The following is a 72,089-nucleotide window of genomic DNA, read 5'->3' on the forward strand; positions in this document are numbered from 1 at the left end:
TTTGGACTTATTGAGGGATTTTATATGGATCCATGAGATGAGTTTGTCCCTTACCCTGGCAAGGTATTGGATAGTTATGGCAATGAAAGAAGTTTATTATATCACCACGTAACTCATAAGTGATGGTTGTTAGTTAGAAAAAAAACCCGTGAAATAAAGTATTATATTTTCCTATATTGAGTTGCGTTATCATTTCATATATATTTAAAGCTTTGTCTTATCTTTATTGCAAGCTTATTTCAGTAAAGCTACTTTCAGAGTTAAGTATCTTGATGTAAGTTTCCCTTTGCCATTTTACATACTCGTACATTCCATGTATAGACGTTATTTGACCTGTATCATTTCATGATGCAAATACAGGTGTTAGATATCACCAACGGATGCATCGTTGAGTATCTACGTTCCATAGCTTTTGGTAAGACCTCTTTGCATTCAAAAGAGCTCCTTCATTATTAGTTTATGTCATTGTTATTATTTCATTAAGGTAGCTATGGGCTTCTCTTGACACCTTCATAGTAGTGAGCAGAGGCTTCATAGACTGAGTAGAGTAGTATCATTATGAGTCTTTAGAGTTTGTTCCTGAATTATGTTTTCATGGATGATTTATGATATTGAGTTATTTTATTGCACTAAGTATTTTGAGTAAACATTATTAAAGATTGATGAGATGTTCTATAAGTTGCCCACTTGATGTTATTCCTTGTTGAGTTTGAGTCTTGTGCTGAGTGAATTAGTCCGGTGTAAGACCCCAGAAGTTGGAAAGTCAGAAAATGAGGTTCAAAAGATGATTTCAGAGAAAAATGCAGCTTTTGACACAAGTGGCCTTTACAGATCCCTTAACAGGACGTTAAGTGGACCACGGGCTATAAAAAGCCACCATGGTCCAAGCCCTGCACATTTGTGTTTCAGAGGAGGTGACCAAGAAAGGCACCACGAGCCGTGGTGGGTACCCTTGTAGGCCTCCTATCAGGTTCCTCACCACACCCCTCACCACGGGCTGTGGTAGCCTTCACAGACCATGATGGTCTCCAGGAAGGATTTCCTACAAACCCCCAGAATTTCCCAAAGTCCAAGTCTAGGACCACCACCACCACGGGCCGTGGTGAGTTTTACGAACCATGGAGGGTTCCTGTCCATGTGATTTTCAATTTTAAGTTGGGTATTTGGTCATTCCCTACATTTTCGTTAATGAATGTGGATGGTTTTGGGAGATTATTCTAACCTATTAACTACCCTAAGCCCTTCTAGACCTCTAATTCTCACCCTAACTCTCTAAATCAAAATCCTTTCTAAAAGTGTGTTCTCCAAGTCTCCTTCTCCCTCAAGTGAATTCTAAGGATTTCTTCAAGGTCAAGCTTCCATTTTCTGCAATTTAGGGCTTCTAAAGTTCAAGGTATGTGGAAATTCATCTTTGGGCTCTTTCACCCATGGAATCCCAAGTTTTCTCTCAAATTCTCTTATGATTTATTCTTCTAAAAGCCCTAATTTCATAATTTACATTGGGTATTCTTTATTATGATATATTTCAATGCTATTAGCCTAATTATGCATAATTCACATTACATTGCATTATTTTAAGATGAACTTCAAAGATCTATGCTATTTGCTAGTCTCAAGTATGATTTATATGTTATGATCATGATATTCAAGTTAATTCAATGGAAGCATTATGAATGATGTTCAAAGATATTTTTAAGCAAGAAGTTATGAAATATGATTCAATGATGCTATAAGAAAAGAAGTTATGGTGCAATAAGGACCATTCTTGCACAATCATATTAAAGAAGTTAAACGTTGTGATGGCAATTTCCTCACACATTCATGATAAAGTTAATAGATGAGTGATTCTTATGTTATGTTTATAAAGATGGATTAATATTTATTATTATCTTTTCAAATGATATTAATGACTATTTTCATAAAGTTCCATTGGGATAATGACTTAGTACTGAGAGGACTTAGAGGTGGGGTTCAGTCTGGTAGACATTGTAGCTACCCAAGGTCCTAGTAACAACCTTTAGTCCCAAACTATGTTGCCCGTGTAGATTTAAAGATGATAATATGGCTGATGAATGGGTGATTTCAACTCATTTAGAGCTCTTTTCTTATGATTTTGTGGTACTCAAGTAGACAAAAAGGCTAATTATTCTTTGAATATTGTTGTTTCAGGTATATTTTGGGTTGGCAAGGAGTTTTGATGAAAAAGAATGAAAATTAAGGCGAAATGGAGCTAAAGGAGAGAATTAATTACTGGTAGATCGGTGCTCTCCGCGATTGAGGTCAAATCCAATCGCCAACGCGGAGACATAAATAACAAAGGTCCGCGAATACGGCACCTCAACTGCGAATGTGGTGTTCAAAATAGCTCTTATCCACGAATGCAGGCACACCTCCGCGAACGCGGAGAAGAAATTCTGCCAGGTGCCAGGGATAGATCTGGGACTTCACAATTAAATGCAAATTCACATTATATACTCATGAGCAGCCAATTTTTGGGGTAGCACACACAGAGAGAACACCTTGAAGAATACTCCATAGCTTGGGCTTAGATTTTCATAGAAAGTTTCCTACAATTCCCTATCGGATTGGAGATTGAATTCTTAATTGTAACTATTTTATCCTTTTTTCATTTTCTTTCTTTGTATTGCATGAATTGTAGGTGTAATTATCATAATAGAATTGGGATTTTGTTCTATTAATAGACAATTGATTGGGTTGCTGATTTATTCTTTTGCTTTTGCAATTAATTGAATATATTCTCATTTATGAATTGGGTCTTTGATTATCTGATTAATTTCATATTTTAAATATTTTCCTATGGATTTGATCACTCCTTGGACTTGCCCATTATTTCGATTGAGATTGAAAGAGCAATTGAGATTGGGAAAAGTTGATTAGTGCATAATTTGAGGTTTAGCATCTCATACTTTGGATTTTATCTAGAAATAGTTTAATTCATGTATTGCCTATTTTAAATCAATTGTATTGTCACTCAATTGGGTTCGTAAGAACTAATTGAGAAATATTTGCCTATATTCGAGAGGAATAGGTGGATAACTTAGACTCTACGCATATATGATTTTATCCATGATTGATTAAGACTATATGAGGATTAAGGTGCAATGGATCATGTGAATGATAATTGATTCCCCATTCAAAAAAATTACCTTTGATTCCTTGCTTGGAAATACCTTTGCCCGTGTATCCGTGTTGCCTTTCCTTTGTCCTAAATTGTTACTAAAATCTTCATATTATAATTGTATCATTTGTTTTGGGTTCAAACAAGTGGCTTCTAATTCTTTATTTCTTCAACCGCCTACACATTGTTCCTTGTGGGATTCGACCCCGACCTTACATGTAAGTTTTATATTTCTAGCGACCTCCTGCACTTTGAATCATAAAGGTGTAGTTGAGCATTATCAAAAATAGCATCATTGCCGGGGAATAATTTAGCGTATTGAATTGATTTAGAATTTACAGTTTACTAGTTTCTATCCAAATTGTGAATATTTGTTTTTCTTTGTTTCTATGGCTTCTTTTGAAGGAACAATGCTTGGTGGTTGTAATCCCTATATTGATGACCCATGGCCATGTTGTGGAGGACTCCATATTGGGGATTATGTTGTAGAAGCTTCTCTAGATGAAGAGATGTGTGAAAAATTGGGTGTGGTGACTAAATCTTGGCTCATAAGCTTAGCCCAATAGATTGGACATGGTGAGAAGCTACAACATTTAATGCCCAAAATCAGGGATGATTTCCAGAATTTGCACCTAACTCGGTGCCATGAAATGATCCAACCTGAGTTTGAAATTGCAACTTTGAAGGCCAACGTATGAAGAAGAATTGGAGCATGTCATGCTCCTCATCAAGTGGTCAAAAATAGCAAATGGGAGTTAGGGCCTCAATAAGAAGGGGTTGTGATTGACATGGATGAAATGTCGAGTATTGCAATCAAGCCAAGTCAATAAAATTCCAAGATGTCGAAATAAAAACAATGATGCTAGACTTGCAAGAAAAGGCCAAAAAGATCATAAATGGCAACTCCAGTTCATTTGAAAGTGATGGTGTCATTTATTTGAAGGCCAAGATATATGAAGTTTGATGTTCGAATAGCCTAGTGACTCTATAACTCTAGCCCAATGCTCCTCCACCAAAAAATGATACAAAGTTGGGTAAGAAATTCAAGTTTTCAAAGTGGAGAGATTGAGTGGGATTCTTGATACTCTCATATTGTCCCCATGAGTTTCGAAGAGAAATTAATTTTTAGTTGGAGAGAAGGTTAATTGCCTCAAAGTGGAAACATCAAGGGTGATGAAACTAGCGTCACACCGCGACGTTAAAATTGTGCGCTTAATGGGAGGCAACCTATCGGTATCAAAAAATTTTAAATTTTTAGTTTACATTCAAGTTTTTGATTTTTAGAATAGCTTAGGATTTTATTTTTGACTAATCCTCATGATTTCAAAGTGTTTGGGAGTCTTTTGGACATGTTAGGAAGTAAAAGTTTGATTGAAATTGAAGGTTGGGGTGTTACTATCTTGAAAATGGGGAAACACGAGAATTGAGGAAACAATGAGCAGAAAACAGTGCAGACTGAACCTCTGATGTCGCTTAAACCACAAGAGGCTCACTTAAGCGAGCAGTCAACAAGGTCAAAGGATCGCTTTAGCGATCAAGTAGCGTTCGCTTTAGCGAACTGGTCAACCTAGTCAGTGTTCGCTTTAGCAAACAAGTACTCTCTTTAGCGAGGTTCACTTTTGCGAACTGCTAGTCGCTTTAGTGACTGACGACTAGAGTGGAAGGGCAGTTTTGGAATTTCACACCCTTGGACCCAAATTCTCTCAAAAGCTGATAGAAAACCTATGGGAAAGGCATCTGGAAATAATTCTATATCACACACAGAAAGAACACCTTGAAGAACACTCCATAGCTTGGGCTTAGGTTTTCATAGCAAGTTTCCTACAATTCCCTCTTTCGAAGCTCTCTTTCACGGGACCCCTGTACAGGTCATGGTTCCTTTCACGGTTCGTATGGTGTCCGTATAACCTCTCTTCACAAAACTCTTACCCAAACCACTTCCACGGCTAATTTTTATGAGTCGTACAACCTGGTATGGACCTTACAAAGGCTCATCAAAGCCTTGCACCAGAACTTTTTTTCCTTGGAATTTTGTTTCCAATTCAATTTTTCCACTTTTGAACTTCTGGGTTCTTACAATATCTCCCTATTGGGAACATTCATCCTCGAATGGCATTCGAATTAACATGAATAGAGTAGAAAAAACATAGTAACCCAACATGAATGCAACGACACAGTAAAATACATAAAACCAAGGAGTAATCAACCCCAAGCTAAAACATGGCTTTAAAACTCACTATGTGAACATGCATGCATATTTAAATATAAGAATGACTGAAACGCATGAATTTGAAGGGGTAAAGCATAAAGGGACTTAATACCTCTTGTTGGAATGGAAGAAAAGAGATGAGGATATCATGTCATCATATCATACTCGGCCTCCCATGTAGCACACTCAACCTCTTGGTTCCTCTATAACAACTTAATGGATTCCACTTCCTTGTTCCTCAACTTTTGAACTTGCCGGTCTAGAATTTCAATTGGAATCTCCTTATATGATGAGCTCTCCTTCACCCAGATGATGTCCGCAGGCATAATTGAGCTAGGATCACTAATGTACTTCCTTAACAATGAAACATGAAACACCAGATGCACCGATGCCAACTCCAAAGGGAAGTTCAACTCATATGCCACCTTACCAATCTGCCTCAAAATCTAATATGGGCCTACATAGTGGGGACTAAGCTTTCTCTTCTTGCCAAAACGCATCACACCCTTCATGAGTGAGATTTTCAAGTAAACCAATCGTCCACCTCAAACTCAAGCTCCCTCCTCCTCATATCTGGATAGGACTTTTACCGACTTTGGGCAGTCCTCAACCTTTATCAAAAAAGTCTAACCCTCTCCATAGCCTCACAAACTAATTCTAACCCTATTAGAGCATCTTCACCAACTTCAAACCAACCAATAGGAGACCTATACCTCCTATCATATAAAACCTAAAATGGAGTCATCTGGATGCTAGAATGGTAACTATTGTTGTAGGCAAACTCGATCAATGGCAAATGATCATCCCAATTACCCTTGAACTCAATTACACAAGTTCTCAACATGTCTCCAATTTCTAAATAGTGTGCTTGGCTTGACTATCGGTCTGAGGGGAAAGTATGTACTAAGCTTAACTTGAGGACCAATACCCCTTTGAAAAGACCTCCAAAACTGAGATGTGAATTGAGTACCTCGATCTAAAATAATGGATACCGAAACACCATAAAGCTTAACCAACTCTCAAATGTAAAGCCTTGTATAATCTTTGACTGAATAGGAAGTCTTAACAAGAGAAAAATGCACCTAATTAGTCATTTGGTCAAAACCCGATAACAAAATCCATATTCAAGTCTTCTCACTTCCTAGTAGGAATCTCAATGTCTTGAGCTAGACCTCCTGGTTTTTTGTACTTGACTTTCACTTGTTGACAATTTGGATATTTAGCCACAAACTTCGCAATATCTTTCTTCATGTCATTCCACCAATATACTTTCCTCAAATCTCGATACATCTTTATGAAACCCTAATGAATAGACTACCGCAAACTATGAGCTTCGGACAATATCATTTCTCTCAAGCCATCAAAATTGGGAATACACAATCAGCCTTAATATCTGAGCACACCATCTCCCTCTTGGGAGAAAGACTCAATGGCTTTTTTGATAACCGCTTTCTTCAACTCAACTAAATGGGGATCACTATCTTGCATTGCCGTAACACCTGCAATAAGAGATGATTCGGAACAACTTTGTAAATCAACACCACTATCCTCTGAATTAACCAAGCGAACACCCAAATGAACTAATCTATGAACATCACGAACTAACTCCTTCTTTTTTTCCTCAACATAGGCAACACTATTCATGGACAGCCTATTAAGAGCATCAGCAACCACATCTGCTTTACTCGAATGGTGTAACAAACTTATGTCATAATCCTTCAACAACTCAAGCCATCTCATTTATCGAAGATTCAATTTTTTTTTGGTTGAACACATATTGCAAACTCCCCTAGTCGGTTAATACATCAACATGGACACCATAAATATAGTGTCTCCAAATCTTCAAAGCAAATACAACCGCCGCTAACTCCAAGTCATGAGTCGGATAGTTCTTTTTATGCATCTTAAGTTGCCTAAAAGCATAGGCTACGAATTTACCATTTTGCATCAAAACACAACCAAGACCAACCCTTGAAGCATCACAATATACAACAAATCCATCGGAGTATTCTAGTAAAGTCAACACCTGAACTGAGGTAATTCTATCTTTCAGCTCTTGAAAGCTTTTCTCGCATGCCGCGGACCATTGGAATTTCACCTTCTTTTTAGTCAAAGTAGTCAAAAGCGATGCAATGGAGAAGAATCCTTCTTCAAACCATTTATAATAACCGTTATGCCCAAGAAACTTTGAATGTAGGAAAGAGACAAAGGTCTAGACCAACTCTTTACCACATTAGTTTTCTTAGGATCTACCATAATCCCTTCACGATATGGCCAAGGAAAGTAACTGATCTTAACCAAAACTCAAACTTTCCAAACTTAGCAAATAATAGATGATCATTGATTTGCAAGACAATCCTCAAATGATCGGCTTAGTCAGTCTCACTCCGAGAGTAGATCAATGTGTCATCAATGAATACAATAATGAACATGTCCACATATTGTTTAAACACCATGTTCATCAAATCCATAAAGGCTGAAGGAGAATTCGATAGTCCAAAAGACATAACAAAAAATTCAAAGTGACCATACCGAGTTATAAAAATCCATCTTCAGAATGTCACATTCCCTTACTCGATGTTGATGATAGTTCGATTGAAGATGAATCTTTGAGAAGTGAATTACTCCTTGGAGTTGATCGAACAAGCCATCAATCCTTGGAATAGGATACTTATTCTTGATAGTGACTTTGTTCAATTGTCGATAGTCAATACATATACGGAGAGAACCATATTTCTTCCTAACAAAAAGAACTAGAGAACCCCATGGAGAGATATTCGATTTAATGAAATCCTTGTCCAACAAATCTTTTATTTGATCCTTTAACTCTTTAAGTTTTGTCGGACCCATTAGGTAAGTTGGAATAGAGATATATTGGGTATCGTGAAGGGGATCAATATCGAAGTCTATCTCCCTTTCAAGAAGAATACTGAAAAGATCATCAAGAAACACCTCTGAAAACTCATTAACAATCGAAACTGACTCAAGAGTAGGGGTTTCGAAATGCATATCACTAACTAGTACTAGATAATATATGCAACCTTTAGAAATCATTTTCTAAGCTTTATGTCTCAAAATGAATTGACCTTTAAACACGAAATTACTACCTTTCCATCCTAGGACTGGCTCATTAGGAAACTAAAACTTAACCACACGGGTTCTACAACATATGGAAGCATAACATGCATGGAGCCAATCCATACCAAGAATAACATGAAAATCAATCATATCAAGCTATACAAGATCAACTGAGCTAATTTTATCAAAAACTAAAATTGAGCAATTTCTATAGACTCTTTTAACAAAACTGAATCACCAATATTAGTATAGACCGAAAAAGGCTCTAGCAAGATCTCGAGACTAACATCAAATTTCAGAGCAGGATAACGACTAAGAAGTAATAAATGATAGAGTAGAACCGGATCTAACAATGCATAAACATCAAACTCAAAAACTTTTAACATACCTATAACAACATCGGGCGAATCCTCCAACTCCTAACAAGTCTGTAAGGCATATAATCTGTTTTGGGGTTGACCGTCACCCTAACCTGAAGTAGTATCATGCTAAGTCAGTCGACTTATAGCAATCTGAGTATGAGTCTATGGTCGACCACCTCCACCTCTAGTAGCACTCAAAATACAATCCTTCACTTGGTGACCCATCTTGCAACAACCAAAACAAGCACCTAATCCTGCCAAACACTCTCCTTGGTACCTCTTCCCTCACTTCTTGCATGTAGGAATAGTTTGACCGCTCAAATATCCTCTTTGAGGCTTAGGGTTAGATACCCTATCTTTGTTGAACTTTGGAATGAGAGTGTTAGAATAATTTCGGCCAAAGAACTTTGGGCAAAATGGTGAGCAACCACCATTTCCCAATTTACCATGAGAATACTCAACACCATCGGTCTGAGCCCTCTTAGACTCCCTAGATCTCTCCTTCAACTTCTCTTCCCTAATATATGTGGTATATGTCATAATCCTTGGTATGCTTATCTCATTGATCAAAATGGCGGTTCTATATTCTTTGACCACCAAGTCTGACACCCCCGAGATAAAATTGCTTATACGAGCCCTAGAATCAACAACCATAAAAAGAGTATACTTTGACAATTGAATGAACTTTAGAGAATACTCCCTCATACTCATGTTCTCTTGCCTCAAGTTGATAAATTCTTTGATCTTGGCTTCCCTCAACTCCAATGGAAAGAAACAACAACAATAACAACAACCCAGTGAAATCCCACATCATAGGGTCTGGGGAGGGTAGAGTGTACGTAGACCTGACTCCTACCAATGTAGGACGGCTATTTCCGAAAGACCCTCGGCTCAATAAAAGCATAGAAAAAGGTCAGACAAGAATATTAGAGTAAATAAGTAGATGACGAAAATAGTCCAAACAATAGTATAATCAAAGCACAAAAAAACAGTAGATATTATTATTGGATAATAACATAAATAACATACATCAGAGTACAAGAAATCATAGTGCGTTAATACGCCTACGAATAAGGGAGAATAAAACCACTATGTACTAGCCTTCTACCCTAATGTGTGTCCTCCACACCCTCCTATCTAGGGTCATGTCCTCGGTAAGTCATAAATGCGCCATGTCCTGTCTGATCACCTCTCCCCAATATTTCTTCGGCCTACCCCTACCTCTTCTGAAACCATCCATGGACAACCTCTCACATCTCCGCACTGGTGCATCTGGGACTCTCCTTTTCACATGTCCAAACCATCTCAGTCGCGTTTCCCGCATCTTGTCTTCCACCGAGGCCACTCCTACCTTTTCTCGAATAGCCTCATCTTTAATCTTGTCATTCCTGGTATGCCCATAATCAAAGGGACCATCATCCCTACCCCTTTCACTATTCGAAGAAAATATGACCAACTCTGTTAAGTTGATACACTACCAAGTCCACCTTTTCCAACAAACCAATTTCCATAATGTCCACGATCTTGCAAATACCCTTAATAAACTCTTGTAGATACTCGTCCATCTTAGAACCATGGAACTCAGGAGGGTTCAAGTGAGTGCAATCATGAACTCGGCTAGCTGTTGAACCCATATTTTGGTTCACAGGAGCAACAACCTATCAATTAGCTTGTGCGGCTATGGCTTAAGAAAGCACCTGGAACACCACCCTAAACTCGGCATATGACACTTCTTCGATAAAGGGTCATTGGAAACCTATAAAGCTTATTGCTCCTTATTCATATTCCTTCTCATGAAAGCTCTTCTTGGAGGAATGATTCTATCATAACAAAGAGAAAGTGTTATAAGGGAAAACCTTAGAGTTTAACTCTATCGCACAACATAAGAATGATGAAAGAAGTAGAATTTCCTAGAATGCCTTATAGCCTCCTATTCATAGATGTGGAGCGCTTCACACCCATGATCAAGACTCTACTCGACACATCATGTTAGACTCCCTAGTACACCTTAAAACATTGTGCTTTGATACCAAGTTTGTCATAACCCAAGCTAGGCCCTAGACGTGACACAACAATTAGGATCTCGAGAGACCCCAACCAAGTCTCTTAATATATCATACGTGAGCACACATAAGTTAAATAAAACATTAAGATAAAACATGAATGTGGAATAGAAGTCTCAATAAGGAAATCTCAGCATAAGAGAAGTCAAGCTAAAATATAAGAATAAATGTGACAACTTAGTTATAACAAATCTAACATGGCTCTACTACTATAGATAGGGGTTAGTACAAGTTCCTAGCTCACCAAAATATAAGGAATGAAAGTCATATGAAACATAAAGGAATTCATAAATATTGTGTCTTTGAAATATTAAGGACTCATTGATAAATAAATGGTAAACTCTATATCTAGCCACGAGCAGAATACATAGAGTAATCATCGAACCCTACATTATGATACAATGCAGGCAAAAGTATGCATTAGTACATAAAATGTACTAAGTATGTGAGGAACATGCATGAACAAGAATAATCGGACATAATCAATATGAACATGTGATGCATGACCCATTTACCTTGAAAACATAAAATGTAGCTTCAAAAGACTTGAAAAAATTTCATAAGGTCAATGCATCATCAAACATCATAAGATCTTAAAGAATATATACATATGTGATATATTAACCTTAACTAATATTTAAAACCATGTGAGCTATAACATGGAATCTGATGTAACTCCCATACCAAAAAAAGAGAGACTACTTGCTATGGTAGACTGCATATAAATATAAACACGAGTTATTTGTGGATCCACTAGCTAGACCATGAATGCACCTACGGGGGAAAGTAGTTTGAAACTAGAGGTTACTACTAGGGTTCCCTTGTGGATCCTCACCACAAAGTTCTCTCGATGCTAAGTTAATCCCAACAGAATACATGGAAACATAATCATTAAGAAAGGCAAATAAATAATAATCCACATTCATAAAATACTTTATAAGAATAGCTCCTTGAAAACCATGATCATAATATAAACGTGTGGACACTTACCTTTATAAGAATCCAAATTATGATTTCTTTCATATTATGAGAAAGTCTTTCACAATTCATGGTTACTTGCTTGAACATACTTGAAAACATAGTTCATAACTTTACGTATATGATTCATAAAACATTCTTAAATCCTTGATCATAAATTCATAGTTCACAGTTGGAAATCATGACATTATGCATGGGTCCATGTAAAACTTATTGAAAACATGTAATTGATATTAAATCATGTATTGATATATCATTGTAATAGATTAAAAACATAATTGAATTGACCCAATGCAAATTGATCATAACTAGGATCTTAGAAAAAACTCATAAAAGAGATAATTGAGAAACATTTAGGACTTCATGTATAGAAAGGGATCAATGGATGAATTCCTGGACTAAAAGCTTGAATTGACTCCTTCAATGGAAGCTTGAAGACTTGAGCCCTAATTCTTTCCTTGGAGAGAATTGAGAGGAACTTGATAGAATGTAAATTGTGATTTTGAGAGAATGGGTTCTGTAGGGTTAGGACTTAGTTATAGTCTAGGATTTAGTCCCAAAAACATCCAAGTAATATAATAAAAGAGTAGGGTAAATGTCTAAAGTACCCCTACAACTTCCAAACAGATGGGTTCCCTGGACTCACACTATGATTCGTGGAATGCAAAACGGGTCATGAAAGTCCTCATGAAGATCACTGTTAAGAAGTCCCTGAAGCCCCCTCCCCTCTTTCCATGATAAGCTCTATGGGTTATGGAGTGGCTAACATGCCATAAAGGTCCATCGTGAAAGCACTTCCAAGCGACCACTGAACTTCCCTTTCCACGAAGGAGTTCTACGGGTTGTTGTGGGTTGACGGGTTGTAGACCCTGTTGTGGACCTCGACTAGTATTTCCTTTTCCAAGCTCCCTTTCATGGGACCCTTGTATGGGTCATGTTCCTTTCAAGGTTTGTATGGGGGTTAGTATAACCCCTCTTCACAAAACTCTTTAGTAGACCACTTCCACGATTGCTTTTCACCAACCATACAGCCTTGTACGGACTGTAAAAGAGCTTGTGAAAGCCTTGCACCAAAACATTTTTTTCCTGAAATTTCTTTTCTAATTCAATTTTCCCACTTTTCAATTTCTGGGTATTACAAGAACGATGTTCTTGACAAAACTCGAAGGATTTGATAAAGACGCTTGAACCCTAGATTTTTCTCCCCTTGAAATCTTGCTCTAAGTCTTTGAAGTGATTATGAGGGAAAACTACGTGTATGGTATTGATAAGGGACTCAATTTAGTCCCAAAATATCAAGGTTTTAACTAGAAAAGGGTGGGGAAAAGATGTAATAACCCTTCATTAAAACTGACAGAGGTCGTCTACGGGTACCTCCTATGGTCCATAGGAGTTTCTATGGGCCGTAGGAGCCATCTCGTAGAAACTAGGTACACTTTTGAAGCTTATTGGATTTGCAAGGGTTGGGTCTATGTGTCCCTTCTATCGGTCATAGGAAATGAATCTTGGAAAGGGTATGAGATGGGTCTTCTGGACTTGGTCTACGGGACCTTCTACTGTCTGTAGAACCTTCTCCAAATCGTAGGGTCCCTTCGTCTTGTGCACTTGGAGGTTGTTTGAGATTTTGAGTCTCTGAATCTCTTCTGCAGACACCACGTACGGTTCGTAGGGACTCCTATGGACTATAGAAGCCATCCGTAAAGAAGTTGAAAGGAACTTAAGATTTCACTAAATCATGAAGTATGATACGAGTCCCACCTACGACCCATAGCTCTATCTTCGGTCCGTAGGTGTTACTGGTGGTTCGCATACACAGTTATGAGGACTTTTCTTACTCTCTCATTTGGGCTCTTCTGAACTGATCTAAGTTAGAATATTTTGGGGTTTTGCAAATATAATAATTTTTTCCTTTTTATGATACATCAAATCAATATAATTGTATGACAAATACTGCAAAAACTGCATAAACAGACAACTTAATGTAAAATGGAAAAACTTTTCCTTTTTGTGAAAACATAATTAAAACTTCCACTTTATAAAGTGGGAGAATTTCTTCCATTTTATAATGTGGAATAAAAAGTTTCGTTTATATCAAAATCAAATGTTAACATGTTTAACGTCTGCAGTTTCAAATTTTTTATAAAATGGAAAAAAAATTACACTAAGCTTATTTTAGTTTTATTGCTTCTTATTGAGCCGAGGGTCTTTCGGAAACAGTCGTCCTACATTGGTAGGAGTCAGGTCTGCGTACACTTTACCCTCTCCAGACCCCACGATGTGGGATTTCACTGGGTTGTTGTTGTTGTTGTTGTTATTTTAGTTATATTCTAAAATGTGGCTTATTTGTGACAATTTTTGTCTCTTTGTGGCTAAAATAGGTTCCGTACACTTATAAATTATTTTATTAAGGATAAAATAAATATTTTAAAATGAAATTATTACTAAATATAAAAATATGTATTTTTTTGGGCCGACTAAAATAAAGTGAGTCTTCTAAATTGGAACGGAAGAATATATTTTTCCAAGGGTTACCGCAATTAGTTGTTATGTATAATTACTCTTGTTTTATCTTCAAGTTCGAGTAATATTGTAAGGGATAAGTGTCAAAACCACGTCTGAATTATCTTCGTTTTTTGAGTTCATACTTAAACTATTGGGAATATGAGTTTCATATCTAAACTATCAGTTATTAGTTTGAAAAATACACTTCTCTCTTTTATTACATTCTCATCATGGTGTGTGTACTTCACTCTTTTTTTTATTTTAAAAAAATATCACATCACACTCCATATGGAAAAGTATATCACCTTGACAAAAATTAAATAAATTATTAGTATTAGTTAAAGTTAAATATTAAAATATTACTTTCCCAAAAAATATATATTATAAAATAAAATATAAATATTTTTCTTACCTCACTACACCACTTCCTCTCACCCCCCCCTCCCACCCCGCACCCCCAAAGTTTTAGTTTATTTTTAATTTTCTTTGTAAAAAAATTAAAAGAAATTCTTATTTCATCCCCCTCCCCCCTTCATGTAATTATTTAGATATTGTTTTAACTTTTTTAAAAGAAATAATTATATCCCACCCACCTTATCCTTCTCTTTTACTTGTCGTAACACTTTTTTAAAATAAAATTTTATTTTTGTTATATTCGATATGCAAGTAGAAAAAAATATATTTCTAAAAATATATGTATATATCTAACACAAAATGAGAAAAATATATATATAAATAAAATATATTAGGAGTGGAGGGTTATATGGGGTGGGTAGAAGTTTATTTATTTTTAAAAAAATAACATCAATTTTTTAGGAAGGAGTGGGGGAGGAGATGAAGTCAGAATTTTTCAAAAAAATTTTATAAAAAAAATTTAAAAAATAAAACAGCGGGGGATTGTCGAGGGGTGGGGTGGGGAGGTGGTAGAGTTAGGTGAAAAAATATTTTAAATTTTATATTTTAAAAAGTAATTATTTTTTAAAAAAAATCTTTTTTATAGCAATACTTTGATCTTTAACTTTTAACTAATATTAAAAGTTTATTTCATTTTGTCAAGGTGGAATATTTTATTCATTGCAATGTCATGTGGTAAGAATTTTTCAAGTAAAAGAGAGAGTATACTACACACTATTGAGGTGTGTTTTCAAACTAATAAGTGATAGTTTATGTATGAAACCCACTCTCTCAATAGTTTAAATATGAAACTAAAAAAAAATTAAGTGTGTTTTTGATACTTTATTATATGATTAGTTGACTAAGCTAAAGATTTTGAGGAGATGGATCGTAAAACACAGGAGTTGTTAAGTAATTTAGAACATAAAAGACATATGCAACCATTGCAAATAGAATAGTACTGTATTAGTATCTTTTTTTAGAGAGAAAGAGAGTTAGAGGACAGCTATTGAGTGCAGAGTAGAAGAATATTTGCTAGGCCCAAGATTCTCTCTGAAATTCTACCTGCAAGTTATTTGATCCTACTCTGAATATTTTGAATTAAAAATGGTGGAAATTCAAGTAACAGATTTGAGGAGAATAACCTTGGATTGAGGAAAGGTATTAATTTTCTTGGAAAATCGGTATCAGAGATGATCAGTAATGATGGTGTTTCATAAACAATTTCTCCTAGCTGCCAAGAGTTGACTCTTAGCTACCTTTGTGAAAACTCAAAACTGGATTTATCAGCTACAAAGGGAAAGAAGTGATGGAGGAAAGTGACAAGAGATGGGTAGAAAGGGACTTTCTTCAAATGAATGGAAGGATTGGGAATGGGAATTCATCTAAGAGGGAAAGTGAGGTAGAAAAGATAGAAAACCCCCTTAATCTTTCTTTGGCTTTGCCTGATGTTTTCCTATCGTTGGCTGGCTCAAATAGGTTCGATCTTCAACCATCACATAACAATGCTCATTCCGCCTCATTGTCATTTCTTATTCACACTTTTTTTCCCACAATCTCAGTTGCTCCCTTAGCCAGAATTCAACTGACTTTTCCATTAGGAGGGGAAGTGATCACTTCTGGAATTCTGAAGATGGAACTAATGGCTCAATTCATAGCCGCTTTAGGCCAATAGATATCAACCAAGTTTTACATATGAAAAATTATACCTCAGACAAAATTTCTTTTTTTCCATCTGAGTTGCTTGCAAGACCAAGAATTGATTCAGAAAGTCGTAAGATTTCTAGGCCCGAGAGAATCCTTAGAGAAATAGTTTCTAAATCTATTCCTCTAATGGATCAGATTATGCAAGAGCTTCCTGATGAAATAGTTGAATCAACAAAGGAATTAAGAGAAAAAATTATCACTTACTTGTCCTTCAGAACAGGTTAAATAGGAGATGTGATCTTACCAATGAGACCTCTGGTAAAGTGTCACAAGACTCAACTGGAGTTTTTTGTGGCAATAAAAATGGGTCTTGGAAGCTTCTTATATAGAAAAAAATCCGACCAACAACTGAATTGGTGGAAGTTTTCTTACTTGAAAGGTGTCGAAGCATAAAATGCATAAGAGTTTTGCCTATTGAGGATTGTGAAAGCAAGATTTGTTCAATAAAGAAGGGATTCTGCAATGAATGCATGTGTCCAATATGTTTGAATTTTGATTGAGCCAATAATACTTCCATTTGGGTAGGATGTGATGCTTGTTCACACTGGTGTCATGTTGCTTGTGGTATTTAGAGGAATCTCATAAAGTCAGGTCCAACTTAAATGCAATTTTACTATCTAGAATGTGGACATGCATCTAAAATGCTTGGATTTGTTAAAGATGTCTTCACATCTTGTGCAAAAGACTAGGGTCAAGAAACATTAGTGAAAGAGCTTGACTGTGGTCAGAAAATTTTCCAACAGAGTTAAGATTTTAAAGGCAAGGAGTTGCATCTTAATGTTGATGAATTGTGTATCAAGATATAGAAAAACATGATTTCTCCTCCAGGTGTCTGCAATTTCATCTTTCAGTTTTTTAATTGTAAGTAATACCAAGTTTTATTTCTCAATTCTTCATGGCTTGCTTTTGGTTTTTCTTTTTTGGTAATTTAGAATGTAACATTTACTCTTCTCAAGGTTTGCTTATCTATACTAGTGACCTTGTTTAATTTTATAGGTTGTCCTTGAAAGTAATCTTTATTTAATAGTTATTTAACTTTGAGATCTACTTCTTTTTGGATATGAACAATGAAAAATTAGGAATTTGAGTTTTTTTACCTAGTAAAAGAAAATATTGTTAGACATTTTATAATGAAATGAATGTTGAACATCATATTGCACTAGTTAAAAGTTTTGACAATGAATTTTGTTCAAGTCTACGGAGCAGAGCATTACATATCCAAAGACCAACTACACAAGTGGTACAGGGGATAAATGATGTAATCAATCTAATTAGAAACCTTCTTTTCCCCCTATCTAGTGTCTACATATTGTACTAAAAATCTGGATCACTGATGATGCAAATTATATTGACTTTCAATGACAAACAATACTCTTTTTCCTTTGAATATACAGATGCTAAGGTTCCTTATGCCTCAAAAAGAAATAAATTTTGAAGATAAAGAAGATAATCTATGATATAGTATCATTGCTTTAGGTGTACAAGTTAATGATAGACATATTGCTTCGGTGTTTGAGCAACAAAGCATCTTGGAAGTAAGAATAAAAATTTCGTATATTTTGAAACTTAAGTGGCTAAAGTGGTTTGAGCTGCCTTTATAATTCTCTATTTTTAACTGTTTAGTATAGTTGGCTTTGAGAAATAATTTAGAATTTATTTACGAGGAAAAATCGTTCATTTACTCATAAGCAGGCTTTGCATTTCAGTTATGATCTAGTTGTCCCAGTGATACATACATACATACATATATATATATATATATATATATATATATATATATATATATATATATCAATTATGTGCTTATTGAGCATGAGCTGATGATTGATTTTTTTTTTCCTGAAGGCTATCAAATTTCAGTTAACTTTTTTCTTCAATTAACAGACATAGAAGGTCTATCAGAGTTTCCTAATAAAGCCTTTAGTAGTCAAACTGATAAAAAAAATATGTTGTTTCTCTTCCTGAATCTACTTCTCTTGCTCCCAAATCTCCCCTCTACAACATAAGCTCTTCAAGCGGAAGAAAAGATGTGATGTTTGATGAACATCAACAGAAAGATGTTAAGGCTTCCTTCATGCCTAAAAAAATGGTTAAAGATGAATGGTTTGTGAAGCGATTAAAGAAGGATGAACTTTATAGCTTGGAAAGCACTGTGCGGATAAAAGAAGCAGAGGCAAGGATGTTTCAGAATCGAGTAGATGATGCTTGCCGAGAGGCAAAGATTTTTAGATGGGTGGCTAGAATAAAAACTGAGAAATTGTATGATGAGTATTCAGAAAAACTTACTAGACTCTACTTACAGAAGACTGAGGAAAGGAGGAGGAAAATGTTGGAAGAGCTTAAAGTATTAGAGAACTCACATTGTGATTGCTACAAGATGAAAATGAGAATGGAATGTGATATTATGGGCTTACTGAAAAGAATGGAAGCAACTAAGGAGTTGTGGGTTTAACGACAAATATTTGACTTCTATCTCTTCTTATTTTAGAATTTACCTAATTCCTTGATTGTGTAAGTTGATTGTTGGTGAACTATTATAAAAGCTTGATGAATCTTCATAAACACTCATATCAGGATCAGTGTTAGTCTGTGGAAGCGAGACTTCAGAATGAGTCCTTAGCATGTTGAGATATATTTCAAGCATGTTTATATTGATTTGATCTCTATTATCAATTAACGATCTCATAAAATCAGTCAAAGATTCATCGCCATTCATATTGAACTTAACATAGTTGGTTGAACCTTGTGGTGAGATAGAATATGAGAATCTTCCAATTAATGTTGTCTATTCCAAATGTAATTGAAAATTTAATATGGGACTTTGTTGGACAAATATAATGCACAAAATTGCCATCGTTGATGATGTCACCATTCCAATACAATGCTACCTAATAGTTTGAACATTTAAACATTTCTGAAGGAGACCAAAAAATATCAAAAGATAAATATGAGAGTAGATTAAATACAACGTTCTTTCAAATTTAAAAGTTGGATGATATTTTAGCTCATTCAAAGTCGGATTTAAATAGACTTTGCACGAGTTTTTGGATTAATAAAATTGATCAAAATGTGCTATATATTGTAGAGAATTTCTACATCATGAATTTTTAAGTCAAATCTAGTGCGGATTGTCAATGGAATCGTTTTAAAAATGTAAGTAAATTATTGACGATATAGTGCAGAAAGTTCCTAGCTATAAGGGCTAAATAAATGGTAACTTACGAAAGGCCCAATCTATAACCAAGGCCGCTATAGAAAATTCGCGATTTATAATTAGTAAGGATACTCTTTTATTTGTCATCATTCGGTTCATTTGGCTTTCTTTCTACTAAAAAGGGTGAAAATTACCCTTCAAGTATTCGAAATAGACCAGATATACCCTTGAACTATATTTTGGCTGAAAAGTACCGTTACCGTCTTACTATTGGACCAGTACCGTCTTACTATTGGACCAATTCTATTCCTCTATTTTGACGGAATAAAATGAGAAATCCCATATGTATATTATTACGCCACATAGATCTCCACATAAGCACACTCATCCCACCCATTAAAAGACCACACCCACTCCACCCATTAAAAGACTCAACCTTCCTAATAACCCTAATTTCGTCCCTTTCTCCGTTAAGTCCCCCATTTCATCATTCTCATGATCAAGTTGTTAGTTCAACTAAAATGCACCATTATATAGAGATTAGAAGAGAGATTAGCATACCATGGAAACAATCAAGTGGGGAAGGAATATAAAAGTTGTATGTTTCCTTTTGGAGGCATGAGGACGAAACTGGGTACTTGCAAAAAGATGAAGTGTTAGCTGAAATGCAGCTAAATTATAGTGTTTCTTGATGGGGCTAAGGATAAGCCTACAAGAAGGTGCGTAGGATAAGCGACTAGTTTTGAAAGAAAGTGAAAGAAGAAAAACAAGGACTTGCTCCTACAACGCTAAGACTCTCCATTCAGCAACTCAACCTATTTATTGATGGTGACATGGACCATGGTGGAGTACCACATTTTGGCTTGTGTAGTTTCCAAAATTTATGGCGTTCTGAGTTTAATTCATTTCTATAATAGTCAACAATGATTGTTGTGGTATGAATGAAATACGTTCATCTTAATCAAAGATCTTGATTTCGAGCTTTGTGAATAGAGAAACACTTGAAGGTTTCTTCTTTGATACAATTGGAATCATGATTGAATATCAAATACCAAATGATTATAGAAAGAAAATCTCTTTCTACAAATAATTTGGGTAATCACTAGCATAGAGTGCATCCAAATTCAACTCTTTCCTCTATAAGTGAAAACGGCTAGGCCTCAATCTTGAATCGACTCAGTAATATAAAAAGCTTGATTAAACACAACAAAATAATGGAGTTGGCTCGGTTGGATTCAACGGATTAATCAAACTTCAAATGCTATATAGGGGAACAAGCTAATGTCTTTTCTTTATATACAATCCCTGTAATTTATAAATATCAATCCGGGAAAGTACTAATAAAATATACATTTTTGACAGACAACTGGCGATTGTCTTTTTTCTTTGGGATTGTGGGAAGGAAAAATAGGAAACTAAGTCAAAAAAATGAAAGGAATGTCAAAGCTGTACACCAGCAACTACCCTATATGCAAAATGAAAATGGCTGCCTTACTCTATTTCATCACAAACTCCATCTAAAAAGATGACACTCAACTTATCAGATGTTCTTACTGTTGAACTTCACACTAAAAATAGGCACACTAACATGACATTGTTGTAGCAAATGATCGTTTGATTGATCAGCATGTCCAGCAAGAGGCATCCACAATAGGCTTTGATTTTACTTAATGGAGAAAGGGACAAAATTAGGGTTATTAGGAAGTTGGGACTTTTAATGGGTTGGGTGGATGTGCTTATGTAGAGATCTATGTGGCGTAATAATATACATATGGGATGTCACATTTTATTTAGTCAAACAGAAGAGTAGAACTGGTCCAATAGTAAGACGGAAGGATACTTTTGAGCCAAAATATAGTCTAAGAGTATATGTGGTCTATTTCGAATAATTGAATAGTAATTTTGATACTTTTCCGTTTTTTCTATAATTTAGGTTTTGAACTTTGTGTCATCTCTTTTGAGATATTTATAGTGTTTAAGAATATTTTTTATCAAAAATACAATGAATAAAAACTATTAAGTTTATTTTGAAGTCTAGATTAAATAATTTGACAAGAGGTTTATTAAAAAAAAACATTGACAAGAGGTAGTGGTATTGTTAAAGGTTTTCAAAGTCTCAAGTCTAGAAAGAAAAGGAAAAACAAGTTAATGATAAGCCAGAAGGAATGTGAAAAAAGCAGGCAAACTTGCCAACCGTTAGAATTGAAATCACCGTCTTTGGATCCCCAGTCGCCCATGATCACATGGGATGAAATGAAGCCTACATTATTACACGTGGTTCACCCAAAGCAGCGAGTAATAACATAACAAAGTCGTTTAGTGAGTGTGAAATCTATTTAAGCCCCACCATCTTTTTCTGGTCATCCCGGGACATTAAATGATACTACTCTCTACTCTGTTCCTCACGTCACAACAATTTCAGAAACAGACAAAATGTATTTTTGGAGAGTAAAAAAGGTTAATTATCAACACAACATGCTAATGGAGAAATGCGGAGCTGAAGAACTTTGATGGAAATGAAATAGAAATATTTTCTTCTATAATGAAAAGAAATACTCACATGGCGAATGAAAATATTCATATTCAGTGGCGGACTCAGGATTTTAAATAAGGGGGTTCAAAATCTAAATAAGTAGACACACGAGCTAGTCGAAGGGGGTTCGACATCTATTTTATATACATAAAAAATTATTTTAACCATATATAAATAGTATAATTTTTCGCCGAATAAAATTCGGATAACCCCTCGGCACAAAGTAGGTCCGCCCCTGTTCATATTGATAAGGAAGAAATAAAGGGGCCCACGAAGAAGTTGCAGAAGAGAGAGAAGATAGCCATAAATGCATAGCTCAACTAACTTACTAAGTAGTTCACATATTTAGGTGTGTATACCCAAATTTATTTAAGGCTCGCTCCAACCAAAAGGCAGACCGGAATAACTACAATCTTCATAGAGAAAAGTCTTTGGTTTAGAATGTGGGGTTCCGCCGAGAATCTGTCGGTGCGGTCGGCTTCATTTCGGGAGGATGGTGACGACGAGGAGGCGTTACGGTGGGCTGCTTTGCAGCGGCTACCTACATACACCCGTGTACGAAGAGGAATCTTCAGGAATATTGTTGGCGAATCATGGGAGGTGAATGTAGATAAGCTCGAAAATGATGAACGGAAAGTTGTCTTGGATCGTTTGCTCAAATCTGTTGACGATGATTGGGACAAGTTCTTCAATCGCATCAGGCTCCGTTTCGATAGGTGAATGTCCAAAATTATCTCCGTTCTCTGAGATAAATAGGGTTGGAAATCATAATTTGTTTAAATTCTGAAAGCTAATTTTCACAACTTCACTACCACTTGCAATACTTATGTTTCTTCACGACAAGTTAGCATCTCTATTTCCTTAAATCTCTTTACAACTGTATTTATTAATTTCGAGTAACTTCTCTCTCCTGGAAAGCAATACACTTCTTCAATTTGGTTCTAGTATGGACAACTCCTCACATGCTTAATCCTTATAAGCAACTTGCAAATTTTAAATGTTTTGATTAATACTCTGAAATTGAATTGTGCCTAAAAAAATTCAATCTACTCATGTTTTATTTTGTAATGGAATAGTCACTATGGTACAAGAAATGTTAGTATCATCATAAGCATTTGCTAGAATTTCTCTCATCTTCTTCTGTCACAAGTTATTACCGGTGAGCATTAACATTATTTACTCTTTCAAGTGCAGAGTTGATTTGGACTTCCCAAAAATTGAAGTAAGATTTCAGCATTTGGCAGTTGAAGCTTATGTGCAATTTGGCAGTCGAGCACTGCCAACTATTTCAAATTTTTTCTTCAACATGACCGAGGTATTCTCCATCTGATCAATTATTACATCAGAGTAGCACTCGATACTTTTAACATCTAAAATTTTTCTCTATATTATGCCCACATGTTAGGCTTTCTTAAGGCAGCTAAGAATATATTCTGGCAAGAGAACAACGCTGACAATTTTAGATGACATTAGTGGGATAATCCGACCTTCCAGGTATGAATCAATCATGAACTCCCGAGTGAAAGTATAATTACCTGAAGCGTTATGATGTTATTTTCTAGATTAACGCTTTTATTGGGTCCTCCTGGCTCTGGAAAAACCACATTGTTATTGGCACTTGCTGGACGCATCAAATCTGACTTGCAGGTACTGTCGTAACTTATTCTTTTCATGAGTTGGAGGTAGAGAAGCACCGTCTTCTGCGATGTAGTTATCTTTTATCTCAATATTCTACTAAGACATTGATCAATTTGAAGATGTCAGGGAATATTACTTACAATGGGCATGGTTTGAAAGAGTTTGTTCCCCAAAGGACATCTGCTTATGTCAGTCAACAGGATTGGCATATAGCAGAGATGACTGTCAGGGAAACGCTGGACTTTTCAGCACGTTGTCAGGGTGTTGGATCCAAATATGGTAAAGCTGTATGAGATTCTTCCAGTTTTCTATATTTCCTAATCTGAAATATTGAATTTTGCTACAGATATGCTTTTGGAGCTTTCAAGAAGAGAAAAGATGGCAGGAATAAAACCTGATGAAGACCTTGACCTATTCATTAAAGTAAGTGTGATTTCAATGCAGATGTCAATAAGGAATGCTAGTTTTACTTGATTAAAAAAAGTATGATTTGCTTGATGGCTTTCTCTTACTATATTTATTGTTCTTCTTAACAAATTTATTACAATTAATACATGATATGTATTCTCAAATAGGCATTAGCTTTGGAGGGGAACGATGCTGGACTTGTTGTTGAGTACATACTAAAGGTATTTAGTAAATGTATTCGAATGGAAGATCTTATTTTATTCCAATAGGTGAGCAGTGAATACATACAATACATTAGGTGCTAACTAAGGAAAGAAATTAAGAGTGATTCCTATGAATCTGCAGTGATTTCTATAAATCTGCTGCCTAAATATAACTATGTATATTACTAAGATTTAAGTCTATATACATTCTATAACACTACCCCTCAAGCTGGAGCATATTTATTGATCATGCCGGTTTGTTACAAAGATAATCAACTCGAGTTCCATTCAACGCCTTTGTGAGCAAATCAACTACTTGCTCTCCTGTCTTCACGTAGCCAGTGGAAATCAAGTTTTCCTGAATCTTCTCACGAATAAAATGACAGTCAACCTCAATATGTTTAGTTCTTTCATGATACACCGGATTTGAGGCAATATGTAGAGCAACTTGATTATCACACCAAAGTTTTGCTGGTGTATGATGTTCCAACCCAATTTCAGTTAGAAGATGATGTATCCACATAATCTCGCACATAGATTGTGACATAGCTCTGTACTCAAATTATGCACTGGATCAAGATACAACACTTTGCTTCTTACTCCTCCATGAAACTAGGTTCCTTCCAACAAAGACACAATAGCCTGTAGTCGATCTCCTGTCAATTTTGGATCCAGCATAGTCAGCATCTGCAAAACACTCAATACGAGTATGACCGTGATTGCTATACATTATCGCAAGTCCAGGGGCTCCTTTCAAGTAACATAGAATATGTTCCAAAGCTGCCCAATGTTTGACTGTAGTCGAGGACATAAACTGGCTAACAACACTTACTGCAAAAGCAATGTCTGGACGAGTAACAGTGAGGTAGTTTAACTTCCCAACTAACCTCCTGTATCTCTTAGGATCATCAAAGGGGTCACCGTCATCTTTCATAAGCTGCACATTGGGAACCATTAGAGTACTGCAAGGTTTAGCTGCCAACTTTCTAGTGTCTGCAAAAAGATCAAGGATATACTTTCTTTGAGACAAGAATTCCCTTCTTGTTTCTATTCACCTCTATACCCAAAAAGTATTTCAACTGACCCAAGTCTTTCGTATGAAACCTAGTATGCAGGAAAGATTTGAGGGAAAAGATCCCTGCATAATCACTTCCTGTGATGTCAATGTCATCAACATACATAACCAACAGGATAAGGATAGTGCCAATTGCTGATTGTTAGTAAAAGATTAAGTGATCACATTTGCTTATTTTCATCCCCAACTCCAAGACTACCTCTCTAAACTTCCCAAACCAAGCTCGGGGACTCTGTTTCAAGCCATACAAGGACTTCTTCAAATAACAGACTTTCCCATACTCCCCCTGAGCAACAAAGCCAGGTGGTTTCTCCATATATACTTCCTCTTGAAGATCACCATGAAGGAATGCAGTTTTGATATCTAACTAATGTAAGGCCAATTCTCAGAAGCAGCTAGAGAAATGAACAAGCAGACGAAAGTAAGTTTGGCAACAAGAGAGAAGGTGTCTGAATAATCCACCCCATAAGTCTGAGCATACCCTTTAGCCACAAGCTTGGCCTTAAGTCTTGCCACAGAATTATCTAGATTAACTTTAACTGTGAACACCCATTTACATCCAACTAGTTTCTTTTTGCTAGGTAAATCCACCAAATCCCACGTGTGATTTTCTTCTAAGGCATGTATTTCCTCAAGCATCGCATCATACCATCCAGGATGATTCAAAGCTTCCTTCACTATTTTGGGTACAGAGATGGTGTCTAAAGAAGTAACCAAGGACCTTGCCATAAAGGATAAGCGGTCGTAGGAAACAAAATTAGCAATGGAATACGTGGATTTGCAAGTCCTTTTTCCTTTGCGAAGAGCAATAGGGAGATCAAGATGATCTGAAGGATCGGGTGAAGAAAGATTTGATAACAAAGGAACTGGTGCAGAACATGTATCATCGATCTTTCGTCTCCTTGAATAAACTTGAACAATTGACGGTCTTGCTGGAGCAGAAGCTGTAGGCCCAATTGTCAATTGGTGTTCAATAGGAGAACTAGGAGATTGAAGAACATCATATGATTGTTCTGTCACAACACGAGTAACCTGATAGACTAACCATTCATCTTCCCTCCCCTGAGTTGTAGTAGAAATGGGAGGTGCATTGAAGAATGGTGTAGTCCCTGAAAATACCACATCATTCGACACCAAATATTTACCAAGCTCAGTAGAATAAGACCGATACCCCTTCTGAAGGCGAGAATAACCCAAGAAAACACACTTCAATGCCTTAGGGTCCAACTTGGTAACAGATGGCCGAACATAACACGTGCTTCCAAACACCTTTGGCTCCATCGGAAATAGTGACTTGTTTGTAAAAAGCACTTTGTAAGGCATATTACCAACAAGAACAGTTGATGGCATGCGATTAATCAAAAAACAAGTTGTAGAGTCTGCATCAGCCCAAAATTGTTTAGGAACCTTCATTTGGAACAAAAGTGCTCGAGTTGTCTCAAGCAGATGCCTATTCTTTCTCTCAGCAACTCCATTTTGAGAGGGTGTATCAACACATGAAGTCTGATGGAGAATACCGTGTTGTCTCATGTAGGACTTGAACAATTCTGACATATATTCTTTAGCATTATCACTCTTTAGAATATGCACCGAAGTATTGAACTGAGTTTTAACTTTAGCACAAAAGGCATAAAAGCAAGTAAACACTTCAGAACGACTCTTCATAAAATAAATCCAAGTCATTCGAGAGAAATCATCCACAAATGTGACAAAATACTTGTGTGCAGTTTCGGAAACAACAGGATATGGTCCCCAAACATCAGAATGAACTAACTCAAAAACCGACTCCGCACGCTTATTAATCCTTGGATTTGTTGAGGTACGATGGTGTTTGGAAAATTGACATAACTCAAAATCCAGTGAAGAAATATTCTGAAATTGAGGGCAGAGCTTCTTCAACATAGGCAAAAAAGGATGTCCCAATCGACAATGTGCCTCAAACGGAGACACAACATTGGAGTATGCAACAAGTCAAGGCTCCAAATATTCATCAAGAATGTAAAGACTATCAGATACATGTCCTTAACCAATAACTTTATTCGTCTTCAGATCACGAAACAAACAAAAGTCGGGAAAGAACGAGATATAACAGTTCAGGTCTCTAGTAAGCTTACTAATAGACATCAAATTGAAGCCTAACTTTAGTAGACCTAATATAGATGACAAGGTAATGGAGGAGGTTGGTTTTACAGTCCCAGATCCTATAATGTTACAGATTGAACCATCAACAACTATCACTGGAGAGAGTGCTCCATGTGATCGAAATTTAAAATATATATCAGGATTACCTGTCATGTGATCTGTGGCACTTGAATCGATCACCCATTTATTCGAAGAGGATATAAGATATGCTTTTCCTGACTCAACAATGGTATTAATGGAAATAGATTCCTTTTGTAATTTTTGATATTGTGAGAATTTTGCAAACTCTTCCGCCGGAACCAAAATTCTTTTATCCGAAGACATAGGAGCCACGATTTCAGTCATTTTCTCCAAATATTTAAGTAGCAGAGGAACTCATCAACAACAAATATAACCAGAAGCATGTACATGACCCCACAAACACAGATGAACAAAGTCTAAAATAATTTTATCAGCCAAGAAACCAGTTGTCGACCCAAAGTAAAGGAATTGAGTACTTGACCAATAGACTAGAGCAAACAATGAACAATCAAATACCCAAACAAGTAGTTCAGAGAAAGAAATCCTAAACCAGCAGCTTATGCCCAAACAACACCAATTATCTGAACTGAAGTAGAAGCTAGCAGCCACAGAACCACAAATCACAAACTAGATTCAGTGTCGCAGAATAGAAACAAACTTGGAGGTGATGAAAAGACTTTCCAAGTTGTATTTTAACACCAAAACAGACCTGAAATTCACCGGAAATGACCAGCCAACGCCGGAAATTCAAACCCCAACCAATTCAGCCAGAACACATGCCTATAGGCTGTGATACCATGTAATCGAATGGAAAATCTTATTTTATTCCAATAGGTGAGCAGTGAATAAATACAATACATTAGGTGCTAACTAAGAAAAGAAATTAAGAGTGATTCCTATGAATATTCCTATAAATCTGCTGCCTAAATATAACTATGTATATTAGTAAGATTTAAGTCTATATACATTCTATAACAGTAAATTTGGTTTAGAATCATGTGACGGTTTGATATAACATAGATTGTCCTAGTGGCTTCTAACGTTAATAATGTGTTGCCTTTTTTTAAATATGGTGCAACAAAGAGAAAACTGTCTCTCAATAATTTTATTTAGCACAGTGGGCTTTTAAATACACAACTTGAAAACATAATCAATGGAAAATCTGCACAACAAGAATTTAAAAAAATCAAAATATCTCAACAAACTAAAAAGATCTAATAGAAATTTAAAATTCAAAAAAGTAGATTCATCCTAAAACAAAGCAATTTTAAAAAAAGCAATTTATTATGCTAACGAAAAACTGCAATAACTGAAAACAAATTTTTTCAACACTTCTCTGCTTCAGTTGCTGCAATCTTAAAAATTTGCTCCTCCTCAATTTATGCTTTGGTGGTTGGTGTTGATTTCTTTTGACTGCTTTTGTTCTTTTTTTTTCTTTTGATATTTTGCATAAAAACACCCTCAATAACTGTCTTATTTGAAATCTCTTTTGAAAGCATTTTTATATGGACAATGATAGGATTTGTAGGAGTGTTCGTAATAGTAGTTCTTCCATTACGACATCATATATCATAGGCTTCAAGATATGATTTCATTTTCATTCACCGAATTTGATAGTTTTCACCAATGAAAATTTGTGGGCGTTCAAAGACAGACTATTGCTTGCCATTTTTGAATATAGGTAAAAAACTTATATTGGTTAAAAATGGTTTGAAAAGTAGGTTAATAATGGTTTGAAAATATTTTTTTAGATGGACTCATAGATTCCGTAAGACTAAAGAGGCTCTTGATACCATTGTTGGTTTTTTAAAAGATGGTGCAATAAAGAGGTTGATAGTATTGATTAAAATCGTCTCTCATTAATTTTATTAAGCATAGAGGGCTTTTACTAGACAACTTGAAAACATAACCAGTAGAAAATTTGCATAACAAGAATTTTTTTTAAAAACTAAAATATCTCAACAAACTAGAAAAAATCTAATAGAAATTTTAAATTCAAAAAGTGGATTCATCCTAAAACTAAGCAACTTATTATGCTAAAAAAATTACTGCAATAACTCAAAGCAAATTTCGACAGAGAATGAGATGTAATTCATCTATAATACCGACTCTGCATACTTGTTTGTATACCAAACATCAATATGGAACACTCTCTCTTCCCCTTCTTGTTGCTAAACTCCTAATTGTCTTTAGTAGAGCTATGATGCAATGAGGACTAATTTAATGTAATATATGCTTGGACTGTGTTTCTCTTTCTTGCTGTTAGAAGTCTCTTAGAATCATGATTATGCTATTGGCCTTTCTGCAAGAGGCACAACAAATTCATGTTACAAGTGCATAATATGTGGATGTTTTGTCGAGTAATTTAAATTTCATCAGCTTATCTGCTAACATTTATCTAACAAAGATTCTAGGTTTAGACAATTGTGCGGACACCTTGGTTGGGGATGAAATGCTCAAGGGGATCTCTGGAGGCCAGAAAAAGCGGCTCACCACCGGTGCATGGATTAAGTTTTTTCCTTTGGATTGTGAAATGATCAATAGTACTAAGCATACTCATGTATTTGATGGTTCTTATAGGTGAATTATTGGTGGGTCCATCAAGAGTGCTCTTCATGGATGAAATCTCAACAGGACTTGATAGTTCCACAACATACCAAATTATTAAATATCTTCAACATTCAACGCATGCACTCGGTGGAACTACTGTTATTTCTCTTCTTCAGCCTGCTCCAGAGGCGTATGAGCTATTTGATGATATTATACTTTTGTCTGAAGGCCAGATTGTGTACCAGGGACCTCGTGAAGATGTCCTTGACTTTTTTGAATTTATGGGATTTCATTGTCCGGAGAGGAAGAATGTCGCAGACTTCCTTCAGGAAGTAAGTGTGTAGCTCTGCATTGTTAATAAATTCTATGGCATCTTAGCTTCTTAGTTAATTTTTTTTCCCTCATACAGGTTGTCTCTATAAAGGACCAAGAACAGCATTGGGCTGTTTCTCGTCGCCCTTACCATTACATACCAGTGACGAAGTTTGCTGAAGCTTTTCGATCATACCGCACTGGGAAGAATTTTTCTGAAGAGCTAAATATTCCTTTCGATAGACGCTACAATCATCCTGCAGCTTTGTCAACCTCTAAATATGGAGCGAAAAAAAGGGAACTTTTTAAAACTGGCTTTGACTGGCAACTTCTGCTCATGAAAAGGAATTCATTTATTTACATTTTCAAATTTCTTCAGGTAGAGCCAGCATGAGTATTTTGAAGAACTACACCAAAAAAATAGAATTAAATTTTTAAGAACTAAAATAGGATTAAGTTATATATATATATATATATATATATATATATATATTGCCTTTTGATGCTTCTGAATTTCACTGGCCTCCCTGATTGAACCATACATTTCCAAAAGCACATTCGTGTCCTTACGTTCTCTATGTTGGTTTTCAGCTCTTCTTGGTTTCTTTGATCACCATGAGTGTTTTCTTCCGCACAACTCTGCATCACAATACAATTGATGATGGAGGCCTATATCTTGGGCAACTGTATTTTTCCATGGTTATTGTTCTTTTCAATGGTTTCACGGAGGTCTCAATGCTTATTGTCAAGCTTCCAGTCATTTACAAGCATAGAGACTTGCATTTCTATCCATGCTGGGTCTATACACTTCCTTCTTGGATATTGAGCGTTCCAACTTCCCTGATAGAATCTGGTTTATGGGTAGCAGTGACATATTATGTTGTTGGATTTGATCCAAGTGTTGCACGGTAAAGTATAGACTTTTAGATTCACATTTATCTTTATCTGAATTCTATACCCAGTATCTTACCTGCCTCTCTTTATTTTGTTCTCTGATTTTTTTCCTTTACTCTGCAGATTCCTTAAACAATTTTTGCTATTCTTTTTTCTGCATCAAATGTCTCTTGCTCTTTTTCGTCTAATGGGAGCCTTGGGTCGGAATATGATTGTTGCAAACACTTTTGGATCTTTTTCTATGTTGATTGTCATGGCTCTTGGGGGATATATTATTTCAAGAGGTGAAACTAAATCCTCGTATTGCTTTTATCTTTATCTCGTTAAGCTCCACGATAAGTTGATGATTCATTTCTTATTTTCTGTTCTGACAGATAGAATACCAAGTTGGTGGATCTGGGGCTTTTGGATTTCTCCCCTGATGTATGCTCAAGATGCAGCTTCGGTGAATGAATTTCTTGGGCACGCATGGGACAAGGTCTTCTTTTATGATGTCAAGTATCTTAAGTGGGTCTTCAATTTGCATAGGTTATTTACTTTTTCTTGACATAATTGTAAAAAAGGCAAGAACATGTAGTGTACTTCAGATAAACTTAGAGCTAACTTTTGAAATGAATTCTTACTAGTTTCTGCATATTTCATTTACACATAGTAAGAGTAGACAAAACAAAGAAAAGGGAAAGAACAGAATGAGGTTTGAGGGCCTAAGGTCCTCATGGTTCTCGGTGGTGATTGTATTTTTTTCCCAAGAAACATCCCGGATCACTGTTGAAGTCTAAGAATAAGTAGAACTTTTCATATCTACATGCTGTTTTTCCTTTCTAGAAGAAACTATCCATGTCTGTTCCCAAAAACTAACACTATGAAATGATTGCATCGAAGAATGAATTTTGTGTTCTGTAAAAGAACTGAGCTGTAATGTTTTGATGAACATGGAAAACCATTACGCCACCATTTTACTTGTCCAACTTTAGTGAGACATTGCCATTTCAACCGTTTGGCTATCCTCCAATTCATATCCTTTAACATCATATCCACTTTTTCCTAATATTAAATAAGAAAACACTGACCAACTTTTCTCTTATGCATCCAGAGAGAAAGCAAGAACTCTGATTTGCGACTAGGTGAAGCTTTATTGAAGTCACGCAGTTTATTCCCCCAGAGCTATTGGTACTGGATTGGTGTCTGTGCTTTGTTTGGATATACAATTCTATTCAACATGTTATTCACATTCTTCCTGGCCTACCTTGACCGTAAGACTCTTATCCTATATGTGATTCTCTGAACTTTACCATTTGAATCAGCAAATGGAAAAAGAAAAAAACTGGAGATATAGCAGCACATTGTTAGGTAATAACAAATATCAATTCTGTATTTTTTTTCTCATTTTACATTTCTTCAGCTCTTGTCAAGCATCAAGCTGTGGTTTCTAAGGAAGAGCTTCAAGACGGAGGCAGGACTAAGAAAGATGAACCTGCTGTCGTTCAGCTAAGAGAGTATTTAAAGCATTCTGGATCGCTGTCTAGTAAGAAGATTGCTGTTTGTTTAGGCGTGTTACATTGTAGGAAATGTGAAAATTTTCAGCTCAACCTTTTCGGTATATATATTGAAGTTTCCACTCAATACTATTCAGGACAAAGTTTCAAGAACAGAGGCCTCGTTCTACCTTTTCAGCCACTTTCCATGACTTTCAAGGATATCAACTACTATGTCGATGTACCTCTGGTATACTCAACTTCTTCTTTCCATATTTCTCTGTGCATCTTCCTATCTCTGAATAACACAAACCATTGTTTCTTCAGGAACTGAAACAACAAGGCATGGCAGAAGACCGGTTGCAGTTGTTGGTGAACATCACTGGAGCATTTAGGCCTGGGGTGCTCACTGCACTGGTGGGAGTTAGTGGTGCTGGAAAAACCACCCTCATGGATGTATTAGCCGGTAGAAAAACTGGTGGTACTATAGAAGGGAGCATCCACATATCGGGTTACCCAAAGAAGCAAGAAACTTTTGCTAGAATATCTGGATACTGTGAGCAGAATGATATCCACTCACCTTGCTTGACTATTCTTGAATCATTATTGTTCTCTGCTTGGCTACGTTTGCCATCAGAGGTTGACCTAGAGACACAAAGGGTAACACCATGGATTATTTTTGTTATTTTCTATTTTGGACTCAAATAACTTATAAGGAGGATATCGGTTTCAGGCATTTGTTGAGGAGGTAATGGAACTTGTGGAGCTGAGTCCACTAAGAGGAGCTTTGGTTGGTTTGCCTGGAGTTGATGGACTGTCAATGGAGCAAAGGAAACGGCTAACAATTGCTGTTGAACTAGTAACCAACCCTTCTATAGTATTCATGGATGAGCCTACATCCGGATTGGATGCAAGAGCTGCAGCTATTGTAATGAGGACTGTACGCAACATTGTGAACACCGGCCGAACAATTGTTTGCACTATCCATCAGCCCAGCATTGACATTTTTGAATCATTTGATGAGGTATTTCTTTGCTATTCTAAAATGGATCTTTTTTTTTAAATTTTAGAACAGATGTCTAAACATATTAGTTTTGTGTTGCACAAGCTGCCTGAGTACACATCTGCACACAACCCAAAATTGACAGGGCGCCCAACAATGTCAATTTTGCTGAATGAACGTCTCTCAAATTTGAGAGTTCTCGCCATTAAACAGAAAGAATGCTGATTTTACATCCCTAAAGATCTGCTATTTCTATCCCTGAATATCGTCATCTCTAAGTATGGAAAGCTAAATCTGTACAAGTCTTACATATTTATATTACATCTATTATGATATTCCTAATATCAGTACACACAAATCTGTGCGAATATTTATGATCTGTCCGTTATGCTTACATCCCCACTCAAATTGATGCCGGTGAATCAAGAAGCATCAATTTGCCTACTAGAAACTGATGGATTTTTTGAACACATCTGCTATTTGAAGATCACTTAGACACATGTGGAAGAGTAATGAATCCTTTATCTACAGCTTCCCGGATAGAATGAAAGTCAACTTCGATGTGTTTGGTCCTTTCATGATAAACTGGGTTAATGGCAATCTGAATGACACTTGTATTGTCAGCGTGGAGAGGCATAGGATTAGATTGAGAAAATCCAATCTCTTCGAGTAGACCATGAAGCCAGACAATTTCGGAGCTACCGGTAGATATGGCTCAATATTTAGAATCTATTGAAGATTTTGAAACATTATCTTGCTTCTCTCTACCAAGATATCAAGGAACCTCCAAGAAACATGCACCAACCAGTGACGGAGTGAGGAGTATTAGGATATGCAATCCAATTATAATCACTAAATGCATTAAGCCGAATTGGAGCACCACTAGGAAAGAGCAAACCATGAGTAAATGTTCCCAAGAGATATTGAATGATACAACAACATACCTAGTGTAATCTCACAACTAGGGTCTGCGAATAATGTGACAACCAACCACCAAATGTAGATGGTGGGGAGCCTGCATAAATTTACTGACATGTTGAACTGATAAAGAGATATCAGGTCAAGCTATAGTAAGATAATTTAGGCTCCCAACTAATTGCTGAAACAAAGATTGATCAGGAAAAAGATCTCCTTCCTCACGATGATACTTTACATTCGATTCTAGTGGAGTATCTACAGAGGAAGATTCTTGAAAACCATCCAAGCAATAAAAACCTGAGTATATTTCTGTTGGTTTAAAAACATACCTAAAGAATCATATAATGAACTTCCAACCCCAAAAAGTATGTAAAAGTTTCATGACCCAAAAAGCTGGTGTGATCACACCTGTCTTGTCCCACCTAGACAGGTAAGCCGAAGCAACCCTCAACAAGGGTAAAAGCGGAAGAAAAGAGGAAATAAGAACTAAACATGTCATAAACATAAATCATAAAATAACATAACCTTTCCCAAAATCTGGTATCACGTGTACAAGCCACTAGATAGATATACAAATTTTGTAAAGAACAAGTTTGAATGTCTACAATACTAGAATAGTAGAAAGACATAGTAAGAGTGTAAGTGACGTTTACAGGGAGGACTGGCAGCTACCTCACGAACTGCAAAAGGGCGGAGGAGTGATCAATACGATCCGGGCTCGTAACCTACACAAATGTAGAAAAGCAAGGGAGTGAGAACCAAAACCACAACAGTACTCAGCGAGCATCCTAGCTGACCCTAAGTAAAGTAATGTTGAACACAAGTACCCTAACACACCATCTGATCCTTCAAATACTACAACCTGCACAAAATTTGGAATCCAGCCTAGCACAACAATACTACAATGACAATAGACATAACACAATAGAAGTATCTCCGTGGAACAACATCAGCACACTCTCAATAAGATCATTTTAAGTTCTCAATCAACAATCACGACAATAACACTTCACTCATACGCATCAACCAACAATGATGGAATGCAATGCGATGCAAATGACACAGAGAGTGATGTATGTCTGTCCTATCAATCTATGCACCTACCCTGACTTGAGGCCTGTTACCTTAATATAGTATCTACCACAGCGTGTGGCCCGCTCCTCTTTATAGAATCTACCACGGTGTGTGGCGCCCGTTCCCTCTTTTAGAATCTACCACGGCGTATGACCTGTTCCCTCTTTTATCACTTTCACAATAGTATCCATCGCAATAATGTTTCAGAACCAATGCAAATAAATATATTCATATGCATAATGAGACGATGATAACTTCCACATCAATAACCAATCACATATAATTGTTGCACAACACACATTATCAAATCAATAGATTCATTTTCATTCTCACATGATTATTACCAAGATTCGGACAACATTTCCTAACAAATAGAATAGTATAAATACCTTCACTATTCCCCATTAGTCCCAAGCACACAAACAAGACAAGGTTCAACACACTTTAAAGAAGGTCAAAGAGGTCCACTTGCCTTAAAAGAGAGTAAAAAACAACCCGAGACTTGAGTTTTCCCCTTACGTTGAGGTTCCGAATCCACAAAATCTAATCAAATATGGAATCCCCATATAAGAAATCATGAATAATGATACCCATTTTGTTATTTTTGAAAATTGGGTCCAAATTGAGCTAAAAAGTCAAACTCAAGGGCTAAGAGCAAATCTAAAATTTTTATAGAAAATCATGACACCCAAAAATTTTGGAACTCATGAGTGAAAACCATATAGAAAAACAAGTTGAAATCAAGCTTAACTTTCAATTTTACTAAAAACTCAAGTTCTTGAAAAAGTTCCCAAAGTTTGAGTTTGAAATAAATGATTTGATGATAAGATTATGTCTATTGTCACCATATCCTTAGCGAACGCGGCCCAGGCCCGCGAATGCGAAGGATACACCAGAACCAGAACACAGAAACACCAAGGCATAAAACATTAATAGAAAGGACCCTCGGGAATCGTTTGGAATCCCGTGCACACAAATCATATATGCTACCCTACTAAATTTGACATTCCGGACTCAATGGAACCATCGAAATACAGATCCGAGGTCTCCTTGACCCAGCACCCGTTAAGGCTACTTCTAAGTAACTTTTCACCAAAAAGACCAAATTGCCTTCAAAACTTTTGAAAAATAAACTGAAGCTCTACCTAGGCCTAAAATCACCTTCTGAATCCAACGGAATTCCAATTCGAGCGTTCGAACTCCGAATGTTGATCAAAGTCAAACTTTGGCCTTAATTCTACAAAAATCACAACTCAAGGGTCCTAATCACCATAAAAACAATGGAACTGAAAACGAAAACTCTCCTAGACCAAATTGCGCATTTTGATGGAATTGACAAAATTCCATTCCGAGACTCGTATCTCCGAATGACGTCAAAACTTACTTTTAACAACTTAAAGCTTTCACCACTCCACAATTTCCAAAATTCTAACTGTTCAATCCAATTTTAGTTTTTAACGACAAATACTGATCAAACATGACTCGGGACAACTAATGGGAAGGATAAGAAGGTAATTTTTCAAAAATGATCTTCAGGGTCATTACAAAAAGTACCTAGATCATTTATATGAAAGAATCCTTAAGCTGCTGCCAGATGCTAGTGATTAATGAACATCAATTCCTTTGATAATAATATCATCTAAAAATACCAAAAGAAGAACATAACCAGAGATGTTTTTCGAAGAAACAAAGATGAATAATATTTTCTTTGCTCAAAAGAATTGAAGCAAAGTAGACCAAAACTTGCCAAATCAAATTCTGGGAGTTTGTGTTAATCTATACATAGACCGCTTAACTTACATTTGATGTAGGTAATGAGAACAAAGTAGTTGGAGGTTTCATATAGTTATCTTCTTTGAGATCACCACAATATTGTTAAAGGCTCGCTTAAGCCTTGAAGCAAGGCTCACAACGTGTTGAGCGCTTTTCTTCGCTTAATGTGCGCTTCAGTGTAGTCATCATGGTTCTAAGACATACTTTTCCTTGCCAATGAGTCTCTTCTGAAAAGGCAACACTAAACAATTGATATTTCACTTTATCGTAATTTTTTCCAATTTCTTTGTTCATATATTTGTCATTCATGCTTATATTTATTAGTCTTGGGCTAAAAATCTATTTGTATTTTTTCTCCTTTTGCATCTTTTTCTGTTAAAGCCCACATTATTTGCACTTTGCACTTAAAGCTCCTATGGACCTTAGAACTTATTGACTTTTTGCTTTTTATAACACTGGTCATCACGACGAAGACAATCATTTTCGACATCCATTTGATGAAGAGGCCAGTTTTGTGAAGCAGCAATGGCAATTATAGTTCACACCTTAGTCATATTTCCTACTGATGTAAGAGTCTCCTCCTAGACCACACCATACTCATGTCTGTTACCAAGGACAACTATTTGAGCTTTGTACCAAAAGAGTTCCATAAGAATGAGGTTTAATTGAATAGACCCATTTACATCTATTTGGGAAGACATTTGAAGGACATGAAACAATGTTCCATGTGCTATTTTCTTTAAGAATCAAAAGTTCTTCCTCCTTGATTTCCACCAACATTCCTTTTTGAAAGCTTCTGAGTAACAAGTTGGAATATAAATGGTGGATAAAGTAGATGGAAAAACATACAAATTAGGAGTACTAGATACTCTGGTAGATCGTCGAATAGAAGAAATCTCATATTCTGGTTATGGAGTAGTCTGAGGTGGCAGGTCACTTTCAGGATAGGATAAAGTTGCCCGACGTCGTTCATACTCAAATTCAAATTTGAACCGCTTAGAGGAAGATAACAAATCCTCAAAACGTAGGAGAAGATGAGAAACAGAAGATGACTCAATATGAGTAGGAAAGAAGTGCTTATTCTCAAAGAAAATAATATTTCTAGAAGCATGAAATTGTTAGAACTTGAATCATAGCAAATAAAACCTTTCTTTGAAGTAACTATAACCCATAAAAGCACACTTAGTAGACTGAATAAAAAGTTTATTGCATCGAGAAGGAGTCATATGCATAAAACATACATAATAACCAAATCTATGAAAATATGATAGCTAGGTATTCGGACTATTAAGATGAACTAAATGAGAGTGTGGCTGACATGGTAAAAGAACAATCACCACACTTTTCTGGACCCCTTTATTTACAAGCTAGAATTCAACTCTCAGCAGGACATAAAGAAAATATTGACACAAGATTTGATCCCTCATATGACAGTATAATAATTAAATAGACAACAATGGACAAAGCTTCATCTAAATTTAGACGGGACAGAGGACTCAATCAATGAAGTATGAGTGACATTTAAAAAATAACGAGTTTTACGCTCAACACCCTATTTCGTTGTGGCGTATATGGGCATGAGCATTGTGAGATGATTACTTTATCAAGCAAGAAATTATTGAATTTATGAGACATATATACTCCACCAAAACCAGATCTTAATATATTGATATAGGTAGAAAATTGAGTCTTAGTGGAAGCCAAAAATGTCTTGAATATAGAAAATATCTCAGAATAGGAACAGAGAAAATACACCCATGTAAGCCGACTATAATCATCTATGAATGACACAAAGTACTAGAACTGAACATGAGAAATAATTGGTGAAATGCCCCCATACATAACTATGAATGACACCAAAACACTTTGTAGCACGACTACCAAAATTAGGAAAAGGAAGATGCTGAAAATTGATTTTTAATTCTCAATAAACCGAGAGTGCCATGTTTATATATGAGTCAAATATATAAACCGAGTCATTACAACTACAGGAAGAAAGAACCAAAGAGGAATAGAAACCAGTATGGAGAGGAGAAGAAAGCCACCCACCATTTATAGGGGATTAACACAACTAATTCAAAACTGACATCATATATATATATATATATATATATAAGCTTACACAGCATAGAGAAGTACAAAATGACAGACAGCATATAAGATGTTTAAATGCTTATTCTCATGATACGATACCCTCGAGGAGTATCAGCCCATTGTACAGAATATTGTAGACAAATGTATTGTTGCTTTCTTCTTATTATCTTTCTATTGATTTCTTCTGTAATGGCAGCTTTTGTTTATGAAGCGTGGAGGAGAGCTCATTTATGCAGGACCTCTTGGTCCTAAATCTTGCAAGTTAATTGAGTATTTTGAGGTTATATACTTGCAAACTTTTTGTTTCATTAGGTGCATTTTGCTCATTTTTTGACATATGGCCATCTAAAAGTAGGTATTCCTTACACTTATCATGTAGGCAATTGAAGGGGTACCCAAAATAAGACCTGGATATAACCCTGCCACATGGATGTTGGAGGTTACTTCGCCAGTAGAAGAAAACCGACTTGGTGTTGATTTTGCAGAAATTTACCAAAGATCAAACCTTTTTCAGTGCGTACAGTTTTCTCAGTTCTAATTTACTCTATGCTCTTTTCCTTAACTGTTTTAACTTCTTTTTTTGCGCTTCCAGATATAATCAAGTCTTGGTTGAAAGGCTTAGCAGGTCATTTGGGGATTCAAAAGATTTGAACTTCCCTGCTAAGTACTGTCAGTCCTATTTCAGTCAGTTCCTTGCTTGCCTTTGGAAGCAAAATCTCTCATATTGGCGCAACCCACAATATACTGCTGTTCGCTTTTTCTATACGCTCATCATATCTTTGATGCTGGGGACAATTTGTTGGAGATTCGGATCAAAAAGGTTTCTTTCTACATTAATTGTAACCTGAATTTTTTCCTTGACAATATTTTACTGTGCCTTTTAAGTCAATTTCTGTGGTACTAACTTTTTAATGGTCTTGGTATTCTTATATAGGGAGAAAAAGAAGCAAGAAAGGATAAATGTGAAAATAGTTGGGATCAACTAACACATTTGTCTTCATTTATTTTGCTGACTGACTATTTGTGATGCTCATGTCAATAACTAACACTTTATTAATGTTTGAATAGAGTTCTTGAGTTGCACCTTTTAGTAACTTGCTTCTTGTATTCCATTGGTCAATGCACTGCCCTATCAAAAAGTTTTAGCTGCCTGATAGTAAACATTGTTCCTACCTTGCAATTGACAACAAGGGGAAGTGAATACAAAATCAAGTTGGGCTTTGTTCTTTTGCCAAACAAACATTTTCATTCCCTCTTGCAAGAAGATGCTTTGTGCAATACTTACGTTCCTTTTTCCTGATCATATTGTTCCTAATTGGTGATATGTTACTCTCATTTGGTAACCAACAGGGACTCACAGCAGGATTTATTCAATGCAATGGGATCCATGTACGTTGCAGTGCTTTTCATTGGAGTTACAAATAGCACTGCTGTCCAACCAGTTATTTCTGTTGAAAGATTTGTTTCATACCGAGAGAGGGCTGCAGGGATGTACTCAGCTTTGCCATTTGCATTCGCTCAGGTGTCATCTAAAGATCTCCTACTATTTCTGTTTCCTTTACAGTTGAAAACTTCTTTTTCTTTGGTATTCTTAACAGTGCTCTACTTTTTTTTTGCAGGTTGCTATTGAGTTCCCTTATGTGTTTTCACAGGCACTAATATACAGCACTATATTCTATTCAATGGCATCTTTTGAGTGGTCTGCATCAAAATTTTTATGGTACATATTGTTTATGTACTTCACTATGTTGTACTTCACCTTCTATGGTATGATGACAACTGCGATCACGCCCAATCACAATGTGGCTGCCATTGTTGCTGCTCCATTTTACATGATTTGGAACCTTTTCAGTGGTTTCATGATACCACATAAGGTAATGAGCTAACATTCTTCTCTGACTCGGTGGAGGTCCTTTGCCTATTTTTTTTTGTTTCTAATAGCATCTTCCTCTACTCTTTTGAAACAGAGGATCCCAATATGGTGGAGATGGTACTACTGGGCAAATCCAGTAGCTTGGACTTTATATGGCCTTGTGGCATCCCAATATGCTGATGATGAAAGACTCGTGAAACTATCAGATGGCATTCAGTCACTTCCAGCAAACCTTTTGGTCAAGAATGTATTTGGATACAGGCATGACTTCATTGGGGTCGCTGGTTTTATGGTTGTTAGCTTTAGCCTGCTGTTTGCAGTGATTTTTGCGTATGCAATAAAATCTTTCAACTTCCAGAAGAGGTAAGTTGAGCCAACATGAAGGAAATGAAGATGATACCACTCAATTTATCATTCTATTATGGTCCTGGATGATTCTTTTTATACATACGGTAAGCAAGATATAATTAACTAAAATTTGTCATTTCATTTTTGAAGAATTGAGTTGTATATAATATAATCTCTGGATGAACTGAGAATCTAGTTAGCAAATTGTCGCTGAGCAAGGTAAGGAAGACGACGGCTGTTTAAGATGAGGTTGGAGAATGGTCCGCCGTATTTTAACTGAATGAATTTGGCTCATGTTAGCAGAAATGTGAAAATATAAAGAATAAGGAAGAACAACAATATTTAACGTGATTCGGATCAGAATGTTCCTACGTCCATTAGAGAACAACTGTCTTTATATAAACAAAGAATGGGGAGAGGTCTCAAATACATCTAAGAGAATTGCTCTATCAATTCTCTACTCTTCTAATGTATTTTGCAAATGACTTAGAATAAGACAAGACAAGAGAGAAATGTGATGAGAGGTGTGTTACAAATGAATTAAGAGCTACTACCTATTTATAGGAATAACGTTTTGTTTTTGATGTCATCCATGACATCACATTGTATCAAGATGTCAAAGTTTATCAAACTTTTACCTACCAAGTTGCTACATTAGTTTTTCTAGAATCTTGTCAATTCTAACAAATCTCCACCCTGGCAAGGTTCTCCATTTTCAACTTTTTCTTAACAACTTTTGATTGTGTCTTCAACCTCATCTCTTTCAACTTCGGCCAAAACATCTAAGCTTATTGGGCAATCTCATTGTAAGAAACAAGAAGAATCAAATCTTTGTTGAACACACTAGCTCCACCTAGTAGTTGTTTTCCTAGAGTTGCATTAGTTGATGCATACTCTCACCAAGTCTTTGCAGTGTGCAAACATGGTAAGCAGGACTATCTTGGTCAGCATGTCTGTAGCGTTATTGTCTGTGATAACCTTCTCGACATTGATAGCTTCCTCTTTAACGATATTTCGAATGAAATGGAATCAGACATCAATATGTTTGGTGCGCTCATGAAATCTTTGATTTTTAATCAAATGAATAGTACTTTGACTATCACATCTTAGAGTTGATTCCAGCTGAACTAAACTCAATTCTGCCACCAAATCTTTCAACCAGATAGCTTCTTTCACGACATCTGTTATAGACAAAGCGACAATCGATTGTAAAGTTGATTTCTAACTAACGACACTGCCAACGAGAGTAAAAATGTATCTAGTTGTGGACCTTCTTCTATCAAATCCCCTACATAGTCAGAATTCATATAACCGAGAATTGAAATACCTTCACTTTTTTGAAAGGTTAGGCCAACATCAGAAGCTCCTTTGAGATATGTCAATATCCACTTAACAACTTTTCAATGCCTTTTTTTTAGATTGGCCATGTACCTGCTTACCACACTTACAGATTGAGCAATATCTGAACGTGTGCACACCATAACATACATAATGCTATCAACTGTGCTAGCAGAAGGAACTTTTGAAGAATTTTCTTTGCAGCTCCCAAATCCTTCATGTCAAATTTACTAAACAATTTCTTCAAAATATTTATCTCTATGATATTGTTAGCAGCATTAAGCATATCATCAACATACAACAATAAATAAATCATATAGTTTCTAGACATTTTCTTATGATACACACAGCTATCAAATGCACTCCTCGAAAATCCATGTGTAGTCATGAATGCATCAAACCTTTTGTACCACTGTCTATGAGATTGCTTCAAACCATACAAAGAATTCTTCAGTTGGCATACATGATCTTCTTTTCCCTCAGCTAGGAAACCTTCAGGCTGATCCATATAGATTGTCTCTTCTAGATCACCATGTATGAAAGCAGTTTTGACATCAAGCTGTTGAAGCTCCAAATCAAATTGTGTAACCAATGCTAGTAGCACGCGAGTTGAGCTATGTTTCACGATTGGAGAAAAGATCTCATTATAGTCAATTCCCTCCTTCTGACTGAAACCCTTTGCAACCAATCTTGCCTTGAACCTAGCATCTTCCACTTCTAGAATGCCTTCTTTCTTTCTGTAGACCCATTTGCATCCAATTGTCCTCTTCTCTTTTGGCCTTTTAACTAAGACCTATGTCTTATTTTTGTAAAGAGACTCCATCTCTTCCATCATGGCTAACCGCCATTATGCAACATCCTTGCAAGAAGTTGCTTCAACATACGAAGAGGGCTTGAGATCTTTAATCTCTTCATCTGCAGCTACGAACGCGTATGCAATTAGATTTGCTTGCTCTATAAGATGTTTCGATTTTCGTATATGCCTTTTTTAGTCCCTTCGCAATTGTGTATGGCTTATTGACATCAAGTTCTTCAAGATCTTCATCTTTTGACTCATAAACTTGAGTCTCTTGATCATTTTCCTTGGTAAGCTCCATCGATAGCTTCACCTACTTGTTTTTCTTGTTTTTTGATAACTCCACATAAACTTTACGAGGATCAAGTATAAATGATTCATCAAAGGTAACATCTCTACTAACAATAAATTTGAGTAAAGACAAAAACCAAAGTTTGTACCCTTTTACTCCATCTACAAACCCTACGAATATGACCTTTTTAGCCTTTGGTTCAAGCTCTCCTTCATTAACATGATAATAAACTGGACACAAATATTCACAGGTATGAATAGTTAGAGGGTTCACCTGACCATACCTCATTTGGAGTCTTAAAGTCAATCGCTGATGTTGGATATCTATTGACAATATGAGAAGTAGTGTGAACTACTTCAGCCCAAAACACTTTGGACATTTTGTCTTGTAAGAGCATACAACGAGCCTTCTCAAGAAGAGTTCTGTTCATCCTCTCAGCAACTCCATTCTACTGTGATGTGTGCCTGACCGTCTTATGTCTTGTGATCCCATGAACCTTGTAGAAATTATTCAACTCTTTACTGTAAAACTCCAAGCCATTATCTGTGCGAAGATAATTGATTTTTCTCTCCATTTGTTTCTCAACCAAAATCTTTCATTCTTTAAATGCTTCAAAAGCTTCACTTTTTGCCTTCAAGAAATGCACCCAAATCTTTCGTGAAAAATTATCAATGAATTTGAGAAGATACCTCTTTCCTCCCTTCTATGGAAGCTGAGAGGGACTCCATAAATTTGAATGGATGTAGTCCAGCACTCCTCCCGCCCCATTTTGTGCTTGCCATTACTGAAACTAACCTTCTTCTGCTTCCCTAGGATGCATTGCTTACAAAATTCAAGTGTGTTGATCTTCTCACTATTCAAAAGGTTGCGTTTGCTCAACATCTCCAGTCCTCGTGCACTCACATGGCCCAGTCTCATATGTCATAATCTTTCCTTATCGTCATTAGATAACTACTGTACTGTAGATGCATTAACAGAGCCAACAATGGTGCTTTCTACTAGTGTGTAGAGGCCATCCTCTAGCTTGGCCTTCAGCATGACTAAAGAACCTTTAGCCACCTTCATTGTACCTCTCTCGCTCATGTACTTGGAGCCTTGATTATCTAGAGTACCCAGAGATATCAAATTCTTCTTCAGATCAGGAACATGATGGACTTCTTTAATAGTCCTCACGATTCCTTCATGGCAGCGAACCCGAATTGAACCAATGCCAACTATTTTACAAGTTGCATTATTGCCCATTACTACACTTCCTCCACTTTTCTCATAGCTGCTAAACCAATCTCTTCGAAATGTCATATACAAAGTACAACCAGATTCTAACACCCATTTGTTGTCATAGACTTCACTATTGCATGATGTTGTTAGTACATATTCATCATCAGAATCATGTACCTGCTCAGCAATGGATGCACTTGCCTTTTCTTTGGAATTTGACATAGGACAATCTCGTTCAAATTGTCCCTTCTTGTGACAGCTAAGGGTGTTCAAAATTGAACCGTAACCGATAAGCCAATCGCAAAACTGGCTTATTGGTATTGGATTATCGAATAAACGGTTAGGGAACAGATTAAAATTTTATAATTAATGGCTTATTGGCGTAGAGTGGATTATTAAATTTTCTTATTGGATAAACTATTAACCCATTAAGAATTATCATATACTTACATTTTTTTTCAGTCTTTAGCCAATTGACATGAGTCTTTTGCTCTGGTTGAGTGCAATACTTTAAAAATATGAGTCATCAAGTTGAAGCCAATGTATCCTTGACTTTTGCTTGTATGTTATATCTTCTCTTCAATCAGCTCCACCTTTTCAATGTCAACTTAAGTTCTTTCTCATTGTCAAATAGTCTATGAACTTTTTATAGGTTATTCGATACACTTCTCAATAACCGTTCGATAATTGGTAATACGTTATCGAACCAACTGATATCTTATAGGTTGGCTAGCAGATTGGTAAATTTAAAAACCGATATCCGATAGACCAAACCGTTAAGTGAAATTATCGGCTTAATTTGCTTGATAAGCAGCCTAGTGACAGCCCCAACATTCCCCATTTTTCTTGTTCACACGAGACTTTTGATATGTGCTATGATTTGTTCTTTTCCTGTTGGCTAGTACGACCTCTCACAAAGAGCCCACTAGCTTCATCATCTTTGTCTCCTTCAAAATGCCTCCGCACATCATAAGAGTTAAGTGTCTGCCGCACTTGGTCAAGAATGATAGGCGCCTTGCTATACATCATTGAATTCTCAATATCACGATATTTTGAAGTCAATGAAAATAACAAAGCACATGCAAGCGTCTCTTCATCCTTTCTTAATTCTGGCAATATGTAAGTCCATCACAAGTTTATTGAATGCAGCTAGATGATCTTGCAACAAAGTACCCAACTCCATCTTAAAGGTGTGAAGATGCCGTTGTAACAACATCCTTGTTGTAACTGACCGGTTCTGGTAAAGTCCTTCCAGCCTATCCCATAATTGTTTGGCCATCTCCTCAGTACTTGTACCCACTTCACAGAGCATGTTAGGTGCAAGGGATAGTTAGATTGCACTCAATGCATCTCTTTCAATCTTTGCATTATCGGAAACCGATGTGGTATCGGGGTACTTTCCATCAATAGCATGGATTGAACCTTCCCTTCGCAGCAATGCCATCATCTGGATTTTTTAGATATTGAAGGTGTTGCTCGCACTAAATCTATCAATTTCAAACTTCATGGAACTCATTGTTACTTGTTCTTCCTCTTCTACTACAAAGTATTTGAAAATACAGGAAATCAAAGTAATTCTTTTCTGATATGAAAGTTCAGACAAGGCTACAACCACAGAGCATACTCAGACATAACCTTGGTTCTGATACCAATTGTTAGCGAAAACGTGAAAATATAAAGAATAAGGAAGAACAACAATATTTAACGTGGTTCAGATCAGAATGTTTCTACGTTCACCAGAGAACAACTTCCTTTATATTAACAAAGAATGGGAAGAAATTCCAAATACATCTAATCAATTCTCTACTCTTTTAATGTATTTTGTAAATGGCTTAGAATATGAGAAGACAAGAGAGAGATGTGAGAGGTGTGTTACAAATGAATCAAGAGCTACCTATTTATATGAATAAATTCTTGCTCTTGATGTCATCCATGACATCATATTGTGTCAAGATATTAAAGTTTACCAAACTTTTACCTATCAAGTTGCTATATTAATTTATCTAGAATCTTGTCAATCTAACGGCTCATGTCCATGGAGTGTTCGAGTTTATTAAATTGACCTAATTGTGACCTTTTTTTCTAATTTTTTTTTGGCGTTTGGAAATTACAAAGTAATTACTAGGGTAATAATTGTATATCGTAGTAATTACACATTAATTGTACATCATACTCCCTCCGTCCCATTTTAATTGTCATGTTGTGTTTTTTGAAAGTCCATTTGACTAATATTTAAAGTTAAATTATATTACTTTAACTAAATATTATAAAATAAAAAAATAGATATTCAAAAACTATATGAAAAAAACTATAAGTTATATTTTTTTCATATCAATATGATAAAAAATATATTTTAATATACTAATTAAAATTTATATAGTTTGACTCTCAAAAAGAAAATTATGACAGTTAAAATGAGACAAGAAGTAGTAATTACACATTATAAAGACGTGTTTAATCATGAAATAATTATATCATTTACCCTGGTGTTTGCCAATATAATCATTGGCTTGACGCGTGGCACACATTGACCCGTGCGTCTTCATACCAATAAATCTTTGAATGCTCTCTACGTTTCTATCTTATTCTCCTATATCAAAAATACTTAAAAGTATCCCTACTTATAATAGTGCAAAACTTGCTTGGACTATAAACTGAAAACCTATTCATGTATAATTAAACTTCTATTTAAATATTAATTAAATATATATATATATATATATATATATATATATATATATATATATATATATATCAAATTCTAAATAAAGTTGATTTTTCATTGTAGAATATTTTTGATTTTATGAATAAAAATAAAATAAACATTTTTGTTAGATAAAGAAGTATAGAAATTTTGATGCGTCACAAATATGTGTATGTATACAAGACATATTAGATATCATTTAGAACTTTTGGTATGAACTGCATATTTTTCTTTAAAATAACAGTTTTAAATAATTATAAATTAGTAACTAATATCGTCAATTTTTTTTTAAAAATAAATAATATCTTAAGGTCAGATATCATAACATTTTATAGCTAGTTGGAATTCACTAGAGGGTAGTGGAGTATTTGGAACATGTTAACGACGTACAATGCGATATGAGGCTTCGTGGAAGTGGCAAGGGGATTTAAAATATTCAAAATAAAATATATCAAGACCTAAACAAGAGCCATTCATCGAATGGATAAAAACATAATATTCCCTCCGTCCATTTTTACTTGTCTACTATATTATTTTGAGATGTCCAACAATACCTATTCAGTTTATAAAATCAATTAATAATTTACTATGATGTGTCCATTTTGCCCTTGCTATTAAATATTATTCATTTTTCAATGTTTAGATGACTTGTATTTAATAAGGATGATTTGATGAAATTACCTCTATCATTTACTACTTCTTAATCCCTAAGGGTGTGCATCGGTCGGTTCGGTTCGATTTTATGTATTATCACTTCGGTTTATCGATTTTCAATTTTTAAATATGCTAAATCAATAACCAACTTAATAAAATATTTTTTTATTGATTTTTGATTTATCGGTTTTTGATCCTTAACGGTTCGGTTTTCAATTTAACCAATAAGAAAATGCCCAAATAATTATATGACTTCTCCAACAATTTAGTGTGGCAAGACAATAATGTAACTTTATAGAATGCTCATAAAATAGAAACAATAGTAACTAACATGAAAAGAACTATACTAGTGCAACACAAATAAAAGAACTACGACAATAACGTGAATTGAAGGCTAAAGGGCAAAAATGATAACCAATAAAGTACTGATATTAATATTTAGTTTATGTAGGGGGTAAATCAGTAAATTAATACTGTCTTATTGAGTTATCAATTTACCCAATAATTCAATACTAAAAAATCAATATATCAAACAAATAACTCGATAATTTTTTTTAAATCATTAAAAATCTGTTAACCCAATAACCTAATAATAACAACCCGATAGCATTTTTTCGGTTCGATTCATTAGTCAGTTCGATTTTTGCACATCCTTATTAATTCCAATGCTAAGTTAATAGTAGACAACTATTATTAAATAGAGGGAGCAATTCTAGTGATTCAGTCCTATGGTTGTGTGGCGCACAACAACTAGAAAAAAAATCCAAGTTAACTTTGTTCTATGGTTTGCATCGCACAATATTTGGGAGAATTTCCAGGTTTTTTGATGTGCTATCAATATAATGCATAGCGTGTCTGAAAAAAATAAAAGTACACAATGGAATAATATATGCACAAGTAAAAGATCCAACAAATTAAATATAGAAGAAATTTATTAAGCTAGAGAGAAAAAATATGAGACTTAATAACTCAAAAATTCTTGTATCTCACTATATGAAAATATGTAATAAGGCACCTTTATTTATAATCAAAAAAATTAAATTACACTAAAATTATAAAACTTATTTTTATATGCGTCACGATCCGAATTCGGGCCATGATGACACCTACTGTAACTCCCAAATAGGCAAGTCAAACCCAACTAATGCGAAAGTCAAGCCTCAATTTTAAAAAATAATTAATAACATAAGAATGCGGATGTAAGACAAAAATCGGGCCAAGGTATAGATATATAAATACGATATAAAAAGACCCAAAAGTGAACAAAAATAACGGATTGACGCTAGACCAAATCTTGGACCTAGTGCCACCTATATAGGAGCTACTAAGTACAAAAGCTGGCAATATATGAATATACAACGCATAACTGACTGTTCAAAATACAAAATACAAGTCAAAGAAAAAGAGGGAATGTAGCAAGTCTCTGAACGTCGGGAGCTCACCACAATCCGTATCTGGCACAACTACGGATGATCGGGCCTATGCTGGGAGTGACTCGAACTGGGAGCTGCATCAAAAAAATGCAGAAGTGCAATATGAGTACCAAAACACGGGATACTCAGTAGGCATCATAGGTTGACCGATCTCAGAAAGAATAAATATATAATAAGTAGCATGATGATACTAATAATAATAGGGCAGAAGCATAAAACTATGATCTCGGAAAATGGGGTACGAGAAGATCATTCAATAATCGAGTAAATCCAACAAGTCATGTAATCACATCAATAATTTCAACTTGTAAAATACTGGAAGAATGCACAATTTAAATTTGTAGTTATGGCTAAACATCCCCCAAAAGTATCATGAAGCGCTCGGAATAACTCTCGAGCCCATCAATAAAAGGGCCACCCAAAATCATACCTCGTGCTCATCAACATCGAAATAATAACTCGGAATATGTATCAATGGGCCATCATAAATTCACACCTCGAGCTTATCAAATGAAATAAAGTGTAGCCTAAAGTCAATAAAAGGGCTGCCCGGAATCATACCTCGAGTTCATCAACCATGAATTACCATAAATAAGATATCACTGCATTTTCCTAAATTCCTCATATTTTTTCATCCATCGAAAGTCTTAATCTCATCTTTTATTCTTTATTTTAAAAAGATTTCTTTTAACACCGGCGAGGTAAATGTAACATCCCCTAAAAACGTTGTATACGATGTTTCAATTCTCGCCTAAAAATGATACAACCTCTGTATTTTGGGCATAACTTTCCATAGGATTGTCCACATTAGGTGATTCAAATTTCTGAGTATCCAAAAGATCAGTACCTAAAATTTTTGTGAAGACTATATTTTAAGTTTCGGAGGTTAAGTAGGTCAAATAAATTAATTGTTGTAAGATAGAATGTTGTGACGGAATGAAGTATTTATAGAAGAAAGATCATATCTCACTGTAGTGTTATCCAAATTGGTTTATTCTTGAACGATATGAAACTAGACATCCTTATCTACAATTCTTATGAGACACCAAATCCTAATAAGGAATTTATCATATTCAAACGTAGCTCCGAAAAAGAGTATTCTGTTAAAAAGAACTCATCTCACCTACCATGGAAAGATCTAGATACATTTGACATCACTCATGACATCAATTGTCCTCCATTTAACATCACCCATGACATCAAAATTTTCCATTAAATTTTCAGATTTTTTCTTTATAATTATTTTATATATTGTTAGATCCCTCTTCTACACCTATAAATACCCACCTTATTTCCTCATTTTATTCATCAAGCTTTCTCAAGCAACTCTTCTCTCTATACACTTCTTTACTCATTTTCAAATATAGTTTTAGTTCTTAGTAGTAAAAAAAATATTATTTCGGTGATTCATATACTCCGGGTAGTACACAAAACATTCTGGCGAGGAGAAAAGTTAGGACTCAAGAGTGTTCATTAAGTCTTCCGGTTCTGACTAAAGCTTCGGATTCCAGGTATGTAAGACTTCAATGAGAGTATTCCTTCCACTATCATGTCTAAATTATTTTAATTATATGATAAATTATGTTTATTTTCTTTAAGCTTTACTCTAAGTTATGTGGTGTTTATCCATGGGTTCTTCCACCCATGTAGTCCAAAAACTCTTTCAATTAAGTCTCTTGATTTCAAGTAATATTTTCTTATGGATAATTCTTATTTTTACTTAATATCATGAATCATGGTTAAACTAATTATTATTGGTCTATTTTAATGCAACATAATTTCATATGTATGAATTGATGTTTTACAAGTAATTTCTCTATTTATCTCTTTAAAGGTTCTTGAAATTCATGGTGGGTTGTTTAAAGCATGATTTCTAATTAATGGATTTTAAAGTATTTATGTATATTTATTTACATACATGTTTGCAAGTTGAAGTGATTTGAACCCACTTAGTTTTACTATATTTTCAATAAAGTTTGACTTGAAAGCTTTGACTCCAAATAAATGTTTATGAAAGCAATATCTATGATCAAAAGGGAGTCTTATGTAATGAAAGAATGATGAAATGATATGAATGATGGATTCTTTATGCAATAAGGATAATTCTTGCATATTTGAATTACCAAATGTTTTAATGAGCTATTCTACCGAATATGATGTTTGAATTCTCAAGTTATATGCTATGAATATTTTGTAGTATTAAACTATTCTGTGGGATTGACTTAGCACCGAATGATACATTGAGTTGGGATTCGGTAAGGTAATTCTAGTAGCAACCCCTTGTCTCATTAACTATGTGCCAACATAGGAGCCCTTGTAGGCTTAGGCTAATGGATCCATAAATAGCCCTTAAAGTTAAAGTTAAAGAAATGAATGAATTTGACAGAGTTCTACTTGGCAAGTAGTCTCCCCGGCCAACGTAGGGGGTTATGTTGGATTCCATATAATAGCTCGCATAGTCTTAAATATCGGTTATGGTTATTTTCCCACAAAATGAATATTTTAAAGGATATCTATATGATTTATTATGCATGCATTACATTATGTTGCATATTACATAAATGTTATAATGTTTCCTCAATGTTCATGCATCCTTACATACTTAGTACATTCAAAGTACTAACGCATACTCTTTTTCCTACATGATATCACCATGTAGGGACCAGTGCTCCTCCTCGTTCTCCTCCATGTTGATATTTCGTTGAAGACTAATTTTAGTGAGTTCCCATGTTCCGGGAATAATACTCCTTTATCTTTCTAGCTTATGATATGTTGAGATATTTTACTATGTCATTTCTTCTATTATGATTGAGGGTGAGCTAGGGACTTGTCTTAGCCCCGTTAAATCTAATAGTTAGAGGTATTGTTGGACATATGTAAGTTGAAGATTTACTATTATGATTTCCACTTTTTATTTATCATCATTACCTATGAAAGGCTAAAAGAATGCTAAGAGGCTTGTTTGAGGTACTTTTTGATTCCTTATTCGCCATGTCACATCTAGGCCCTAGGCTTGGGTCGTGACAGTAAATGAGACAAATAGTATGTCAAAAATCATATATCACTCAAGCAGGATAAAATTCTGTCAAAGACATCATATCACTAACCTGAGACTCCGGTGTACCGAAAGCACAACCTTGGGCCTACTATTTCAATATCATAAGCATAAGCCAAAAACATAAAGAGTGGCCAACCAAAACCAAAAAAGTCAAACAAGCGGCATCCTAAGTTCAAATAACCTAGGAGAAAGTTCTAAGGGTTCTCAATGATGTAAACAAGTCAAGCTATCACCTAGACTAAGGCTCCAACAGCTAAAACCCAAACTAGTTACTAACGATGATCATCGGCTCCAAAATACTCAATAGGATATCAGCACCTAAATCACTAACCTAATCACACTTTACCACCAAAAATATATTAATTTTAATCAAGCCAAGTCTAACACGAGGAAGCCATAACCTACCTTAAGGCCGAAATTGCACACGAATTATTAAACTGGAGCTTTTCCCTTTCGGGCCGCCTTCAAACGATGCCACTGTATCAAATTATCGAAGAACACATGAAAATAAAGCCAACGATACCAATATTAATTAAAATAAAATTAAAATCAGGTCAAAATTCGACATTGGGACTCACACACGAAATTTAAAATCCAGCTCAGTCAAACGTTCCAAATAGCTCACGGAACTTGTATCCAAAAATGGGCACATTCGGAGCACCGAAAGAGCTCAACCCCCCCCCCCCCAAACATATTCAAGCCATAGAATAGTAAAAAATGCAAGGAAACAACAAAATTATGCGAAACTTATGAGGTTTTTAGGATAATAAAGGGTCTCAAAATGTCCCCACAAGAATTTCTAACACATTGCAATAAGAATTATTGAAAAAAACCAAGATTTTCTCTCAAAATCTCAATTTTTTAAAGTCCCAAAATGGGAATTAGAATGCTGGAACGGACTTTTTAATTCACTGAAGCCAGTGAATTTTCTCTTCGCGATCACGGGACCCAGGTCCGTGATCACGAGCCCTAATAAAAATGACTTTTGAAATCGCAACACTTATCTCCACGATCACGATGACCAAGGTGTCACTCCTTCGCGATCGTGACCCCTGAATTGCAAATGCAAAGAATAAAATTCCTTGCACCAGCAGTTCAGTTGGTGCTGAACTTTGGAGAATTAAAATTTTCTCCGATGGGGTCCGAAATTTATTCGGAACCCTATGAACGCAAACCAACAATGCTACCCAATAAAAATGACATTATGGACTTAACAAAATAGACGGATGTTCCAATGGAGGTCGTTTAGTTGAAATGTTGACCAAAGTTAACACTTTCAAAAGAAAGCATTCAAATCGCACAAGCGGTCTAAAACTCATTTCAAGCACCTCAAAAACCAAATCAAAGGTCGTTTTGGACCAAATTCGATATTTCAGAGCAAAACGTGTTGACAAAACTTTCATCCGAGCGCATTTACTCAAAATATTGACCGAATTCAAACTTGGCCAAAATTTTGAAGTTAAAACAACAAATCATAAAACTCAAAACAAAGACTCCAAAACCCAAACCAACCTTTCTCCTAGACCAAAATGAACATTCAAGAGCTGATGAAACTGTCTGAATTCTCACATGGCGCCCGAATCTTTGGACGTTGACTAAAGTCAACTCTTTCAAGCCTTAGCCTCAAAAATTGCCAAACCACCTCAAAACTCAACTGGAAACCTTGGGGAGCATGACACCTACCCCAACATCATATAAGGGCTATAAAAAAGCTATGAATAGGAGTAAAATAGTAAAAACTCACAAAATCACGAAAATGACCTTGGAGGTCATTATAATATGAACTAGGAAAAATAAATTCTAACTAGAAATGAATTAAATAAAGGGAAAAGGCTCAAATATGTCATTGAACTTTGAGAAAAGGCTCATTTATGCCATACGTTAAAAGTTTGGCTCAACTATGCCATTGCTGTTTGAGAAAAGGCTCATCTATGCCATTATTTTTTAACTACGGTTTTGCAAAACCACCTTAATAACTTTTAACACTTTTCTATTTTACTTTTTAATCAAATATACTATTTTTGCTTTTTTTTCTTCAAGAACACCAAGAACACACGAAAAATACCAAAAACTCCAAATTTTCAACAAAATCACCTCAAATTTCAATAGTAGCATCCCTCCAAGCTAGATATCAAAATTAAATATCTTTTGAGCTTGAATTCAATCTAACCTAACAAGACACACTTAAAATTTCTTCAAAGTTTTAAAACTTTAACTTCTTTTAATGGTGAAATTGTTTCCACAACTCCAAATTACTTGAAACTTTAAACATAGACTAAAAAATTGCTATGTTAAAGTTTATTATGTCTACATTCAAAATTTTAAGTGATTTGAAGTTGTGAAGAAAATTCTACCATTAAAGAAGGTTAAAGTTTTGAAACTTTGAAGCATTTTTAAGTGTGTCTTATTGGGTTAGGTTGAATTTGAGCTCAAAAGATATTTGATTTTGATATCTAGCTCGGAGGGATGTTTGAGGTGATTTCGTGAAAAATTAAAAAAGTTAAAAATTTGGAGTTTTTGGTGTTCTTCATGTGTTCTTGGTGTTCTTGAAGAAGAAGAAGCAAAAATAGTATATTTGATTTAGAACTCCAATAGAAAAGTGTTAAAAGTTGTTAAGGTCGTTTTGCAAAACCGGAGTTAAAATAATGGCATAGATGAGCCTTTTCTAAAACAACAATGGCATAGATGAGCCAAACATTTAACGGATTGCATAAATGAGCCCTTTGTTAAAGTTCGATGACATATTTTAGCCTTTTCCCTTAAATAAATACCAAATAAAAAAATCTTAAACAACTGTTTATTTCCTACATAGCCTCCCTTAAACCAAGATCTTCAAACATGACCATGCCTAGTATCTTCTTCAACGTTATAAACAACTTCAATCTCATGGATTTGTGAAAATCTTAGCAACTTGTTTTTCAATCTTGTAATATTCAACAATTATTTCTTTATCTTGAACCAAATCATGAATGAAGTGTCATTTGATGTCAACGTGTTCTCTACTGCCATAAAAAATTGGATCCTTTGTTAACTCAATTGCAAACTTGCTATCACACGATATTTTTGTAGGACTATCTTGCTTGTGTTGAAGAAATTCAAGCATCCTTCTCATTTATAATGCTTGTCTAGCACAACTTGTTGCAGCCATGTATTCTACTTCAGCAATTGATAAAGAAACAATTTGTTGCTTCTTTGAAGACCAAAAAAATAGACAGATCCTAAGTAAAATGCATAGCCAAAAGTACTTTTTCTTTCCATCATATCAAATCGCTATCAGTGAATCATACAAGACTACTATCGTAAGTCTTTGAATAAAATATGCCATCAGAGTGTGTACCTTAAATATATCTCAAAATTCTCTTGATTGCTTGCAAGTGAGATTGACGCGAAAATTTCATAAATCTACTAACTAATCCAATTTCATAAGTAATATCAGGCCTTGTAATAAATCAAGTATCTTAGACTCCCTACTAATTTTCTAAATATATAGCGTCAACAAAATCGTGTGTGTTATCTTTAGTCAACTTCAATATCGATTCAATAGAATCCAAAGTCAATTGACTTTCTTCATATTAAACATTTTTGAAATATCATCATCATATTATTTTTCCTTTTTTTTTTATATTCTTGAATAATTATTCTTTCCTTAAAATCATCTACTTCTCTAATTAGAATGTACTTGATTTTGCGTGTCCATTCGTCTATAATTTTTCCTTCTATATGTGATAGAATAGAATCATCAACAAATTAGTTTTCATAATATTCAAAGCGTAGAATTTTGAATAATGACTTTAAAATGATTGTACCTTCAATATCCACAATCACGCACTACAACTGCAGATCTAGAGCTTCAATTGTTTCTGCTTCAATTTTGGGTAGATCATCAAAAACTTGCTCTTTGTGAACACTTTTGCTTCTTTTAATACTAGCTTCATCTTTCAATGCTTCAAACAATTTTCTCATGAGATAATAGTGGATAGGCTTTTCTTCAATAGTTTTACGTGTAGACCAATCATGTATATTACATATCTCATGGCTTAAATTATTAGCCTTTATCAAAATAGCATTAGTTTCAACCAAATTATCCTGTTTAGTCAATCTACATATTATTGGTGATTAGCCATTATTGAAATCCTCTTTACAATCAAAGACATCTATAACACAATAAAAATTACCTCTAACTTCACTTCTTTTCTTTACTATTTCTAAATTCTGGTCCTCTTCATATATTTCTGTCAGATTCAATGATTTTTCTTCTTCGTTTGATTGATCATCCTTCCATTGGTCTTCGTTATTCATTTCTATCAAATTTGATCACTATTTTTTTTCTTTTTATTGATCATTCTTTTTGCAATACTTCCTCCATTATCACATCTATTTGTTGATCAAGATACATTTCATATATCACCAATTTATTTTCTAGATCACCACATCTGAAGGTAGTCAAATTTCGAGTAAACTCACCATTTGTCTTCTTGATATGAAACTCTGAACTTAGAGAATTTTATATTTTTTTAATAACTTTAACTTCTTCTAATACTTCTCCATTGATCCTTAAGCCATCCACAAGTTCTTTAATTCTTATAAAAAATAATCTTTGATTGATTCTATTGGTTTCATCTGAGCCAACTCAAATTGTCTTGAAAGCTCTTAAAGTTTTCTCTCCCCACATATATAGAATTTCAATATGATTTCTCTAATATGTTCAAGTCTCCTTTGTTAATCTTACATGCAAATTATCTTTATATATATGCAATTCGACCTTGCTGTCAAGGTAAAAACGTGTCTTATAATTCAGTTGTCTATTTTCCTTCAATTGTGTAGGTACTTCACCAGTCAATATTGTGCCTTCAAGAGCTTCCACGAATCCATTATTAATAATGTACCATAGTCCAAAAACATTGAAAAAATTCTTCATCTTTTGATACCAACTCTCAAAATTATGTTTGCCATCAAACACAAAAATGAGACGATTGGGTAAATATGGAATATTCATATTTTTTTTATATGTGTTGGATCTCACAAGAGACTTTAATATGATCTCACACAAGCTCTGATATCAATTTGAATGAAATAATAGTACACAAGTGTTACACCTCACCCTTTTAAACTCAAAATGTTTCATAAGTTCCTTGGACATTACCATATGAACCGGATATGCTACGACACTATCAAACGGCTCTATGGAAGGGAGAATGTGATACCCCATACAAGAGAAGGTTGGAGATGAAATCATAGGAGTCCGGAAGGAATTGGAGGCCAAGTAATGAGTCGTAGGACTCGATTTACCTATGTAAGCTACTAAGTTAAAAGTCATATGCACTTGAGCTACTTAAGCATATATCAAACTTACGTAGCACGGATTACATAGGTACATAAAATAAGACGAGGTTACGAGCCCGCGAGGAAGGGAAAAAAAAGACGACACGTGGTAGCCAATGAAGAAGCGACACGTGGCAGCACCTCAAGCAGGCAGGTGACCCACCTGCTTGGGGTCAAGTAGGTGACCCACCTGCTTGGGGGAGGTGGACCCCACTGCCACGTGGCAGCACCCCATTGGTCGTGTGTTGAGGTGGCCCAATAAGGGCTTGACACGTGTCACCCTTAGGGGATGACACATGTCACCCTATATATATATATGTGTATATGACTCCTTAGTTGTTCATTATCCAAAAAATAGCAGCAGCCTTGGAGAACAAAACGTGAAAGAGGGAAATAGAGAGGCAGCAACATTTTTTGAAGAATTAAAGGTGAGTTTTCCAATTTTCTTCCGTGAATTAATTATATAAGGTGTACCTTGAGTACGTGGATAAGTATATATGTATTTTAAGACCTTCATGGAAGTAAAACTCCAGCTTTGCAATTGGAATTTGGAAGAGAAAATAAGAGAAAACGTTAATTAATAAACCCGTTTTTGGAAGGGACAGTGGTTAGTAATATTTGTATAACTTCTTGTGTACAGATTCGTTTCGAGTGATTTAATATGTTTTGGAAAGGTATTTCGTGGTTCTATAACTTTCATTCAGACTCCAAAATCCATTTCTACTTGTATCAGCTTGAAAAGTGGTGATGAAGTGTAGAGGAGGTACTGCTCAAATTTGGTTTTGGAAATTCCACACGGACAGCTGTAAGTATTTTGGTCATATCTTTTTGTACAAAATTGATGTAGGGATGATTCTAAATTGTTTGCGACCCTAAGACATATGTCTATAACTTTCATGAAGGGCGTAAATCCTGTTTCCCTCCATTACCCCTTCGAAATGAAGCGACAAGGTAAAACAGTAAGCTGTCCAGATTTCACATTTTGGATAGTTTTGGCGAGTTTGACAAGTTTAACGTAAGGTAAGGTTTCTTCTTTAAATTTGAGCTTTATGAGTTCTTATGGAGCATGTTACACGCCCTATTGGTGGCTGGAAATATGAAAATGGCTTAGAAATACTTGGCGTTCGGAATAAACTAATTTGTAGTCGTTATAGTTGAATTGTTGTCGAAATAAAGTATTGCTTTGTGAAGTACTGCTGCAGGGGTATTGGCTGGTTATTGCAGGGTCTAAATATGATATAATGTGGGTTAGGTTGTTGCTGGTTGAGACCCCATGACCCCTCGTTACGTATAATTAAAGGCGTCACAAAAATAAAGGCTAGACGCCCTATTTTGATATCGTATTTTTGAATAAGTCGTTTGGGATTTATGTTGTATATTGTTGGTATGAATTGCTGCAGGTTGTGGTTGTTGGTTGGCTGTAGGTCTTAGGGACCTAATTGGAAATTCGGATAGGGCACATTTGTCACGACCCAACCCCGTAGGCCGCAACTGGGGTCCGACCTGGACCCTCTTATGCATATTTATCAACTACACTTAAGTTGAACCGTGTGTGATGTGATACTATATACAAAAAACCCAATAGTTTAAAACTTAAAAACTTTTTCATGTACATGTAGCCTCTTTTATTTGTATCATATCATGAAAGGGCACGCGAGTCGACAAAGCTGCTATAACAAAAACATTCACAACATATCGAATAGGCGACATCGAAACTAACTCCCAAACAACCCACATATACATATGTCTATAGACCTCTAAGAATAGTAACAACAACATATGGCGGAACAAGGCCCCCGCCGTACCCCTGAATGTACAAATATATACATTAAGTGACCAGCATAAAAATTTAGGCTCCAGAACAGTGAAGCACTTCCGACACAGCTGAGAGGAACTCCTATGCTGATGGATCTCCAGAATAAACATCTGTACCTGCGGGCATGAAACGCAGCCCCCCCGAGAAAAGGGGGGTCAGTACGATATATGTACTGAGTATGTAAAGTATAACACATCGTAACTGAGATCATAACTGAAATAGGGATGCAGGGGACAAGTATAATAACTAAATGAATTACTGTACCTGCACCTCAGGACACGTAAATCATACACATCATCATATGCTGTGCCCGGCCCTCTAGTGAACTCGGTGTTATAATCACTTCTTCATAATCACATATCATCATATCATAATGCATTTCATTTCATCATATCATCGTATACGGTATTATACCATCATATACGGTATCATCTCATCATGTATATCATCGTATCACACCCGGTTCACTGCGGGGCTCAGGGTCACAATGTATTACTTTAATCTCATATGCATGCCTACATAAAGTATCCGGCCCTTTAGTGAGGGACTCGGTGAATGGAGTGGTGTACGTCTATAGCGTACCATCATAATATACATATGTACCCGGCCCTCTAAGGAGGGACTCGGTGTTCCTTCCTTATTTCACCACATATACAATCATATTACAACCGGCCCGGGACTCGGTGAATAATCGTATCGTCATAACATATAAATATATCACACCTCACGTACGGCATCGTCTCCTCGTGCGTGGAACTATACACATCCGGCCCAGGACGCGGTGAAAGAAGCAGTAACACTGTGCACAATAACATATCCCGGCCCATCGTGGGACTCGAGGAAGGATGGGTTACAGTATGCACGAGTAGAGTAGTGAGAAACCATATGCAACCAAGTCATTATCTAAGACTCGATGAAACAGTCAAGTGAACCGTCACCTGAAGACTGGGGAAGTAATTATCCGAGGTATCCCTTTAGATTTCATTAGGGCTTATATCAGTTGGGGCTTCAGGGATCACAAACATGTATCAAAATAATGCCACATAGTTCATGCAATCAGAAATATAGTCTATGAAATCAGAAACACAATTTATCTAGTAAAAGACTCAACTCATGTAATCAACGGCATTTATCATTTCCGAGCCTCTAAAAAGAGGAGCTGGTACCTCTACTTTCTATTCATTATATAGTAGGCTCGAGAATAGTAGTTTGACTATTTTCAGACTCTTAATGTTCAGGAGTGACTACAAGTCACGAGTCACAATCAGAGCTCATAAATGGAATTACCTCTAAACCTATATCATATACCATTTCACTTAAAGTTAAGCCATTCCAAAGGAAAGAAGAAATAGGCTTTACATATATTAATTTTCATCACATAAAAGACTAAAAGGAAATGACTCAGCTATTATAGAAGTTCTAATATCAAGAAGTAAACAAGAGTCTCGACTCATACTCAGGGCTTTACGAATGGATTGAATCCCAAATATCATGTACATATCATTCATAGCCTATATCTAAGACATGCCAAAAGAAAAGAAGAATAGCTCTACATATCTATTCCAAAAACACGCCAAAGGAAAGCTTCACATACCTTGTATGGACTTCTCTTAATCACGTCCACATCGTTGTCCTCGAAACCTATTTAACATGGAAGTAATGTAAGTATTAACAACCTTGGACCTTTCAGCAACTTAGACTACCCACGAGTATTCATAACATTCATCCCTTCGCTCGCCTTCTCAGCTAGTTCCTTAACTAGTTAGGATGTTAACGAAAATCGGGCAGCACCTCCCCTATAATGTGCCCTATCCGAATTCCCAACCATGTCCTTAGCACCTGCAGCCAACCAACAATGCAAACAGCAGCCCATACATATACATATTACGACAAAATTACACAATATAAACTCCAAACGGCTCGTCCGAAGTTACGATATCAAAAGAGGGTTTCTAGTTTCTATTTTACGAAACCTTTAACCGTACGAAGCGTGGAATCATGTGGCTGCAAACAGAAGATCCTAAACCTATTTTAGAACACATTTATACCCTGCAACACACACCACACAACCAGCAGCAGCCTCCAAACACACCACGCCTCACTTTGACTACAATTTAACTACGGCGACTTCAATTTAGATTGTTTCTTTCGCTGAGCATCCCCACGATTTTTGTCATACTTCCAGCAGTATAGAATTTACATAATACACTCCATAACAACCTTATAAAGTCATAATTTAAAGGAGAAACCTTACCTTACCCGAAATTGGCCAAAACTAGCCAAAATCGCGCCTCGGAAGTTTCTTAACATGCTGAAACTTTAGCGGACTGTTTGTATCTTTTTGGTGCTGCTCCGAATCGTAACTTTACGTTAATAACACCTCCATAGCATGTATAAACTCTCACAAAAATGTGGGAGAAGAGAATCCAACCATACCTTAACAAACGGCTCTCCAAACGTGCTGAAAATTAACTTCGGAACCCCTCGACGCGGCTGAAACTAAGGGGCTGTTTGCGTGACTTCTTGCTGCCCCAAATCCGAAATTTTCATTATTAAACACCGCTATATCACCGTAGGATACCTTAAATAATTAATTCACGAAACAAAATCGGGCCTTACCTTTTGTTTTGCTCAAACCCGTGGCTGCCCTCACTTGTTCTTCACATTTTTCTCTTGTTGCTGCTGGAAATTTGTGAATGAACTGAACGTTTTTGGATACATATCAAATTATATAGGTGGTCCCAAGGGGTGACACGTGTCAGCCCCTAAGTGGGACACGTGTCCAGCCCCTATTGGGCCACCGTGTCCATGCAAGAAGGGTGGGGCTGCCACGTGGCAGTGGGGCCCACCTCCCCCAAGCAGCTGCATCACCTACTTGACCCTAAGTAGGTGCATCACCTGCTTGCTTGAGGTGCTGCCACGTGTCGCTCCTCCATTGGCTGCCACGCGTCATCCTTTTCCCTTCCTCGCGGGTTCGTAATCTCGTCTTACTTTAAGAGCTCATGTAATCCGCACTACGTAAGCTTGGTATATCCTTAAGCAACTTAAGTGTATAAGACTCTTAACTTAGTGCCTTACGTAGGTAAATCGAGTCCTACGACTCATTTCTTAGCCTCCAACTCTTTCCGGATTCTTATGACTCTATCTCCAACCTCCCTTCTCGCGAGGTATCACAATCTTCTTTCCTTAGAGTTGTTTGATAGTGTCATAGCTTATCCGTCTCATATGATAGTGTCTAAGGAACTTAAGAAGACGTTCTGAGCTCAAGAGTGCGGGGTGTAACATCATTATAGGGGAGGTGCTGCCCAATTTTCGTTAACGCCTTAACAAACTAAAGGACTAGCCGAGGAAACGACTAAGGAAATAGATTCCATTAACATTAAGGCGTAACCTCAGATGCTGAAAAGTTAAGAGTAGTTGATATTCATATTAATTTATATTGAATAGGTTCAGAAGACGATGAGGCGAGCAGGATAAAGGGTAACTCCCAAGAGGTATGTAAAGCTTTCTCTTGGCATGTTTTGGTATAAGTTCATACAACTATCTTTCTTTCCTTTTGGCAAGTTTTAGCCTTAAATAAAGTGTGTGTGGAATGTGGGGATAATTCCATTCCCAAAACTCCAAGTATGCCTCATAACCCATATCCACTGCTTAGTATTGGAATTTCTGCAAGAATTGAGTATTGCCTAGTAAGGCTTCTATGTGTTAAACACTAGTATGTGGAAAGCTATCTCTCATTTCCTTTGATACGTATTTGGTACGAAAGTGAGATTATGATGCCATAATGATTCACCAAGCCCCATGATGGGCCGGGTATGAAATATGTGTATGCAGATCCCATAAAGGAAAGTACAGACCATATATAGTTTATTCTCTTTCTTCTTCTGGCATGTCTTGGTTGTAGGTTAAACATGATATGAGTTCCGGGGTAACTCCATTCTTAGCATCTCTTATTTACGTCTGAATATCGAACTTTTATAATAATCAAACTATTTCCCTGGAAACTTTTATATGTTAAAAAGGTAACAAATGTACAGGCTCCAAGTCTTACAGACTATATGTTAACAAATGTTTCTGGTTCCATAAGCGATTTGGATTTACTTTAGTACATGTCTAGGAGCCCTGAGATTATAATTGAGACAGCCCATAATGGCATTTATAGGACACTCGAGATTACTACACCGTTACTCGGGTCCTCAAACAAAAGCTTAACTTTCTTATTTTGTCGAGTCTCTGATAATGATTTAAATTGCATATAGTTACTCACTACTCTACTCGTGTATATTGTAACACTTCTTTCCCTGAGTCCCGGGCCAGGATATGTTCTCGTGCACAGTTCACTGCATTATTCACTGAGTCCCTCAATAGAGGGCCAGGATACGTGTATAAATATATGATGATGTGTTGTAATAAGGTGGTGATGGCACTGGGGCCATGATGGTTTTACAGAGATGATTCACCGGACCCCCGAAAGGGCCGGCTATATGATATGACTCGAACATGCATGTTTTTGTAATTCATAAAGTACAGGTACATGTTTCCGAATTGATATCTTATCCCCTGATTCTCTATCTCAGATATGTTTCCAGTTGTATTATATTATGTTTTACATACTCAGTACACATATCGTACTGACCCCCTTTCTCGGGGGACTGCGTTCATGCCCGCAGGTACAGATACAGATTTTGGGAGTCCGTCAGCTTAGGATTCCATGCAGCTCAGCTGGAAGAGGCTCCATTGTATCGGAGCCTAGTTTTTGATACTGTCCACAGATGTATAGAAATTGTTTTATCCATTCAGGGGTACGGCGGGGGCCCTGTCCCGCCATATGTTGTCATTTATATGTTTAGAGGTCTGCAGACATGTATATGTGGGTTGTGTATGTCAGTTTGATTAAGCTGAGTCTACATGATATATGATATATGTTATTATATTATGGCAGCCTTGTCGGCTTGCGTGCCCTATCGGGTTGTGGTACAAATGAAAAGGGCTACAGGTTTATGAAAATGTTATCGCCCAGTGGGGCTCTGTTACATGATATTGTCTTATTTATGATTCAATGTGACCTCAGCTAATAGATATATGTACGGGGGGTCCAGGTCGGACCCTAGTTGCGGCCTACGGGGTTGGGTCGTGACAGAAGTGGTATCAGAGCAGTTCGTCCTCGGAGTGTCTGCAGACCGTGTCTAATAGAGTCTTGGTTATCGATGTGTTGCGCGCCACATCTATAAACAGGAAGCTATAGGACATTTAGGATGTTACTTTTCTTCTACATCTGAGATCGTGCTTTAGATATGAGTCATAGGAAAAATTCCTTATACTAACCTTGGATCTTAACAGAAGGATGACACCAACAGAAAAAAGTAATTGATGACATAGAAAGTTATAAAGCATGCAGGTAAGTAAAGTAAAGCCACGAAAGATATTCGTCAGGTAAGGTATTGAAATATAAAGTTGAAACCTGAAAGGAAAGCAGACAGAAAGTGCAACAGATGCAGTTTTAAGTTAGACATATGAGGTAAGTCCGGTATTTTTATATTATTGTTGACGTTGAAAGCCCTGTGTGGCTGCGATATGAGATGACATTGAAAGCCCTGTGCGGCTGTGATATGATATGTATATATATATGTTGGCCCTGTGAGGCATTGTTGGTATTTTCTGCGTGCAGGTTTTGAGATAGTAAGGAGTGTAGAGGAAACTCTGCCGAAATTTTCCTAGAACAAGGAAAAGGGAATAAAACGTACCTTTATAACATATCTTGGAAATTGATACCGAGTACCCGTATTATGCTAAAGTAAAGTTGTAAGAGGTACCCTTCATTTCGTCAATAAGGGGCTCCCTTTTCACTCGAAGAATTTTATTTCGGAGGAACAAAGGCTTATTTAAGTAGTAAAGTTCAGATTACGGTATCTCTGGCCGTATTTGTATTGTAGGAATATACACAAAGGGCTCAGAATGAAGGATAAGATGTCCCGCGAATGAGTTTCACTCTTTTAAAAAAATACCAAGCCCTCAACTCCTAATTGTAAATTAGATGAATTGTTCATAACTCGAGGATAAACTCAGAAGGAGACCAGGTAGGTCAAGTACTAAAAAAAAAGTACTGTGATGTTTAAGAGGTTCTGATTCCTTCCAACAATGGTTGGAAAATGATGTACGATAATAGTTTATAATTTGCCACCGACTAATTGGGGAAAGAACCTCTAATAGAAGCACCTCAAAGAGATGTCAGGAACCAAATATATATACGATTTAAAAAGGGGATATGTAAGTATGAACTGAACAGTGTGATACGAGTATGCAGGGATAAATTGGAACCACTAGTAAGACGCACTTAGTACGCGTTGCCTAAGTTAAAAGTCTGCGTTGAGTACGCAGTAAGAGTATGGAGCCTAAGATACAAAAAATGATGCGGGTACACCACGTCGCCCCAAAAATAGTGGAACCCTCAAGGGACGAGGATGGCAAACTAAAAAAATAATTGGAACAACTTCCATTCATCCCAGGAAACAAAGGATATAGGTTAGGACAAAGCCACTACTTTAAGAAAACCTGGAATAGTTATTCCCATAATACTAGTACCGCCTAATTGAAATTGGAATGACTACAAGTACATACAGAGGAAAGCACGAGTACCCTCTAAAGGGGGGAAGTTAATGAGAAAATGGCAAAAGTAAGGTGAAGGCAATCGATATGGTAATATATTTGAGATGGACGTCTAAACTTTAATAAGATATCCTGCCGAACCAAGTTAGAAAGGTCTGGAAGCCACCAGTAATTGAACGGAAGCCAGAATGCTACATAAGGCAGCGTTGAGAAGGTTGTGACGAGACCCTAAACAACATAACGCTAGAAGGCGTCTGCATATAAAAACAAAAGGGTGTAAACAAGAAAGGATGTCGAATGAATTAAGAAACACTACGAAGGATAATGATAACATGCTAGATCAAAAGCCAAAATGTTAACTATAGAGTTGGTCGCAAATAATGTTGCGATAGATAAATAACCAAGGACAAAGGAATAAAAAGTCTTCTATGGTATAAAATGAAAAAGACACAAAGTGAATCGAGGATAGGGAAGTGTATATGTCAAATTCCTTTAAAGCTATGCCAGGTAATAATAGACAAGAGTCAAAGCGGCTCCAAGGGTCACTATATGAAAGAACTTTAGCGCTACTCAATAACCCACCCTAATGAATGGGTGCGTACAGAAAGGGGGGGGGGATACAATAGGGGAAGTTAAACCAAAATGACCAAAAAGGGACATGGTCATAGCGGAACTAAAGGTCTACGCCGATACTGGTCGCAAGATAACAAAGGAAGGACAGGGCAAAACATAAAGACTCGCGAGACAACACTAAGGTAAATCTTGGGCTAAATTGAGTGTCCGCACATCGTAGAAAGGATTACAGTGAAACGATATACGAAGACTTCCCAGGAAGGTCACCCATCTCAATATTACTCTCGCCCCAGCACGCTTAACTTCAAAATTCTGATGGAACTTAATGTGTTAGTACTGGTGTGATTGCGTGAGATGGAAGAATCTGAACTAGTAACGGAGAAACGATATGAGATTATGTACCCAGAGTATTATAAGATACGTTAAGGAAATTGTAACAAGGGATTAATAAAAACAAGAAGGATTAGCTAATTGCTAATTGACGACGCACTTGAATGCCACAACTCGTCAACATAGAGTTAGTTAATGAGAGGGAAACCGCAGAATGGCTATATGGGCCAGTGGACGAGGGAATTTTGACACCACTTGGTAGCCAACTCTGAGGGCAAAAAAAAAAAAAAAAAAAAACAGGATCCAAAAGATCAAACGCCAGTTAAAGTTCTGAAAGGAGTCGAGAAGGACTATACGAGGCTAACGGTTCCCAGATTATTAACATCATTAGGAACCTATTTTGTACTCTGTAAGAGTAGGGTGCTATATGGGTTATTGTGAGTAGGCTAACAAATCTGCTTATTTGCTTCCAAGCAAGACCACCTATGCCGCTAGAACTAGGTGAAGTTATATGACAAGGAAGTAGTAAGGTTTCGTGAGGTTTCGTCATCTAATATCCCATATAAAGGGACTTTAATTATAATTAATGCCTTGAGATCAGTCCAAGAAGAGATCAGGAGCACAGACAGGTCTTAGTACCGCATTCCTCCCTCGAGCTACTAAACAGACTGAGCGCACTATTAGACGCTAGAAGATATGTCACAAGCCGGGAGACTAACTTTGAAGGTAGTCGGAATAATTATCCCTCACTTATCAAGTTGCCTACAATAATAATTACTACTCCAGTATTCCAATGGCCCCGACATGATTAAGCAAGCTATTGACTAAAAGCCCAGAGTCGGCAGGAATGATATACAGATAATCGACGTCGACATACAGAGTTCAAGTTGATGATTGGATGTTCAACATAGGGTCACCTAGAAAAGGAACTTGACCCGGAATACGTTAGACAGTATCAAGTTACTCATAAGGTGGGCAACGTGGCTGGTAAGTTAAGCTTACCACCTTAGTTGGAAACTATACGCCTAGTCCATTAGATACTGACGAGTCACCCAGGGTATATTCCATAAATGAAGTCCATGAGATGGGAGAGTTATCCTATGAGGAGAAACTTATTGCCATCTTCGATTGGCAAATTAGAAGGTTGCGAACTGAAGACGTGCCTTTCGTCAAGGTATTGTGGCAAAATCAAAACTAGAAAAGGGGATGACCTAAGAAATTAAAAAGAGGACATAAAATACCAGGTAAATAGGTAACCCCAACTCCTGAAACTCGTATACTAAGTACTTCGATGGAAATATGTGTAAGGAAATAGAAACGAATCCCCCGATGGTCTGTATAAGATCTAAGGGAAGTTTTGTTTAACATTCGGAGACGAATGTTCTAAAGGGGGGAAGGATGTTACACCTCACCCTTTTAAACTCAGAATGTTTCATAAGTTCCTTGGACATTACCATATGAACCGGATATGCTACGACACTATCAAACGGCTCTATGGAAGGGAGAATGTGATACCCCATACAAGAGAAGGTTGGAGATGAAATCATAGGAGTCCGGAAGGAATTGGAGGCCAAGTAATGAGTCGTAGGACTCGATTTACCTATGTAAGCTACTAAGTTAAAAGTCATATGCACTTGAGCTACTTAAGCATATATCAAACTTACGTAGCACGGATTACATAGGTACATAAAATAAGACGAGGTTACGAGCCCGCGAGGAAGGGAAAAAAAAGACGACACGTGGTAGCCAATGAAGAAGCGACACGTGGCAGCACCTCAAGCAGGCAGGTGACCCACCTGCTTGGGGTCAAGTAGGTGACCCACCTGCTTGGGGGAGGTGGACCCCACTGCCACGTGGCAGCACCCCATTGGTCGTGTGTTGAGGTGGCCCAATAAGGGCTTGACACGTGTCACCCTTAGGGGATGACACGTGTCACCCTATATATATACATTTGTATATGACTCCTTAGTTGTTCATTATCCAAAAAATAGCAGCAGCCTTGGAGAACAAAACGTGAAAGAGGGAAATAGAGAGGCAGCAACATTTTTTGAAGAATTAAAGGTGAGTTTTCCAATTTTCTTCCGTGAATTAATTATATAAGGTGTACCTTGAGTACGTGGATACGTATATATGTATTTTAAGACCTTCATGGAAGTAAAACTCCAGCTTTGCAATTGGAATTTGGAAGAGAAAATAAGAGAAAACGTTAATTAATAAACCCGTTTTTGGAAGGGACAGTGGTTAGTAATATTTGTATAACTTCTTGTGTACAGATTCGTTTCGAGTGATTTAATATGTTTTGGAAAGGTATTTCGTGGTTCTATAACTTTCATTCAGACTCCAAAATCCATTTATACTTGTATCATCTTGAAAAGTGGTGATGAAGTGTAGAGGAGGTACTGCTCAAATTTGGTTTTGGAAATTCCACACGGACAGCTGTAAGTATTTTGGTCATATCTTTTTGTACAAAATTGATGTAGGGATGATTCTAAATTGTTTGCGACCCTAAGACATATGTCTATAACTTTCATGAAGGGCGTAAATCCTGTTTCCCTCCATTACCCCTTCGAAATGAAGCGACAAGGTAAAACAGTAAGCTGTCCAGATTTCACATTTTGGATAGTTTTGGCGAGTTTGACAAGTTTAACGTAAGGTAAGGTTTCTTCTTTAAATTTGAGCTTTATGAGTTCTTATGGAGCATGTTACACGCCCTATTGGTGGCTGGAAATATGAAAATGGCTTAGAAATACTTGGCGTTCGGAATAAACTAATTTGTAGTCGTTATAGTTGAATTGTTGTCGAAATAAAGTATTGCTTTGTGAAGTACTGCTGCAGGGGTATTGGCTGGTTGTTGCAGGGTCTAAATATGATCTAATGTGGGTTAGGTTGTTGCTGGTTGAGACCCCATGACCCCTCGTTACATATAATTAAAGGCGTCACAAAAATAAAGGCTAGACGCCCTATTTTGATATCGTATTTTTGAATAAGTCGTTTGGGATTTATGTTGTATATTGTTGGTATGAATTGCTGCAGGTTGTTGTTGTTGGTTGGCTGTAGGTCTTAGGGACCTAATTGGAAATTCGGATAGGGCACATTATAGGGGAGGTGCTGCCCAATTTTCGTTAACGCCTTAACAAACTAAAGGACTAGCCGAGGAAACGACTAAGGAAATAGATTCCATTAACATTAAGGCGTAACCTCAGATGCTGAAAAGTTAAGAGTAGTTGATATTCATATTAATTTATATTGAATAGGTTCAGAAGACGATGAGGCGAGCAGGATAAAGGGTAACTCCCAAGAGGTATGTAAAGCTTTCTCTTGGCATGTTTTGGTATAAGTTCATACAACTATCTTTCTTTCCTTTTGGCAAGTTTTAGCCTTAAATAAAGTGTGTGTGGAATGTGGGGATAATTCCATTCCCAAAACTCCAAGTATGCCTCATAACCCATATCCACTGCTTAGTATTGGAATTTCTGCAAGAATTGAGTATTGCCTAGTAAGGCTTCTATGTGTTAAACACTAGTATGTGGAAAGCTATCTCTCATTTCCTTTGATACGTATTTGGTACGAAAGTGAGATTATGATGCCATAATGATTCACCAAGCCCCATGATGGGCCGGGTATGAAATATGTGTATGCAGATCCCATAAAGGAAAGTACAGACCATATATAGTTTATTCTCTTTCTTCTTCTGGCATGTCTTGGTTGTAGGTTAAACATGATATGAGTTCCGGGGTAACTCCATTCTTAGCATCTCTTATTTACGTCTGAATATCGAACTTTTATAATAATCAAACTATTTCCCTGGAAACTTTTATATGTTAAAAAGGTAACAAATGTACAGGCTCCAAGTCTTACAGACTATATGTTAACAAATGTTTCTGGTTCCATAAGCGATTTGGATTTACTTTAGTACATGTCTAGGAGCCCTGAGATTATAATTGAGACAGCCCATAATGGCATTTATAGGACACTCGAGATTACTACACCGTTACTCGGGTCCTCAAACAAAAGCTTAACTTTCTTATTT

The 72,089-nt window shown here is 36.2% G+C and overlaps 1 protein-coding gene and 1 pseudogene across 2 annotated transcripts; both read left to right on the plus strand.

Moving 5' to 3' along the window:
- Positions 1-15,830: 15,830 nt before the first annotated feature.
- On the plus strand, positions 15,831-18,883 carry LOC129871079 (protein OBERON 3-like; annotated as a pseudogene).
- Positions 18,884-22,375: 3,492 nt separating this feature from the next.
- Positions 22,376-42,103, plus strand: LOC129880484 (ABC transporter G family member 32). Of its 2 annotated transcripts, XM_055954531.1 has the most exons (24): positions 22,376-22,834; positions 23,313-23,433; positions 23,524-23,612; positions 23,681-23,765; positions 23,876-24,035; positions 24,103-24,179; positions 24,332-24,385; positions 30,013-30,103; positions 30,186-30,487; positions 30,565-30,846; positions 31,059-31,375; positions 31,485-31,645; positions 31,736-31,839; positions 32,455-32,614; positions 32,764-32,886; positions 32,995-33,086; positions 33,164-33,496; positions 33,570-33,860; positions 39,895-39,978; positions 40,078-40,211; positions 40,291-40,518; positions 41,049-41,220; positions 41,318-41,572; positions 41,666-42,103. In XM_055954531.1, the coding sequence occupies exons 1-24, from the start codon at positions 22,560-22,562 to the stop codon at positions 41,936-41,938; spliced, it is 4,263 nt and encodes a 1,420-aa protein (XP_055810506.1). In that variant the 5' UTR covers positions 22,376-22,559; the 3' UTR covers positions 41,939-42,103. The 2 variants fall into 2 exon arrangements, with proteins under 2 accessions (XP_055810506.1, XP_055810507.1); XM_055954532.1 differs by lacking the exons at positions 22,376-22,834; positions 23,313-23,433; positions 23,524-23,612; ... (1 more) ...; positions 23,876-24,035; positions 24,103-24,179 and having other exon boundaries at positions 24,382-24,433; positions 30,020-30,103.
- Positions 42,104-72,089: the final 29,986 nt, after the last annotated feature.

The sequence above is a fragment of the Solanum dulcamara genome, chromosome 2 (genome assembly GCF_947179165.1).
Source record: "Solanum dulcamara chromosome 2, daSolDulc1.2, whole genome shotgun sequence".
NCBI lineage: Eukaryota > Viridiplantae > Streptophyta > Magnoliopsida > Solanales > Solanaceae > Solanum > Solanum dulcamara.

What these genes read in the sequence shown, in the direction of transcription:
- LOC129880484 (XM_055954531.1), top strand. Translation starts at nt 22,560, where the DNA reads ATGTGGGGTTCCGCCGAGAATCTGTCGGTGCGGTCGGCTTCATTTCGG. An exon ending in TGGAGATTCGGATCAAAAAG is followed by an intron (nt 40,519 to 41,048) that starts GTTTCTTTCTAC and finishes GGTAACCAACAG; the next exon opens with GGACTCACAGCAGGATTTAT. An exon ending in GTTTCATGATACCACATAAG is followed by an intron (nt 41,573 to 41,665) that starts GTAATGAGCTAA and finishes CTTTTGAAACAG; the next exon opens with AGGATCCCAATATGGTGGAG.